Below are 72089 nucleotides of genomic sequence, written 5' to 3'. Positions count from 1 at the left end.
TAAGTGTATGGTGTTTAAGGTATCAATGCAAGGAACTGGGAGAATACGTACGAAGTCAATGAAGAAGTCAAGAGAAGATTTCAAAGGCTAAGTAAAGAAGTTTCTACGTTGATACTGGAGCAAGCATTGGATCAAGAATAATAGAAGCTAGGCGTTTTATTTTCTAGTTCCAATGTAAAGGAACAAAGAAAGAATGGTAAGGAACTGTGGCAGAATATTTGAGAATGAGCGTTTGTTCCTTTGAAGGAACAAACTAAGTGGCACTTAGCAAATATGTTAAAGGAACTGAACTAATATAAGGAACTAGACTTAGGCGTGTAATTATGTAATGGTTAAAATGATAATGGAGTAAGTCATGCCTAGATTATAGGAAATTAGTTATTTCTAATTTCAAATGATAAAATCAGTTTTAAAAAGAAAATCTGTTTTGAAAAAGATTTATTTTTCGGAAAATAAGAAAATAAATATCCGGTTGTTAGAAAGATTTTATTTCAAAGATATTATTTTCTTAAAGATTAGAAATTCAGATTTAAAGATAAAAAGAGTTTATAAAAACTGATTTTCGGATAATGCTCAAGGAACTCCTATTACTTAGGAGTAATGGCTGCATTTTATCCACGTTCATTTATAGTTCATGGGATCATGGGACATGATGTAAAACGTGTTCCTTAGGGGAAGGAACATCATGGGTAAATGGACTAAAACGTGGGCTATAACATTAATCCCACGTTCTTCATGATTAACACTATAAATATAGAAGTCTAGATAAGTTCCAAATTGTGTCTGACTAAGTAATTAAGTGAGTTTAACTTATTAAGTGTCAGTGCCTTCATTCTCTCATAATAGCCATTTGTTCTTTGCCTTCTTACTCTAATTCCACTAAGCTATTTCGATCAATTGTATTTTGGTTTTTGGGGTAAGGGAACTTTGAGTGAAGTTCTGTAAGAGAAAGGCTTTGAGTGAAGCTTGTATGTGTGAGAAAACTTCGAGTGAAGTTGAGAGGAACTGCTGTTAAGGGAACAGTGGCTCAGGAACTTGAGTTTAGGAACTCAAGGTGTGGCTCGAGTTAGAATTAGGTTGTAACAGAGTTGTTTGGCCTAATTAGTGAAAGTGTTGAGTTTAAAATCCCTAGTGGTCGAGGTTGTTTCTTCTTGTTGGGCCCAAGAAGTTTTTCCTCGTAAAAATCCCTTGTGTTCCTTTAGCTTGTTTATTCGTTTAAGTTTTAATTTCCGCAAAAAGTTACGTTTATTTCTACACCTACAATTCACCCCCCCTCTTGTAGTGTTCCTAGGGAAATAACACATCGGGTGAAACTAGGGATGGCAATATCCACTGGATATCTAGTAACCTGCTCCATCCTGTTTAAATAAAAGGATGAAAAACCGTAAACGGATGAAGACTGGGTGACGGGTGAATCGGGTGACGGATCCGGGTAGGATGCGGGTGGCCATTTCTCACCCATCACGATCCACCACCCGGTTAAGCACCCAACCCATTATCCATCCGTTTAATTTTTTTTGTTCAAACTCGTATTTTTGAAACTCGTATTGTTGAAGTATTGATGTCTAGACTTTATTATTGTGAAGACGACTTGCTAAAACATGTATGTTGCGACGTCACCTTTTCTTTATGCTAAAAACATCGGCGTATTTATTTATGATTTCGGAAAATGTAGGTGGAAATTGGGTACATTATTTTTTTAATATTTATAATCTAAAATTGATATTTAGATTTTTCACCCGTTAATCACCCGACCCACTCGAATCACCCGGTTGTGATGGATGGATGGATTTCGGGTGATGATTAAAGCGGGTGACGGATAGATGGATCAGAGTCAATCTAACCGGGTGATGGATGCGGGTGATGGCTCACTCGACTCAATTCCCACCCGTTGCCATCCCTAGGTGAAACGGGTGGGTCGGGTGCTAAACGGGTGATGATATTTAGTATATTTTTAAAAGAAATTAGTGACATAATATAAAATAATTATATCAAAAACATAAAATATAAGTAATTTACATGTAAAATTTAATAATTGGGTAATGAGTTGGATGTTAAATGGGTGATGGATCCGGTGTCGGATGAAAAATTCTCACCCACCACCCACTTTCCATCCATTTAAATTCGGATTTTCATCCATTTAAAATACCGGGTTAAGCGGGTGATGGACCATCCATCACCCATTTCCATCCTTAACCACGAGACTATGCAAAGGGATTGCATAAATTTGGATGAATTGATGATGAAGTAGTGGATTGGAGGAGGGGTGAACTTCATATGCTTAGCTTCCATGGCAGAAAAAAAGTGTAGGGATCGACAGGGGTCACCACGACACCCATAATGTCACACAATCGAGACAACCAATCAACTATTTAAACCAATCAACCCAGACAGTCACAACTTATCACTAACTAAAAACAACAATAATGCAGTAGCAAATCAGCAATAACAAGAAGAATCAAAAGTAATCAACACACACAAATTATACGTGGAAAACCCCTTCAATGTGAATAGTAAAAACCACGAGACCGTTTGAGGAGTCCAACCTTAACCTTTCTTATTGATGATTGAGGGAAAAAGAACCCCAAATCATTCTATAAAAAGATTCACAAACCCACCAACAAACACCAACAACAGGAGATCAAAATTAGAGAACAAAAGGTGTAGAATTCACCTAGAACATAGCAGCTTTGTCTAGCAGCAATTTCCAGCAAACCAGAGCACTAGCTAAAACACGATCCAACAGTCTAGATTGAAGCCCTAGATGTCCCCAACAATCTGTCAAAATTTCAGCACAAACGGACAACATTTGCTCCTCGATCGACCTCTTGATCATAGTTGTGCACAGAATAACGAGTTTGGGGTTGCTCTTATAAAACCCTTGTTTCTCTCTCTGTTTTTTTTTGTGTGTCTTCTATCCTAAAGATGTTGCTTTATTTTTCATAAAGTTCACTCCACACTTACACTTCAAGAATCTTCTTTTGGAAGCCATTTCAAAAGGCCCAAATAAGACCAAAGTAAGATACTTTCTTCAACTTCATTTTCTTCTCTTCAATTACGTTCCACAACTAATGATATCGAACATCAATGTGCTTGGTGCGATCGTGATACATAGAGTTCTTACTCGAATCCTTACAGTATTGGAAAAAACTCATCGAATTTGGTCAAAATCGGGCTTAATGATCTAGTTTTGGTCCGGATTGGATGGGCCCGCAACAGTTATGAGGGACAAAACTGATCCGGTTTTAAACTAGAACATTTTGTCACTAACTGCTGCGGTTTTGCAAGACTGCATCAGTTTTGGGGGTCATGAAACTAAAAAAAAATGCTCGCCGTCTGCAGCAACAAGGAGGAACCAACCAAAATCAAAACTCAAACAATTATACACGTCTGCAACAAAATTTAGATCGGCTAAATATTATACAAACTAAAAATGAATTCCATTATACATTTTTAATACAAACTAAATACGAAATCAAACTATACTTGAACAATAATGAATCCTAAATCTATAGTACCAACTAAAATCATAATTGAAAAAATCAATCCGAAAAACGAAAATGATTAGAAGAAGGTACTGAAGATTGACAAATTGAAAAAATACACACCAACGACGGAGAGATTGAGAAGACCTTCCTGCGGACAATTTTCTAATAATTTGAATAAGAGTATTTTTCCTTCTTGAGAGAGAAATTTGCTAGCTCTGAGTTGAGACAAATATGGAGTTAATGGTTCAAAGTGGTTAACTCCAGTAATGAAATACTCTTGTAGCCATGTAGGAAAAACAACTGTTGTATTTTCGCAATGGATAAAAGTAACAGGGTCTTTGTCATTGTTTCGAATTAATTCTTCAATTTTGCGGATGATGTAGAAGAACCCATATGCTCTTGCTTGAGTTGGATGTAAGACAGCGGGATCTTTGCAATAAAGATCACACTTTACTATATTAATGAGTATGAAGTAGTGGGCTGGTTTAATTTTGCCGTCCACCATTTCTATGTTGGCGCAAATGACTTCTTCATAAATCCACTCTTTCTTTTGAAGAGAACATACTGTTGAAAATATATATTGCTGGAATTTTGTAAACTCTTGGAAAAATTCTGTGTCTGGTTCTGGTACTTCGTAAAATTTCCTTACCAAGCCATATTTCCATAATTGAAAATATGGATCAGTTTTTTGAGTGTCTCTTATGGATATAAAGAATCCTCCAGTTTGGTAATATGAAAATATTAATATAGACCGTCCCCATGTTCGCCAAATGCTATAGGGGATATTTTTTCGGATGTTAGGAAATTGATATACCAGCTGTTGAAGTTTTCTTGCTTTACTTTGTTGATGATGATTTCCTGCATATCGGTTGGAAGCTAATATATTTGGATGATTAGTTCATTTATGAAAAGTTTGGAAATTGTTTTATGTATGTAGGTAAAGCATGGGTTTTGGCTGTTTGAGTGAGGTTAATTGATAAGTCTTTTGTGGTGGGGAAAGTTTTTTGAATAAATCTTGAATACCTTGGGTATGAATTCTTCTTTTTTTGTGTGAGGTATGGGTTTTGGGTTTTGGAACTGGAAGATGGTTGAGTTTTCTGCATCTGAAATAATTAAATGAGTAAATATGAATAAAAATTAATTTTGATTAATGAAAAATATTTTTTATGAGAATAAACCTTTTGAAATTCAACAAATATTATTACAACATCCTTTTTGACAAAACGGGGCTGATTCTTTTGAACAACAAGAGGTTGATTCATTATCTGATTTTATTTGTAGTAGATTATCTTCACTATGGTCAGTAAGATTATGTTCTGAGGAAGTTTCTAGCGAATATAAGGCTAAATTTTTTTGTTGAAGGTCTGGATCATGACCACATAATTCATTAATCTTTTGTTTTAAGTCACATTCGTTAGCCTTATGACCTACTCGTCCACATTTGTAACAGTTATTGGTCTTTTGGAATCTATAATTTTCTTTGGTGGTCTGGTGGGTGCCTTAAAGGTCTTTTTATAATATGGGTCGTTATTAATAATTTTTCTAGTTGGTCGGAAATTTTCCCTATATCTCTTTTTATTGATGGCAGAGGGAGGTTGAATTTGGGTAAACCAAAAGCAGCACAAAAACTTCCTAATTCTCTACGTCTTTCCCTTTTTTCAGATGAATATTTACTTTGAATTGCTAATTCCTGACACAAAGCAATTGCTTCTTTTTTAACAAAGGAAAATATTTGCCTATAAGTCATACTATCATATGGAATTTCGTCTTGACCCGCACTTTCTCTTAATTTTAGGAATATTCTTTGAGAAAATAGGGATGGAAGACCAGATATAAACCTTTCTTTCCAAAAAGATTGATTGCAATCACCTCTTCTAAAAATATTACTAAGGAATACATCTTTATACCATCGATAATCATCTAGTGTAGGACACCATAGATTAGTAAGAACTACTTGGTTTGTTGACATTTCCTCCTTTGGATTACCAATAAAATGCATAGCAATCATATTAATAAGAATTGAGCTTCCATCTAAGGCTTGTTGTTCATTTTCTATTTTAACGTGATTAAAAATTTGAACTTTAGTTTCCATATTAATACTATTGTCCCACCAATTTCTTAATTGACCAGTAAAACCAGTTGTGAGAAAATCTATAATAGTATGTTCTTGAGCATTTCTTGACCTATAAGTAGTTATGGCCATGGTCATTTCAGAAAGAACATTTAATATTTCATATTCTGATTTTCCATCGATATTCCATTCATAAACTGCAGTTCCATCATATTGTGAGTCTCTGAATTTATGTCGTTCTTCATATTGAATATCTGGTGGTAGGTCTAGTATAATAATTTCTACTAGAGACATTTTTCCAAGAACTATTATTTATTTATTGATTTTATTTTCATCGTCATCATCTGAATTATTGATTTTTTTAACTATATTTATCCAAAACATTAATATTATTAGTTGACTTGGAAGTACTTAATTAGATAATTTTTCTTCAATCTTACTAATTAAAGGAGTTATTTTTTCAGGTAAATTAAGAGATTTTTGACGATGTATAGGAATTTTTGAAGTATTAATATACAGAGCAGCTATGTCAAAGAGAAATTTTGTTTCCTTTTTATTTATAGATAAAGTTTCTAATTTAGATGTAATGTCATCAATATCAGGAGATTTTTTTGACTCTAGTTGCATAGATAATATTTCTATTTGTTTTGAAATGGTAGTGAGAAGTTGGTTTGAATAATTATTTTGGTGATATATCTTTTTTATGTCACCTAAATTGACAGAGGAGGAGTTGTCATCTTCTCTTCCTTTTTAAAAGGAGCCATAACAAAAGATCCTTCATTATTATTAACTTGAATTTCAGTTAACGGAGGATGAATAGACTTAATTATACTTCCATCTTTTAAAGTCCGCTTTGAATTAAACTACCTGTCATGTTTATTTGATTTTTATTAAAGGGATAAAATATATTATTTTTTATGGTGTAAGTTGAAACCAGAATAAAAGGAATATTAATTTCTAATTTTTTCATATCAGAAATCCATTCTAGTCTGACGTGATTTCTAGCAGCTTGATCAAAACATCCAAAGAACCAATCTTTTTTATCATTATTTTGTTTTGAATAAAAGTCATTATGAATATATTCTAAGTCTATTTGAAATTCCTTTTTAATAACATTAATAGAGGAAAAGGTAGGAGGTTTCATGGCTGAAGAAGTAGGTGAATTAGAATTAGTAGAAGATTCTCCTACTGGTTCAGGTATTGGGTTTTTATAACGGAATTTTGAAGATTCTTCAAAATGTAAATTTTTTGAGGGACGTTTGAGGATTATTATAAGAATTCTTCATACGAAGGTCGAGCATTTTCATAGGAGGTTGATGGTCTAGCTCTTTCATAATTAGTACCTAACTTTATTATTACTTGACCATCAGGTTCTTCTATAATTTGATCAATTTTCTTTTGAGTAATGTTTCTAGGAGGAGGATTATAATGAATTAAAAATTGTTTAGGAATAGTAATTTCATTCCATTTTAATTTTTTAGGAGTAAAAGTAGCCGCATTTCAGTTTCAACTTTTAAGAGTATAGTTTCATCTATAGTGGGATGAAGTAAACATTTTGGATTAAGTTGAGAAGATAAAAGTCTAAAATAGACACGGTAAATTAATGCGAAATTTTTAACATATTCCCTAAATTGTACTGTTGAATTATTTGAAAGATGGACATCTAGAACTAAAGTGTCTAGTATCCATGGATCGGTTAAGTCTACCGTAAAGTTTGGACAACAATTAAAGTAGATTGGGCCATTACAAATATTAGTTTGAATCATAGCTAAAAGGGAATCTTTATAGCCAACTAACGTTATCTCTTAGAGCTATATATATTGGACAATCAAGACCTTCTCTAGACAGTGGTTTTAAGGCTATTTGAATCATACCAAAATGAATATACCTATATGTTTTCAAGTATTTATCTATAGATGTCTTATTAAGTAATTTAATACTTTGAAATTCCTGATTTAAACTCGTAGTTTCCTCATGATGCTTAATAGAAAAAGCAGTCTTAAAATCAAGTTTTCCTATTTGATAAATTGTATCGATATGTTTCCTAGGTATAGTCCAGTTTTGAAAATTAATCGGAAAAGATATTTCCTTACTTTGTACTATGTTTGAGTTATCACTATCATGTGAAAATAACTTTCTAACAAAAGTAGCCATGATCATATAATAATAAAATTTAGTGCACGTAGCAGATAAGTAAATGCATATAAATGGGACCAACGGGACCACTTACCGGGACCACCTTTTCTCCTCTTAACGGCTGACCAACGGATTTAACAAGGGCTGACCAACGTCTGACCAACACTTAGTGCAAGTTCTTAACTACTAAACTCCAAAATTATATTTTATATGATGTAGGTAGCTTTTATGAAAAGTACTAACACTAGATAGTTAAACTAAACTTAGTACATATAAAGATAATAGATTTTCCTTTTAAATAAACAAACTTAACTATTCTAATAAAATAAGTAGAATGTTATAAATGAATTTAAGTGCAATTTACGTATGAAGTAAGAAGTGAACAAAGTACATAAAAACAAAACTAAAAGGACGAAATAGCAACCCATCCTACTATTAGTAGTACTAGCATGAGTAATTAGACTGTTTTAGGCTTAATATCGGCAGATCCTACCCCCCGGCGATTTTTTGGCTCTGATACCAAGATGCACCCCAGGACTGGACGGGTTATGTACCGTTCCGGACGTAGTTCAGATTAATTATATAGCGAAAGGGGGACTGTTTGGTAGGTAATTAATCTCGTCAAATGATTAATAAAAACTTTGAAAATAAAAGTTTTGAAATTTATTTTTGATTTAAAAAATAATTTATTATTGAATTAATAACTGATGAATTAATTTAAAATTTGAGCAGATGTTTTGAATAGTTTGAACATATGTTGAAAGCAATTAAAAGAGACGCAGATATGAATAATAACTTACTTTGATTGAACTTTGAATGATCTTACAAGGATTGAGTAATAACTAATTTTGAGCGAGAGGCTTTTGTAACAGATTCCTAAATTTTTCTCTCTAAATTTTTGTACTGAAGAAAACACTTGATTCCTACGGAGATGTAATACGTGCTATTTATAGTACATGGATTCTGTTTGATAAACTTTGCCGCCTTTCTTTTGATAAACTTTGCCGTATGTAGACATTGTCGTTTGAAGACAGACGCAACTTTTTTCTTTGAATTGTTCTGCTGGCTTTGAGTTGATCTGGTAACCTTTGTATTTGGTAAGTATTCTTCTGATAACTTTGATTGTGGTTTTGGATTACGCCTAAATGAAACTTTTGGTTTTTGTGATTTTATGTGGAGTGGGTTTGTGATGCCCGTGGATATCTTTGTACTTTGTAGAATTCCTTTGTTTATTTGTAGATTAATCCCTTTGTCCTTTTGTGCCTTTGAGTGATGAATGTACAATTCATCAGATAGTCAGGTGGCATACCAGATATGTGATGAGTCGTCGTAGGAGTACCTGCATTGAAAATGTTAGTAAAAAATCAACACCAACAAAATTAAACAACAAATAAACGAAATCAAAACTAAAATCAAACAAAAAAATGAAGATCATACATCTTAATTCTGAACTTACAAAATACCGAACCCTAGATCTAAAATACCAACTAATTCATAATTAAATTGAAAAAAAAAATCGAATCAGTTTTCTGTTAATCGATCTGGTTCACTATAAACCGGACTAGTAAATTTCCCTTGTTTTGCCTCCCAAAAATTATAGTTTTACGGATCCGATTTTGTTAAAATCGGATTTGTTGTTAAGTGACACATAACGTTTTTCCACTAGTATTAGCACTCTGACTATCACATAATACTACATACTTATCTTGCTTCAAACACAACTCTTGAAAGAATCTATTTAACTAAAGCATTTTCTTACTTGCTTCCACAGCTGCTATATACTCTGCCTCGGTAGTCGACAAAGCCACATACTTTTGTGACTTGGATTGCCAAGCAATGGCTTTCCCTTAAAACGTGAACACATAACCTTAGGTAGCCTTTTTGTTATCAAGATCACCAACCTTGTCTGCATTTGTATACCCTTCAAGAATAGACTTGCCACCTCCATAACACAAACAAAGTTTGGAAGTGCCATGCAAGTATCTGAAGATCCACTTCACTGCATCTCAGTGAGCCTTACCCGGATTAGATAAGTATCTGCTCACTAAACCAATAGAATGTGCATTATCGAGCCTAGTGCACACCATAAAATACATCAAGGAACCAACAGTAGAATAATAAGGAATAGATGACACACTTGCTTTCTCCTTCTTTGTTGTAGGATAATCTCTCTTGCCTCTAGGGGAAAAAAAAGAAAGGGCTGCGCAGAAAGGGCTGCGCTTTTCTTAAAAAGCACAACCCTACATAGCAGAAGGCTGTGCTTTTGAAGAAAAGCGCAACCCTTCACTTAGTAGGGCTGCGCTTTTTGGAAAAGCGCAGCCCTTCTATAGGTAAGAAGGGTTGCGCTTTTCCTAAAAGTGCAGCCCTTCTGCTATGTAGGGATGCGCTTTTTAAAAAAAGCGCAGCCCTTCTTAAAAAAATTTGAAATAAAAAAGTTCGCGGGGCTTCAAATATTAAGCGGGCTTGGTCAAATATATTATCCCTCATTCTCTCTCCTCTCTCACGTCCCTCATCCCTTTTCCTCCTTCTCTCACGTCCCTCCTCCCTTTCCTCCTTCTCTCTCATCCTCTATTCTCTCTCTAAAACTCCCAGAAACGTTGCGGCGACAAAAAACCCTGAAATGATTTGCACTAATCATGCCGACGGAGTTCGATTGTATATTGTGATACCTTTCCGAAAGCGGAACGGGACAACGAGTCAAACACACCGCTACGTTTAGGCTTTTTAAGCCATCCGAGTTCGTTTAAGGCTCCAAATAGGCATTTTAAGTTTTTCCGAATATTTTTTTCTTAATTATGTATTAGGGTTTTGTTTTATGTATTTAAACATTATTAGGTTAATGTTTGGAGGTAGTTCTTGTATTTTCAGATCTATAATTTCATAATCTTTATTTTGATTAATGTTCTTGTATTTTCAGATCTATAATTTCTTCTCTTCTGTATATTAGTTTTTGTTCCTTTTCGTTTCGTTCTTTTTTTTTTTTTTGGGTTTAGTTGCATTGTAGATCTATAATTTCTTCTCTTCTGTATATTTGGGTTTAGTTGCATTGTAGATCTATGATTTCTTCTATTCTGTAATTTCTTCTCTTCTGGATTTGGATGGTTTACTTTAAAGTTTAATGCAAATGTTAAAATTCAGAAAATGTGAGATTAATAGTATTTTTATTTTTTTGGTAAAAAAGGCTGCGCTTTTTAGGTAAAAGCGCAGCCCTTCTAGCGTAGAAGGGCTACGCTTGTCTACCGCAGCCCTACTTAAAAAGTGAAGGGCTGCTATTGAAAGGGCTGCTGTCAAAAAGCGCAGTCCTTCTTCATTTTTCCACTAGTGTGCTTAGCTTAAAATGAGCTGCTAGTGGTGTACTAACTGGCTTGGCATGCTTCATATTGAACCTTTCAAGCACCCGTTCAATATACTTTTCTTGTGATAACCACAACTTCCCATCCTTCCTGTCACGAGCAATCTTCTTGCCTAAGATTTCCATAGCAGGACCCAAATCTTTCATGTCAAATGACATGGACAAGTCTTTCTTCAAACATTGAATCATATATGCATCTTGTCCAACTTTCATCATATCATCTACATATAAAATAAGGATTATCAAGTTACCTCCAGAAAACCTTTTGAAATACACACAAGGATCTGCAGAAGTCCGTTTATAACCATGGCTAGTCATAAACGAATCAAATTTTTTGTACCACTGCCGTTGGTGCCTATTTAAGCCCATAAAGACTCTTCTTCAACTTGCAAACAAGCTTTTCTTTTCCCTTTTCTTCAAAGCCTTCAGGTTGCTCCATGTAGATTTCTTCATACAAGTGACCATGTAATAAATCAGTTTTCACATCAAGTTTCTCCAACTCAAGATCAAGACTTGCAGCTAACCCCAAAATAGTTTTGATAGAAATCATCTTGACTACAGGAGAAAATATTTCATCAAAATAATGCCTTTTTTCTGGTAGCATCCTTTGATAGCCAATCTAGCCTTTCTCTTCACTATTTTCTCATCATCTTTCTTGTTCTTGAAAACCCATCTACTTTTCAAGACTTGCTTGCTCTTGGGAAGCTGCACTAACGCATAAATCTGATTCTTCAACAAATAATCCATCTCCTCTTTCATAGCCTCGAGCCAAAGATCCTTGTCTTCACTAGACAACACTTCTTGGAAACTCTCGAGATCCTCCTCATCGGTGACTAAGATGTACTCTGTGCTTGGATACTTTGTAGAAGGTTTGTGATCTCTGATCGACCTTCTAACTTGAACATCATCCACTGGCGATGTAGGTTGCTCCCCCTGCTCATGAACTTCTTCATCTGGTTGAGCATCATTAGGGCATCATCAAAATGTAATATATCACCGTCAAAATCAGGTTGTACCTCCTGAACACCATCAGGTGTTGCATCCTGATCATCATGTGTTGGATGTTCAACAGAAATAAAAATAGGAGCAGAAGAAACGTCAGTAGTATTAACAAATGAGTATGAGTTAGTATGATACCTTGCACTTAGAAGTTCTGCACCCATCTCATGCTAAAAAAATACTACATCTCTGTTTCTTATTACCTTCCTTTTCTCGAGATCATAGAGCCTGAACCCATACTCTTCATCACCATAACCAACAAAGACACATGGGGTAGTCTTAGAATCAAGCTTCGATATCTGATCTTTCGACACATGCATGTATGCCTTACATCCAAAAACTTTAAGATGTGAATATGTGGGATCACATCCCTTCCATGCTATCTCGGGAATGTCAATACCAAGGGAATAGATGGAGAATAATTGGTAAAGTACACTACAATTTTCACTGCCTCCGCCCAAAATGACATCTTCAACATACACCTCACCTTCTCCACAATGGTTCTATTCATCCTCTCTGCAGCACCATTATATTGTGGAGTGTCGGACACTGTCTTCACATGTCGAATGCCATGATGTGCGCATTAGTTTTCAAACTCATGTGAAATGTGCTCACCGCCATTGTCATAACGAAGGCACTTCAACTTTCTTTTCGTCTCCCTTTCCACCATAACATGAAAATTTTGAAATGTTTCAAATACTTGCTTTTCTTGTCTTTAACATGTAGACCCAAGTTCCTGGTAGCCTCGTCAATGAAAGTGACAAAATATTTATTGCCACCATTATATTCCACCTCAATGGGACCATAAATATGAGAGTGGACAAGCTCAAGCTTAGCTTGCCTTTTAGTAGACTTCCTTGAAAAAGAAGCTCTATGTTGATTGCCTGTCAAACAATGATCACAAGGGTTAAGTAAAATTGTAGTATCAACAAGAATGAGAGTTACCTGCTAGACATATTAACCCCTTGTCGCTCATGTTTCCCATCTTCAATGACACAATTAGGAGAATTCTTCTCTTCCACTGCATTAAGCTCACCAGGATATACACTGAAATATGGCTTATACAAAGAGCAACAGACTCGCCTCGTGCAATTGTCATAGAACCCTTATAAACTTTCATTTAGCTTCTCCAAAGGTGTGTCTGAAGCATCTTTTTTATCAAGAACATTAGCAGACAACAATTTAAGGTGTAGATCATGTATATGACGCACATTCTTCAATTTATGCATGCACCCAACACTTGTCTTCACACAAATATCATCTAACCTTAATAATGCTTGCTGAGCTCTGGTTACCCATCTTTACACTACCAAAATCACCAGCTTGGTAGCTCATGAAGTACTCCCTTCTAGGAACACAATGATATGAAGCACTTGCATCTACTAACCACTTAATGTCTGAACTATCAACATGATGACACCCACTAGTTGCACAAATCAAATTGACTTCATCATCACTCTTAGAAGCAGTTGCTGCAGTATTTTTTTTGTCATCTCCCTCATTTTGTGAATTATTCTTTTTTTTTTGTTCTCTTTTGAAGTGAAAACAATACTTCTTGATATGACCAAACTGGCTTGCAGTAGTTGCATATAGTCACATTTCTCCCATCACTGGATTTGGACCTATTCCTTGAGTACTTATCAAGGCATTTGGGACCCTTACTCTTATTTCTTCCTCTGTTTTCAATAACAAGAGCTTGTGAATTGTTAACATCCATTTCCTTTCTTCTCATTTCTTCATTAAACATGCTCAAGGTCTCTCAACTATCTGGCAAAGAACTCAATAAGAAGAAAGCCTGCAACTCATCATCAAGAAAAATCTTCATAGTAGTCAACTTGTTAATAATATCCTAGAAATCATTAAGATGCTTTGAAACAGACTTCCCACCTTTCACTTCAAATTAACAAGTCTTTTAACTATGAGCGACCTTCCTTTCACAAAGACCTTTCAATTTCTTCCACAAATCACAAGGGTCGGACTCTTGTGACACATGGTTAAAAATGCTAATGTCAACCCATTGTCTAATATTCCATAAAGTCTATCTTTTTAACTTTACCCAATCTTTCTCTTCCATATGGTTTAGATGGTTTAGAGACACTACCATCAGAGTTGGTGACAATTTCAATTGGGTCATACAAATCCTTGCAATGTAACAAGTCCTCCATCATAGGTCTTCCAATTGAATAACTGAATGATGTCAATTTAACCATCGAATTACTACTACTCGACTCCATAGTGTGACTAAATAATCTCCGACTCTGATACCAAGTTATAGGTATCGGAAGGGATCACTACGACACCCACAATGTCACACAATCAAGTCAACCAACCAACTAATCAAACCAATCAACCCAAATAATCACAACAACTTATCACCAACTAAAAATAGCAATAATGCAGTAGTAAATCAGCAATACCAAGAAGAATCAAAAGTAATCAACACACATGAATTATACGTGGAAAACCCCTTCAATGCAAAGAGTAAAAACTATGGGACCGTTTGAGGAATCTATGCTTAACTTTTGTTGTTGATAATTGAGGGAAAAGAACCCCAAATTAGTCTACCAAAAAGATTCACAAACTACCAACAGTAAGAGATTCAAAAATAAAGAGCTAAATGTGTAGAATTCACTAAGAAACTAGCAGCTCTGTCTAGCAGCAGTTTCTAGCAAACCAGAGTACCAAAACACAATCTAACCGTCCACATTGAAGCCCTAGATGTTCCCAACAAGTTGTAAAAATTTTAGTACAAACGAAAAATGTTTTCCCCTCGATTGGACCTCTTGATTGTAGCTATGCACATAAATACGAGCTCGGGGCTGTTCTTATAAACCCTTGTTTTCTCTCTGTTTTTATTGTGTCTTTTATTCTGAAAATGCTACTCTATTTTCCATTAAGTATACATCACACTTACAATTTAAAAAGCTTCTTTTGGAAGCCAAAACACAAAGCCTGAGTGGACTAAACAATAGATAAAAGTCACTCCAAAAGGCCCAAATAAGACTATAGTAAAATACTATCATATTTTACCACTTGGGCTAGACCTACAACAAATATTTCAGTTTAGACAAGCCTTGTACAACTTAAAAGAGTTTAAGAATCCTGAATAAAAAACATCCAATGTCTACCTTTTTTCAGGGGGGGTGCTTGATTAGTTGCTTCCCTTCATTGCGAATTGCATGCAACCGATCATTGATTATGCAGCAGTAGAGAGAAGTAATATGTTAGGTTTTATGTCGATTTCGAAGAGGGTGAATTGAATATGGGAGTAATTTGGAGGAAAATTGAAAAGAAGATGAAACGCGGGGACACGTTCCCCACACATATTATGCTTTAATGAGTAAACGTCTAAAAATATTCGGTCCTTGTTGAAAAATGGGTTAAGGTTATTCCACACGAAAATTATCTTCATGGGGTTTCTATTGCTAGATATACTTTTAAAAGATTATTTCTCACAAAAATCAATATTGAAAAGGTTGTTTCTGATAAAAAAAAAAAAACTCTTTAACAAATGCCGAGTGGTTAGTGGTTACAGGTTACCTAAAGTAGCTTCGTGGTTTCCACCAAGAAGTAGGAGATCAAGCACTATTGTTGCTTCTAACTCAACACATAAATAGTACACATACTAGCCAGTATAATGAGCAGTGATCACATGCTCATTAGTCAAAATGTCATTAAATAATAAAAAACATGCACGTGTACAGTTACCACACTGGCACGCAAGTAAATAATCGGTTTAATGAATATGAACATTGAGTCTTGTTAGAAGAAAACCTTAAATTTTGGACAATGGGATCAATTTCATATGTTCTTTCAAGTTATTCAAAACAAGGCTATATTTATCCAATAAATTTATTTAAAATAGGGCTATATTTATCCAATGAATAGTATTAAGTTCATCCAATAAAAAGCGTTTATGTTCCAGCAATAAAAAAGAGAAATTTTTCTAATTTTAATAATGGACACAAATTTGATGTTCTTTTAAGTTCATCAAAATGTTGTTTTTACAACAGCTTTGTATATAAAATTAAAGTTTATTTGATTGAACAACTAACTGTTTTTTTAGACTACCATGTTCATATGAATAAACATAATGTTCATTGCAAATTACAAAACATTCATTTTAGTGGTGTCCACTATCATCTTAATATATGAAAAAGTTAACCTTCTATTTTGTGCTTCTCTCCCCCTCAAGTGTTAGGGTAAGATTCTTAATTAGGGGGTAGAGCTTGAGCTTAACATTAAGTCCCTTTTTTCCTTATAATGTTCGTAGTTTGACTTATATTTTTTTATCAATGCACATATTTAACTATTAGTATATGTGATTACATATTAATAAAAAATTATATAAGTTTGAATATTATAACGTACTCATTGAGAATCCAGAACCGAGTAAGACCCCATATGACTAGATTTTTTCTTATATATTGGGAAAAATCTAGAAATTTCTATGTAATTCTAAATATTGTCAAGACTAAAAGTAGGGACATCAATCAGGAATGGAGAGAGTAATTTGAATATTAAATAAATCAAACTCAAACTCAATGGTGTTTGGCTCGAATGCTCGTGAGCTTATTAATATATAATATAAAATACATTTTATGACATTATTATATAATTGTTATACCAAGGCCTAAATTATCTTCTTTGAATGACAATGATAGGGAGATATTCAACACAACTTATCCAAACATGACATTAATATAAAGTCGATTAAAACAACATTTAAATCTGATAATGCTTATTAAGTGGCACATGTTTAAACGAGCCGAGTTAGAAACTCGGATTATTTTTGTCAAACCAAACTTGAGCCTTATATAAATGTTTGAGGCTAGTTCAGGTCAAAGTTCGGACTTGGTAATTAAACCCAAGCCGAGCCATACTAGAGTTCAGCTTGACTTGGCTCGTGATTAGCCCTAATCTTAATAATACAATTTGTTAGTCATTTCATTGAAGTTTACACATTCATTGTCACAAAATTCGCTTATTTTCTTACAAAAATCCCAATTTTGGAACATTTAGAAATGAGACCTTCTCATAATATTTCAAATTATCTGTTTTCCTCCATTTTATTAATCCATTTTGGACCTCTTTAACTTATTAAAAAGGCCCCCTTTAAATTGAGATTGTTCTTAAAAAATCCAAAATTAGATTCATAAGTGAAAATTGAGATTATTTATGTTGAAAATAATCTCAAATTTTCAAAGTAAACCTAGCTTTTGAAGATGACTTTTAAAAATGTTAAAACTTTTGGAAAGATTCTCTCAAAATGATTCATAGTGTTATTACCTCTTTATTTACATGCATCCAAATGCCTTTGTGGCAAGCAAACAACAGTTTGATATTTTGAGAAGGTCTCCAAATGTCAAAATATCAAGTATTCAATATTGGGAATATTATGAAAAGATGAGTGAAAAGTGAGATTACTAATTAATGTCAATTTTTATCTTTTTAAATATTTTTTAATGAAAAGTCCACATGAATAATCTCTATTAAATACTACTCGATAAGTCTAGAGTATTTTAATATCTACATTTTGTATTTTTGAAATACCGTTATTTTTGAGTCTGGATCAAATCTTACGATGAGAAAAAACGAGGTGTGAAACATTGCAAATTCTTAAGTTTTTTTAGGAGCACTTAAAATTATACGCTCCCAAGTCCCAAATATATTATTTCGCACATTTGTATCACATATTAGGCTCAAATGATCAAAATATAAAATGTATAAAACTGAAATGTGCAAAAATAAAATGGCAAAAAATATAAGAGGAAAGACTTAAATGTCCCCTAAAAAAAAGGTTTTTTCTACGTTATGCCCTCGTGTTTTTCATTTTCTAGGTTGTACCCCATCTTTCTGGAATTTCTACACTGTGCCCTTGTGTTATCTATTTTAATACAAAATGTCATTGCCGTTAACTGGCTGTTATGTGGCCCGTTAGTGAAATTAATAATGATTAATTAATTGAATTAATTTGAGTAGATGTTAAAAAAAACATGAGAGGGAAACTTTCCCACCAAAAAACTAGGATTTGACTCCCTTTTATTAACTTCTTTCCCCTTCCCCAAATCTTAATCTTTTTTCTTTTCTCTTTAAAGCTCCTCTCCATCATCAACAATGTCAACTGCAAATTCTTACTCAGTTGCGGCCTTGGAATGGGAATTCGTTACTCCCAAGTGTAATTGCAGCCCCCCAAAAAACGCGAGATTGCACATCTCTGGATCTCAACGCAGTCATGGTAGAGCATATTTCAAGTGCGATTTTTGCAATTTTTTTGTGTGGTTGCACAGTGGACATATGATTAGATGAGGAGATGCTGCAAATGTTTTTTTGCTCTAGGATTTTGTTTTTGGGATAGAGTGCGAAGAAGAGGGAGTAAGGAAGTTCAATGATCAAAACATGAGAGAGAGGAGGGGTATTTTCTTTTTTTTTTTTTGTTCGAAAAAATTATAAAATTGACGATAGGTGACACATTTAATGTCAAACCTAACGTCCATCATTAATAAGCCCTCATTAATGGCATTTTGTATTAAAAATAGATAACACAAGGGCACATTGTAGAAATTCCACAAAGATAGGGTACAACGTAGAAAATGAAAAAATACAAAGGCATAACGTAGAAAAACCCAAAAAAAAAAAAAACTTAAATGAAACACGGTTGAAATCTCACTGAGTGTATTTCTCACACAACAATTTACAATGCTTCTCTCTTCTTTTTTTCTCATAATTATCAACTATTCTAATTTTTTTCAAGTTAAATTACTACTCTATAAAAATCTCATAACTATTCGATTTTTTTGGATGAGTAGTTCTAAACATTTTATTTTCAGCTAAAGCACTCAAATCACGTACTTCACGAGCAGCTCCACACTTGAATAAAGCTGTAGTAAAATTTTCAGATAAATGAGCTCTAAGTGATATGTATTACTATTACTTTACTAATATATTAGTAAAAGATGTTCCTAATAAAGTATATGTTGCCACGTAAAACTCCTCATTTACTATGAACATGCAAATATGCAATGTCATATGCTTAACAAGAAATATGTATTACAAAACTTTATGTGATCAGATTCAAACATGTGACTAATAAGTTGTAAGTTAGACATTTTACCATCTCAACCAACTATTAGATATGCTCTATACTCCACATAAATATATATAACTTGGAACATAAATATATGTAACAAACTACTTTGAAATAAATATAAAATCAAAACATAAAAGTATTATTCAAAGTAAAACTCGGGGTGTCGCTCGAGGTACACACTAGTTATAATTTGAAAACGCTATTAGAGAGGAGCGTGAGAGAGAATGAAATCCCGTGCCTTGGCTTCCTGTCGCGTTTCAATGTGGTTTTTCTCTTTTTTTTTTAGCTGATTTTTTTTTCCAATTTGGGGATACAGTTGTACCGCATGTACCTAGCCAAGTCCGTCATTGGTTTAGATATAGAATAGAGATAACTCAAAAATTGCAAATTAGTAGGTATACACATCCGTATTGTGAGGAAGTTCCGCATGATGAATATCAAGGCTCAAGCACTAGGTTATGCGCATAAAGACAATACCAACGAACATATACTTACAGAGATGTACATATGTTCATTTAACTAGTTAGCCATGTACATGCATTCATTTGACTTGTTATTCATGTACATTTGGCTTGTTAACCATGCACATGTGCACATCTTCCTCACCATACAAACATGTGTATCATTTACAAGTTGCTCGAAAATAGTCATGGAAGGACCTATTAATAAAGGAGTATGATTAGGATATAGGCCTATTCTGTTTCTTTGTTTACTCATTGCTAAAAAAAGGAAAACTAAAAGCCGATATGTATAAGTAAAAAAAATTTAGGAATTGTTCATAATACAACTATGGCCTAAGATGTAGATCTCGAGTTAATCAAAAAGATTTGTTTAGTAGGACATAAGATATAATTAAAGTTAGCGAGATGTACTTGCAAAATGTAGCTAGATTGCTAATCTCTTGACCATAATACTACAAAGTTGATAAGGCAACTTGGCCTCATGCGGAACAGGATGCACAACTTGTTCAGTTGTTTCTGTTCCTACATGATGTGCCCTTTCTGCACGGCAATCCGATGGTTCAGAAAAGAAATTCAGACCAATCTTCCTCCTTTCTCCCACTTCAATCTCATGTAACTTACGAGCACAAAGTACTCCAATTTCGTACGGGTGTTTCTCATACTCAACTCAGTCCCAACCTCCAAAAATTTCCATTAAGCGGAACCTAGCACAAGCTGGCAGAACCAGTACATCTGTACATCTATATCATACGAAGTCATAAAAACGCTTGGCAGATTCAAGTGTGTTCAATAGAAGCATAGCAACTGTCATAGGCCCCACACCTCCAGGCACAGGGGTGACTGCAGATGCCACCTTCACCGCCTCTTCATAACATACATCTCCTAGGATTCTATAACCATGATCAGAGCTTGGGTCCTGAGACAATGGGAAGGAGATCATCAAACTGGCAGGTTGCATCAAAATTTTCAAGATTAAATCATATAGTGCATCGAAAATTATATGCTTGTAAGTTGTAACTCACATACAGCTGGATTAACTTGGTCAACAACTGTGATATATGATTCCCTATCTCATCAAGATAGAACAGAAAATAACCAAAAGGTAGATAAACTTAAACTTCGACTTGGTATTTGAAGCATGCAATCAACAGAAGTTACCACCAATTAAGCAAAAAAGAAAATTTAAGGGGATAAGCCTATACCTCAACTGGATATGTCCCTACATCAATAACTACAGCACCTGGCTTGAGCCAGCTTCCACGAACTAAGTTTGGCATACCAACAGCAGCAACCACAATATCAGCCTCACGTGCAATCGTTTCTGGGTTCTTCGTAAATGCATGCAGAACAGTAACAGTGGCATGATATCTCTGTCCAGCAAATTCACATTTAGAAACTTTGCCAAAAAGCATAAATGTACAGTTAAGCAAAACCAAAGCTACGTTTTATATTTAATTTGGACATTTTGCGAAAAACTTACCTTTAACAAGTCACTTTTTAAAATATGTCCTACAAAAGTTTTTGTTTGTCGAATTTATCACCAAAAAGGTCGCTAAAGGACAGTGCTAAGACCCAAAGTATGAATATTTAAGCAATGAACACAGTAAACTATGAGCCCAAGGATAGGTTGTATTAAGGAAATCACTCAATTACAACCCTTGCATTCGAGAGGCAAGGTCTCTCCTCTACATATAACTTCCTCTAGTAATTTCTGGATACCCCTGCTGTGAGCTCAGCTCCTATTTATATACACAGCATTACAAAATATCTAAGGCACCTGCCACCTCATACTTTGCCTAACAGAATCTGTTATAACATCCCTCAGAGAATAATCCTTCTAATCCTCTCTAGCAACGCCAGCTGTGTTGTGAGTGGAAATGACCCCTGTGCCCTTAGTGAGTTTCCCTCTCCTTCTAGAATAAGTATGAATGATAGGAGGTCGTCTAGCAATACCCCCCTCCCAAAGAAGCACCTTGTCCTCAAGGTGGAAGTCAGGGAAACGAGCAGTTAACAACCCAGCATCCTCCCAAGTAGCTTCAAAAGTAGGTAGGTCAGCCCACTTGATAAGGACCTCAGTAGCTGCAGGCTGGTGAGGTGGTTGTCTGACATCCAAAAGAGCCTCTGGCTGAGTATGCAGGACCAAATCAGCAGTGAGTTGAGTAGGAAGAGTAGGTGAAACTGGCACATTGCCCAAAGCCTTTTTAAGCTGAGAGACATGAAAGACTGGGTGGAGTTTGGCACCTGGAGGCAGAAGAAGTTGATAGGCCACCTGACCAATCCTCTTGAGCACGGGAAAAGGTCCATAAAACCTGGGGGCAAGTTTCTCATTTCTTGCCTTAGCCAAAGAGTGATGTCTGTAAGGCTGGAGCTTCAGATAAACCAGCTCATCAGGTTCAAATTGGACAGCTCTTCTCTTCTTGTCTTCTTGTTGCTTCATACTATTCTGAGCTTTAAGGAGATGAAATTTTAATTCATCCAAGATTGCGTCTCTGTCCAGCAGCTGATCTTCCAAAGATGAAACAGCTGTACTGCCTTGTTCAAACCGGATCAGTGGGGGAGGGTCCCTTCCATAAACCACTTTGTAAGGAGTGTAGTGAGTGGAGGCATGAGTGGAGGTATTATACCAATACTCAGCCCATGGTAACCAAGTGGCCCAACTCTTAGGCTTGCCATTACAAAAGCATCTGAGGTAAGCTTCGAGGGATTTGTTAACCACTTCCGTCTGGCCATCAGATTGCGGGTGGTACGCAGTGCTTCTATGCAAGGATGTGCCTTGTAGTTTAAAGAGTTCCTTCCAAAAAAGGCTCATGAAAACTTTATCTCTGTCCGAGACTATAGTAGTGGGGAAGCCATGTAATTTAACCACCTCCCTAATGAAAACAGCAGCCACGGATGCGGCATTAAAGGGGTGTTTGAGAAGTATGAAATGTCCATACTTGGACAATCTATCCACCACAACTAGGATAGTGTCCCACCCTTGAGACTTGGGTAGCCCCTCCACGAAATCCATGGATATATCCTCCCAAATTTGTTGAGGAATGGGAAGAGGTTGAAGGAGACCCGCTGGCTTTAATGTGGAGGTTTTGTATTGCTGACAAACTTGACAGTGCTGCACAAAGGTCGCCACATCTTTTTTCATACCCCTCCAGTACCATTCACCGGCTAGCCTCTGGTATGTTTTAAAAATGCCTGAATGACCCCCCAAAGGTGAGGAGTGATACTCCTCCATTAGGATCGCAGTGATTGAGGAATTCCTAGGAAGGACTATCCTTCCCTTATACTTGAGCAACTGGTGTTCCACAGTAAACCCAGGTAGAGGAGGTCTGCCAGCTGCCACTTCAGACTTAAGTTGCTGTAATTCCGGGTCCTGGTGGATAGCTTGAGAGAGCAATTCCCAGTGGGGTGAATGAGAGGAAGTGAGAGAGTGGCATTCTATCTCTAAGTGCTGCCTCCTAGAGAGGGCGTCCGCAACTTTATTGTGGCTGCCCGGCTTGTATTTGATGTCGAAATCAAATCCAAGTAATTTCCCTACCCATTTTTGATATGCAGGACCAATTTCCCTTTGGTTAACCAAATGCCGGAGACTTTGCTGATCAGAATGTATGGTGAAGTGCCTTCCCAGTAAGAAATGCTTCCATTTTTGTACTGCCAAAACTACGGCCATGAGCTCCTTTTCATAAATGCACTTGGCTCGAGCTCTCTCTCCCAATGTCTTGCTGAAATAAGCAATAGGGTGGCCCTGTTGGAGCAAAACAGCCCCTAAACCAAATCCAGATGCGTCAGCCTCAATGATGAAGGGTAGGTTGAAATTTGGCATCTGGAGTACAGGGGCACTAGTGAGAGCTTGTTTCAACTTGTCAAAAGCCTGTGTTGCTGCAGGAGACCATCCATAAGAGTCTTTTTTTAATTGATCTGTGAGTGGCTGTGCAATGGAGGCATAACCTCGAACAAATCTTCGGTAGTATCCTGTGAGGCCCAAAAAGCCTCTGAGGTCCCGCAATGTAGAAGGAATAGGCCACTCCAACATAGCTTGGACCTTGGAGGGGTCCATGGCTACTCCCTTTTCAGATATTATATGCCCCAAGTAAGCTACCTTGCCTTTGCCGAATTCACATTTTTTTAAATTGGCAAACAAGTGGTTAGCTGCCAACAACCCCAGAACAATATCCAAATGATGCATATGTTGCTCCATATTTGCACTATAAACTAAGATGTCATCAAAAAAGACCAGGACAAACTTCCTCAAATAAGGTTTAAAAACCGCATTCATAAGAGCTTGAAAGGTTGCGGGTGCATTAGTGAGCCCAAACGGCATCACTAAAAACTCATAGTGTCTCTCATGAGTTCTAAAAGCCGTTTTATGCACATCACTAGGCTTCATTTTAATTTGATGATACCCCGATTTTAAATCTAATTTCGAGAAAATGCAAGCCCCATGCAACTCATCAAGTAATTCATCAATCACGGGAATTGGGTATTTATCGGGTACGGTCACATTGTTAAGAGCTCTATAATCAACACAAAATCTCCAAGAGCCATCTTTCTTTTTCACAAGTAAGACCGGACTAGAGAAAGCACTATGGGAGGGTTGTATGATGCCAGCAGCTAACATATCATGAATGAGCTGTTCAATTTCATCTTTTTGTGACTGAGGATATCTATATGGCCTGACACTTACTGGATTCGTGCCATGTTTCAGGTTAATAGCATGCTCATGTCCTCTATTTGGGGGCAAACCAAGGGGCATGTTGAATACCTGGTTATAGCTGGACAACAGGGGCTGTAGGCTTGCTGGCACATCATGGGATGCTGACTCCTTGGTGGTTGCTACCTGGTTAAATTCCACCCAATATCCACTGCCTTCTTTCTTCAGGGTGCGAAACATTGCTTTAAGTGAAACTCCAGACCTGCTCAGGGCAGGATTACCCTGTAACGTGATGGTGTGACTGCCATCTTTGTATTGAAGAGTCTGTGTCCTCCAGTTGGTCACCATCGTGCCCAACTTTTCCAGCCACTGTATGCCCAATATGACATCTGAATTACCCAAATGCAGGGGTAGATAATCTTCACATACCAAGGTGCCTTGTATAATCAAGGGTACCCCCTTACATTCTCCTCTGCCTTGGATTTCCGCTCCTGTTCCCAGTGACACCCCAAAAGGTTGTGTGGATGTGACCGGAATTTGCAAGCGTTTTACTGTGTTTAACGATATAAAATTGTGGGTGGCCCCTGGATCCACCATCACAATCACCTTGTGCCCGTGTATGGCCCCCTCCATTTTCATGGTTCTTGGGCTGGAGATACCCATCACTGAATTCAAGGAAATCTCGGGTGGTGTTGGATCTGGTTGCGGGTTATCGGGTGGGTCCGTATGCACGTTATCCTCCAAGTATCCATATTCTATCTCGTCTTCCTCATGGCCCAGCAAAATACTTAGCTCCTTATTTTTGCAACGATGTCCAGCAACCCATTTATCATCACAACGGAAACACAACCCGTTTGCCCGTTTGAACTGGAGCTCCTTCTCGCTCAATCTCCTTATTTCTCCGAAGGGTTTAGCAATGGGTAGGTGGGTTTTTGGTTTGTTTTGGGAGGTGAGGCTGTTAGGTGAATTTATGGAAGTACTCGAATATTGAGATTGGGCTGGAGAAGTACCCTGGGTATGATAAGGGAGAGCAGGTGGGTGGTAAGAATAGGTGGGTTTGGCTGAGTTTGTGGCTGGATTAAATGAGTGAAGTGGGCCTGGCTTAGATTCCCACCTCTTTTTGGGCCGGTGGTTTAACTTCTCTTCTATTTGGATGGCAAGCTCCATAGCATGATCTAAGGACCTGGGCCCCATAATTCTTACCTCATTTTTAATTTCCTCCTTCAGCTTACTCACAAATTGGGCTTGGGCTATAGATTCTGGGATACCTTCGGCCAGAAGTTCAATGAACCTTCTTCTATACTCCAGTACTCCCCCGTCTTGTTCATGACTCAACCACTGCTCATGTAAAGATCCCAGGGCTGCTTCCCTGAAACGCCGGAGTAGCATCCATTTCATATCCGGCCACCGGGAAATCGGCCTCCTCCGATTCTCCCACTGATACCATAGCAAGGCATCACCATCTAACGAGACCACAGCCGCCTCTATTTTCTCCTCCTCAGTCAACCGGTAAAACTGAAAGAAACGTTCGGCCCTCAAAATCCAACCGTCGGGGTTGTTACCGGTGAAAACAGGTAAGTCTAATTTCTTGGCTCGCCAATTTCCTCCTCCCCGAAAACCACCGCCAAATCCATCCCCGTCATCCTCGCCGACATCATTCCTATCACCTCCATCTCTGTTTTCTCTTGCTCCAAGAAAACCTCCACCACCACCACTTCTCTCCCGAGCCTTCGCTACCTCCTCTCTGAGCTGTTGAGTAGCCTTCTCGAGACTAGTGGCGATCTGGGCCGCCAGCGACTCCTGCAGAGTCCTTATGGCTTTTTCTACTGCCGTCGCAACCTCCGTCGATAATGAAGCTCTTAGGTCAGCAATACCCTGTTCGAGTTGGTCTATCCGTTGAGTGTTCGACGGCAGCACCATTTTCTCCGGTCAGAATCTGTTGCTCTGATACCACAAATGCTAAGACCCAAAGTAAGTATGAATATTTAAGCAATGAACACAGTAAACTATGAGCCCAAGGATAGGTTGTATTAAGGAAATCACTCAATTACAACCCTTGCATTCGAGAGGCAAGGTCTCTCCTCTACATATAACTTCCTCTAGTAATTTCTGGATACCCCCTGCTGTGAGCTCAGCTCCTATTTATATACACAGCATTACAAAATATCTAAGGCACCTGCCACCTCATACTTTGCCTAACAGAATCTGTTATAACATCCCTCAGGGAATAATCCTTCTAATCCTCTCTAGCAACGCCAGCTGTGTTGTGAGTGGAAATGACCCCTGTGCCCTTAGTGAGTTTCCCTCTCCTTCTAGAATAAGTATGAATGATAGGAGGTCGTCTAGCAGACAGCAATGTCATTTTCAAGTGCATTGACCTAGGTTTCCGGTGTTGACTACGCAGTACGCACTACACGTGTAAATCACGTGATTGTTTTCCTTAATGTTTGTTATTCTTTTTCCTTCTTCCTCCCTCGTTCCATAGAACTAGCCAAAAGACAAGGGAAGAAAAAGTGAAAGATGAAGAAGGGAAAAAGAATCAAAAAAATATCATGTGACCTGCATGTGCGAAGCCAACGCAGCATAAAATTACACTGGTGCCCTTTTCAACAAAAAATTTACAAGGTAGTATTTCATAAAACCATTTTTATAGAAGGTAGTTTTTTGCAAAAAAATCTTCTATTTCCTCTCTTATCTTTCTGAAATGGAATCATCACTAGGAACAATGATTTATTGGTTCATAAATTGGCTTATTCCTGTAGAGTTCTCCCTCTAAAGTTGATAAAATCAATAAAGCAAATTATATGGAAATACCTGCAAAAGCAAGGATGTAGGTAGTCCTACAATATTGCTCCTCCCAATCACCACAGCTCGTTTTCCCATAATTTCCACCCCAGACCTAAGCAACAACTCAATGCAACCCTTGGGAGTGCATGGAATAAAAAGTGGCTCCCTCCCTTTCAGGGCTAGGTTCCCCATATTTAATGGATGGAAACCATCTACATCCTTTTCCAGCTGCAGCCTACTCAATATTTTCCCCTCATCGAAACGCTACAAAAAAAAAAGGTATCTTAATAATCATGCAACTGGGTCTGAAACAGTGAAACAAGAAAGAAAAAAGCGAAAGATATATTAAGAAAGATTAAATCATCAGACTAAGGACTAAGGACTAAGGAGAATGATTAAAACATCAGAGTATGGACTAAGGAGAAAGATTAAAATCACTATATGCACTCCATTCAAACACTCCATCAATCTTCTTCCTATTGCATCACATAATAAACCATATTAGCACCAAAAGACGAGTCAAAACCTACTTAGCATCTTAACTACCAATGGAGTGATAACCACATCAGGCAGCTCTAAAGAGGTCAAGACATATAGCGGCTTCACCTCTAAGTGACACCAAGAAGGGGCTTTCTCCAACCGATTTGGAACAACTCTCTAATTTGTGCTGTTGTCCTTAAGTAACATCGGTCTCTCCATGTCATCTACAGTTCTACAAGGAGATATTACTCTGAGTTATGGCACAGTTTCAGGTCTTACCTCTGGAAGAGGAAGCTGCACAAGAACACCATGAATTTCAGGATTTTCATTAAAAGTCTTCAAAGCACTGAGAATTTCATCTTCTGAGCAGCTTTCTGGCAATTCTTCAACTTCTGACCTGATTCCAGCTTCTTCACAAGCTAAGATTTTATTACGAACATAAATTTGACAGTCTCTTCTGTCACCCACTAAAATTACAGCTAAACCCGGGGTTTTCCCAATAGATGACTTCATACGCCTCACTTCATCAGCTATCTCAGATCGAATCTCTTCAGCAATTGTCTTCCCATCTATCAAAGCAGCAGTGAGCTGGTTCGCTGTAGCAGTCCAATGAACTACCGTTAAAGATCTTAAACAACAAATTTGGAGAACCAAGAAGTATTGGAATCTAAGCACGGCAATAAACTTGGCCTGACAAGTTAGAATGACTACATATATCACCATCCTAAGAGAGATATACATATCATTTTATCATGTTCAATACATCGTGCATAAAGCATCAATGTGGCCCTTTCACAAGATTAAGGAATGCAGTTAATCTATATAATCAACATATGAGTGAGATTTAGCAGAGTGAGATTAGGGAAAGATGGTCGGATGGAGAAGAATTTTTCAAAATGAAGACGATAAGCCAAATTAGAAATTATGATAGCGTTGACACGACCAAGGGGGTGATATGGTGAAAAAAGAAGCATTTATCATTGGCTGACCTCAACGCATGCTGTATCTTATGTATTGGTAGCACAATGTGACTAGGAGGTTCAAATTAAACTTATGTTTACTGATATAAAGTTATTTCTACTGAAGCGGCCTTAATTCTACTGAACTGAACTTACTGGACAATGCAAACTGCATACTTTGGAAAATAGTGAATTGGAATGCAGTATATGGTAGAAAAGACAACAACCAATACGATTGAAAAAGTAATTCAGGTGTAGACAAAGGTTATGATATGCAGCGCTAAGATAAACCTCGAACATCGAGCACAACAACTCAACAATCTATAGGATGCACTTGAACATCCTCCGGACAGCAATCAGGTGCAGCATCCACAAAATCCCTCGGTCCCCCCCCCCCCACCTCCACATGCCTTCAGGGGCCAGCTACAGTAAGCTCTCCGATGCACTCTGAAACCTCAAAATACAAGCCTTCATATGTTTGGGGCAACTAAGGCCCTCAGATTCCCACAGCAAGGCTTCTCAAATTCCCATAGCAAGGCCAATGATAGACCCTTCAGCACATATGAGCTGGCCTTCTCATCGGATACCCCTTCGCCAAACTTTTCCGCACGACGCGCGATCTTCAGCGATTTTATTAACATGTTATGCGTGGGGCTGCATGTTTGGACTAAACCTGTCCGAGCTAATGGTATAATGATTAAATTACCCTTCATAAAGTCAGACTTCCCCTAATCCAGCCTTTTACAAAAAACCTCAAATCAACCCAACCTATTACCCAAGGGAAAGAAACGCGGTCGCATTTGCGTTCGCAGGAACAGAAGCGTAGTCGCGGGAACGGCTTGTAACAGGGAAATAGAACATTTCGCGGCCGAAGTGGCGTGATTTTAGAAAAAAAAATCACATTAATATGTTCTAATCTTATTTGCATTGTTTTAGTTTATGAAGCATTATTACAATGTAATAGAATCAAATCTATCAAAATATCATGTTTCATCAACTATATAATTAAATGGTAAAATATTTATGGCCAATGTTTGAATAGAACGAATGTAATGGGGATAAAAGCATTCTAACGCGCGAGTTCGTGTTACGGAACGAACAACACGAAGAGAAGTATGTAAGTTTTAATTTTGGTGTTCCGTAACGAGATTTCGTAGAAAGAGTTTTAATTCCATGTTATCACCTATTATATCACTAAAAAGTAAAAACAATTCCGTTACAATTATGTTAATCTGGAGTTTTGACCTTTACTTTTTTTGTGGAAAGTAATACTGACTTGAGTGTTGGAGGGGTATTTCAGGGACTCCACACTTTTACTTGTTCTCGAGGCCTTTTCTTGGAAAATAGCTCTCAAATCTCCTAATGCGACTAGCTTAGAGAAATCCCTCGAACACCCTCATACAAATAATTGTATACCTTTCTACATCAAAAATAGTCAACAATAATATCACTTAGTAGTGGGTTCTTCCAATAAATAAACACTATTTGTTTAATGTTCTTCTGTGTCTATTAAGCCCCTCAGAGATAAATCTATAGTTGATTAGCTAGATATAGCTTGAACCTCCTTTCATCTTTTGCCAAATTCTACTTTATGACTCATCAAGACGTAGGTAATTACCAACCTGGCACTCACAAACATTGCTAAAGAGTAAAGACCATTTCTTGTGATCATATTGAAAGTTCTTGCTCTCAGAACCTAATATAAAATAATTAAATATCATCCATTTTTGTGCTCTTCTCTACAGAACATTTCTCTGGCTTGTGCTGATAAAGCTATAGAACCTAATCCTTCCTGAGACACAAAGCTATGTTTCTCTTCCATATCCAACCACCATTTGGAAACTAGTTCACCATAACCCCATAAAATCCAATTTCGTAAGTAATGCCCTACCTCCACAATCCTTGCACTTGATTTGCATGGTGTTCTAGTCTCTTATCTCTTGCTACAAAAATCTTCAAAAAAGTTTGTTAGGGTACCACGATTAACATCTAAACTCTACTTCATCATGCTTGGCTAGTCCAAATAATGTAAATCCAATCCCCATTGCCTCAAAGGAAATCAAAAGGAGTCAATTTTGGTAGACAAGCAATAACAAAATGAGGGGGGGGGGGGGGGATAAGGTTAGAATATAAAACTTAAGCAATTATATGATGTAGGCACAATAAAATAAGTGCACAGTGTCACTTCAGCACAAAGAATAAAACTGCATTGACTGTCAAGCTTGACATATTTGACAGTTTTAGCTGCAAGCCATAGAAGATTAAACAAGGGCAGAAAACTAGTTGCAACAATTCAGGATTTTAAAATATTATAGATGTATAACTTACAAGTTTTTGGAATAGCAACATTTTCCAAATGGTCCTGATCAACTCTACGAGTCCAGTCTTCAAGCAGGTCAAGGGATACAAGAGGTGGTGACTTTAGCAATCGATAACTTCCATTGTATGCGATAGATGAAAGAGCTCTCCAAGACCTCAGACTCGTTTGCAAAGTTAGTTCGCCTCCTCTCAACACTGCCGCCAACATTCCTTGCTTTCTTCCTTACCCACGTCTAAAACCCAAAATTGATTGACTCCAAGTAGTGTTGCTATTTATTCCACTGTGACAATCCCTGTCAATCATAATGGTTTTTCATCCAAAAATTAGGTGTTGAAGCATGAAGAAGCATCCAATTTCCATGCATAAATATACAATGAACAAGTACAAGATGGCTTATATGACTTTATCAGGTCACAAATATTGACTTACTGAATCAAACATGCCTATAAATCTTTCAATTAGACATCCAATTGAACTTGCTCAAATATAATTGACAGTTCGTCATCTTTATTCACAAAGACATTAAAATCTTTCCGCAGTGGAATTGGAGCACAACAATCTAGATTCTAGAGCTATAAAGCTGTGAATTGGCCCAATATTTGCACAGGTCCATTCGACAATGCTTTGATCCTGTGAAAAATAATGACGGAACCTAAATCAAAGAAAGCCAATAATGCAGAGTATGAGCAATGGTTTGCATGATGTGCTTATTCACCAATGGATCAAAACCATCGAGTTCATTAGTAATTCAGTATTCATTTTCAAATCTACGGGGTTAACATTAGGCTTAACAAAAATCTGCATTAATGTGACTCAAAGATGGGAAAAAAATTCATTGTGGTACAGAGTCACCTTCTAAGATAAGGTACACTATCTATAGAACTTCAGTAATATGCTAGTCTTTCGTACCCGGCCAATGGTGCATACCAATGACTATATTAGTTGTAGTTGTTGTAATATGCAATTTTAGAGAACCAGAAAATTGAGCTTATAAGTAATTCAAGTGAGTGTCAATAAAGTTATAACAACTTCATTAAAAGATAATACACCACATTTTACATTCAAGCAAAACCTTATCAAGTTTGAGTCTTGACTATATTACAACATTGTATCTTAGTCAACACTATGAAAAGATACAGTATTAGCAAAATCATTTTGGGCAAAAACATTGAAATTACAATTCAATGTATATTTTGATGAACAAATGGCCACAAGTTTGACAGCTAAAGTTACATGTAACCTATTGAAAGCATTTTGAAACACAGAGAGTAATATGTAATTATATTCTATATAAACATATCATAATTGTTGTGGGAACTCACCAAACTTATTAAAACTCACACACAAGCAAAATGAAAGCTTTAAAGAATTGATCAAATATGCATATAACTATAGTAAAGAATGAAATTTACCCAGAAAACACGAAGGAAAAAAGAGTTTTCTTTTGCAGAAAATAAGCGTACTTGTTTACCCACAAAAAAAGAGAAGCAAGTACTTGATTTTGGCCATTGACGGTCACCGCAAGTCTGGAGAAGAAATGAGGAAGAGAAGACGAGAGTGAAACTGGAAAAAAAGGAAGTGGGGGAATCTGCTGGGGATGGGCTTTACTTTGGTTGATTTGTTTGCTTTACAAATTGTTAAGCCTGTTGGCCTTTTACTAGGATGCAACCCTCAGGATAAGTGCCAATTTTTTTTATTTTTTATTTTTTTGTTGAAAAAAGCAGCCAAATTAGATTACCAAATTAAAAATATCCTTACAATCCATAGTATACGCATCCATGCAATAACTAAGGGGAGAGGAAAACATCCTATTTAAAATACTATTAATCCTTGCGTACTTAGCTAACGCATCTACTACATTGTTGTACTTCCTACTGCAATACTCAATCCTCACTTCCGGCATCTGACTCCTCAACTTTCTGCAATGATACACGATACTCGAATATTTGTTAGCGCTACCATCAGAAAAGCAAACCACATTAACGGCAACTCGACAATCAGAAAAAATGATGGCCCTCGTCTACTGGTGACTTAACGCAACACAAAGCCCATTATAAAAAGCATAGATTTCAGACATGAGGACGTCGATGGCAAAGCATTTCTTTTCGTATCCTAGGATCCATCTGCCACTAGAATCCCTAATCACTCCCGAAGGCCCACAGGTCTAAGGTCATTAGCAAAGGAGGCGTCGACATGGATAAGAAGCATATGTGGGTTAGGAGTGAAACTACGCTCGACGGTTATCTGTTGGGTTGATTGGGCTTTGAAGCTACGAACCTAATCCGTAGCCAACTTATGGGATTGGTTGAGAAGAAACTTGGGGTTCAAAGGCTTGGCTTTGTGAAAGTTTACATTGTAGCTATAATCCTTTCACAATTTGTGGCACATGTACGGGAATACCGCCCTCCACTCCAGGCCCTTATAAGTGTCAATTATCCAGTGCAAATTGTCTTGTGAGTACAATGTAGTTGGATTGATGATTTACAAAAGGATTCTTACTTCTTTTGTCAAAAACATCATTTTAAATACTAGTTTGTATGAGAAACAATCTTTTAAAAAAAATATGGAAATGGAAGACCTTAACAAAAAAAAATATTGCGAAGAACAATCTTGACCCGTTTTTCATCGTTGACTCATTAAAGCATAGCACACATCACATACTTCTATATTATTACCATGTTCCTTAATTTCCTTCTCCATCACTGAACACGTTGCAACCCCTCTCTCTCTATCTCTCTCTCTCTCTATCATTTGATGCTGTGAAATTAATTGTATGAGAGACCATTTTCACACTCTTCCAAAGAGGTATTCACTTTTAGTTTTGTTAAAGTAGGCAGTAGTAGGCAGTGCAATAGTACTGGTACATAGTACATCAATACTAGTACAACAGTGAGTGTTGTGCACTACCTTGAGTGCAGCCACCTCAAGGAGGTTTTTCTCTCTGGCTGTTAGTGCCAATCATTAGTTTTTGTCCTTTTGTGTTGCTGGCAATTGTGCCATTATTTACAGCACCTTCCTAGGAAGTTTCTGGTTGTTTTCTTAGTCTATAAAAGACTATGTTGTAAGCTGTTTTAGGCATAACAAAATATGAATAAATGAGAGAAAGTAATGAAGAAAAACTTATGTCTTGCACAAAATGTTTTCATGGTATCAGAGCTTAGGCTCGAAAATTAATTATATCTCTCATTTTTCTGCCAAACCTTCTCTAAACACATCTAAACTTTAACCTACCCTCAAAATAGCTAGAAAGAAAAAAATCTGCTATGACTAATACAACTATAGAGGCAACTAGTCCTCTATATCTCCATCCATGATGGAAACAACTTTCTGATAGTAGAAAAACTTCAAGGATCTGCTAATTACAAATCTTGGAAGAGATCAATGGAGATTGGTCTGGCCTCAAAAAGAAAACTAGGTTTTGTAACAGGAGCGGTAAAGAGGGATGAGAAAGATGTTGTTAAAGGAGAAGCCTGGGACACATGTAATAGTATGATTATATCTTGGATTCTAGGTTCTGTGAGTGAATCCATTAAGAAATCTGTTATGTTTTTGAGCAATGCTCATCAGATATGGAGGCAACTAGAGAAAAGATTCTCTCTCACAAATGGTTCAAGAAAGTATAAACTAAACAAGGAGCTATATGAAGCAAAACAACAAGGTAGGCAGGTGAGTGAGTATTACACCATGATGAAATGTCATTGGGGGGAAGTGGACTCTCTGAATACTCTACCACCTATCACCACTGTAACAGCTGAGATAACAAGCTTTGTAGAAGCACTTACTCAACAGCAAGATGAACATAAGTTGTTCCAGTTTTTGAATGGGCTTGATGAAGTCTATGGAACTCAGAGAAGAACAAGAAGAAGCTCAAAGAGAGTTGTTGAGCCAGGTGAAAGAAGAAACAAAGACCTTGGCTATGTTCTGGAAAGGGACAGTGGGGGAGCCACAAGTAGCACTCCTCCTACTACTCAATGCACTGTGTGCAGCAAAACTAGGCACACAAAAGAAAGTTGCTGGCTTGTAGTAGGGTTTCCCAAGAACAAAGCAAGGACACAGGGACTTCCATATAACAAAGGAAAGGGAAAGAACAATTATGGACAGCAAAAATGGAGCAAGGGAAAGCCATCTGGTGTAAAGGTAGCTGCAAATGCTCAAAATCAGAATGACAACATGTCAATTTCAAGCAACAACACCACTATTACTGCTCAACAACTTGAGCACCTTCTCAGACTTCTACCTACCCCATCTAAAGGTGAAGACACTGAAGATGAGATGGACATACATTACTCAGGTATGGTGTCATGTTATTTTGCTGATTCTGTAAGCATGGATACATGGATTCTGGATTCTGGTACCTCAGACCATATGACTGGGAATTTCTCTATGTTAAAACATGTTGTGACATGCAAAGATAACTCTCTGATTAACTTGCCTACTGGTCAGACCTCTAAAGTCACTCATACTGGAATTATGATGCTAGAAAGTAATGTAAAGTTGAGAAATGTCCTGTATATTCCTACTTTCAAGCATAACCTTCTGTATGTGAACAAGTTATGTGAAGATCTGAAATGTAAGACAACATTTCTTGATAAATACTGCCTGATTATTGACTTTGTGAATGAAGAAATAAGATGTGTGGGAAAAAGTGCAAATGGTCTTTACTATTTGATAAATGAACCAGTTGAGAAGACTCTTCATAGAATTAAAGAAGAGACTAGTTATGCCATTTAGAGAGATAAGAAAAAGGTGGCTATGAATGCTCACAATTACACTGAATTTCCATGTGTAGTCAGGAATGTCCCAAAATTAAACAAAGAAACCTTGTGGCATCATAGATTGGGGCACGCAACAAAGAAGAAACTTGCTATGATAGATACTATTGATATGAAAGGTGGATGTCAGGATGTTTGTATTACATGTCCTTTGGCAAATTTCACAAAATTGCCTTTTAGAAAAAGTGAGTCAAAAGCAAGTGAGCTACTAGAAATGGTGCACATGGATACATGGGGGCCTTACAAGATGAGCTACAAGGGGAAGTATAGGTACTTTAATTTCTCACTTTGGTAGATGACTACTCAAGACTGACATGGGTGCATTTACTGAAGCTGAAGTTTGATGCTTTTGGTGCCTTAGAAAACTTTGTCAATATGGCGAAGACACGGTTTGGGAAGAACATAAAAGTCATAAGATCATATAATGCATTAGAATTTGATGCTGGCAAATGTAGGCCATACTTTGGAAAGCTTAGCATAATTCACCAAACATCATGCCCTAATAGGCCACAACAAAATGGCAGAGTAGAGAGGAGGCACATAAATGTTCTTGAAATGGCAAGGGCCATAAGATTTCAGAGTGGTCTTCCACTTCATTTCTGGGGTGATTGTGTGATGACAACAACCTATATTACTAATAGGTTGCCCAGTTCAGTTCACCAAGGAAAGAGTCCTTATGAAGTGCGCTATGAAAAAAAAAACTAAACTACAACATGATGAAATGCTTTGCTTGCTTAGCTATGGCATATAACCCTGATAGAAGAAGGGATAAGTTTGGTGCTAGGGGCATTCCCTGTGTCTTTATTGGATACTCAAATACTCAGAAGGGGTACAAGCTTCACAATCTTGTTAGTGGAGTATCTTTTGTGACTAGGGATGTGAAATTTCATGAAAATATCTACCCTTATCACATTCCATACTACATCACACAAGAAAATAGACATATGTGAGCCTCCCAGACAAAACATTGTATGGAGTGAAGAGTATGATGAAGAAACACAACAAGAGAGTATTCCGGAGGGAGATGGTGATACAGAACTTGGTGGTATAGTGGATGTGCCTACTGATACTACAGTGTCTCCAAGGAGACCTAGAAGGGAACACAAAGCTCCAACTTGGCATAGTGATTATGAAGTAAGAGCAAATCTTGTTCAAAAAGTGACTAACACTCAAGTCACTAAGCAGTACACTTGTCTTCTGAGTACAATAGAGAAAGAACCTGATCCTAAGTTCTTTAAAGAAGCAGTAAAACACAAATAGTGGCTGGAAGCTATGAATGAAGAATTAGATGCTCTGGAAAGTAACAACACATGGGAAATTACAGATCTACCTACAGGGAAGCATGCTATTGGTTTCAAGTGGATCTACACAACTAAATTTGATCCACAAAGGCAAAATCTGAGATACAAGTATAGACTTGTTGTCCTTGGAAATAGACAACAATATGGCTTGGACTATGGAGAAACATTTGCACCTGTTGCAAAATTGACTACAGTAAGGTCAATCTAGGGGTTGCAACTATTCAAGATTGGCATACACATCAAATGGATGTAAAAAATGCCTTCCTACATGGAGAACTTGAAGAAACTGAGTATATGAAACTTCCACCAGGATATGCAAAGCAAGGCTTCAGATTTAGTGCTGATGAACCAGAGGGTGTTGTGACTACAACTAGGAATAACCTCAAGGTATACAAGCTGCTAAAGTCACTGTATGGGCTCAAACAAGCACCCATACAATGGTTTACTAAGCTTAGCTCTGTATTGAAAGGTAATGGATTCACTCAATCTAATGCTGATTATTCTCTATTTGTGAAGCAAGAAGGCTCTACATTTACAGCTATCCTGGCTTATGTAGATGATCTCATACTCACTGGAAACAACATGACAAGTATTGTTCAAGCAAAGCAGTTTCTTAGCACTGAATTCAAAACCTAGGTGAGTTGAAATACTTCCTAGGTATTGAAGTTGACAGAAATGAACAAGGTATTTTCTTGTCTCAAAGAAAATATATCACAGACCTGCTTGAAGATTATGGTTTGATGGAATGCAGACCCTTGAAATTTCCTATGGACACCCATGTGAAGCTGCTTACATCCTCAGGAGATGTGCTGCCTAAACCTGAGCTGTATCAAAGACTTATAGGGAAGCTAATCTACCTAACCATCACTAGACCAGACATTGCATACATTGTGCATGTTCTGAGTTAGTTCATGCATGCTCCTACTACAGTCCACTATCAGGCTGCAAAAAGGGTACTTAGGTATCTAGCTTGTTCAAGAGAGCAGGGTATTCTTCTAGCAAGTCAATCTGCAGCAAAGCTTCAAGCTTACTGTGATAGTGATTGGGCTGACTGTCGTAATACAAGGAGGTCCACAACTGGTTTCTGTATCATGCTTCGGAACTCTCCTCTCACATGGAAATCTAAGAAACAATCTGTAGTAGCTAGGTGTACAGCAAAAGCAGAGTGCAGGGCCCTTGCCATGACTTTGTGTGAAGTCATTTGGATCAAGCAGTTGCTTAAAGATCTTGGCTTAAAAAATCTGGTAATCAGGCAGCATTAGCCATTGTTTCTAATCCATTGCACTATGACAAAACTAAGCATTTAGGGATTGGTTGTCACTTTATCAGGGATCAAGTTAGTTCAGGGGATGTTCTTCCTATTTATGTTCCTAGTGCACAACAATTGGTTGATGTTCTCACTAAGATCTTGACAACTGAGCAACATCAGTCTCTCCTATTCAAGCTGGGAATTCTGCAGTCATCTCGACTCTCAGCTTGAGGGGAAGTGTTAAAGTAGGCAGTATTAGGCAGTACACTAATACTGGTACATAGTACATCAGTACTAGTACAGTAGTGAGTGTTGTGCACTACCTTGAGTGCAGCCACCTCAAGGAGGATTTTCTCTCTAGCTGTTAGTGCCAATCATTAGTTTTTGTCCTTTTGTGTTGCTGACAATTGTACCGTTATTTACAGCACCTTCCTAGGAATTTCTGGTTGTTTTCTTAGTCTATAAAAGACTATGTCGTAAGCTGTTTTAGGCATAACAAAATATGAATGAATGAGAGAAAGTAATGAAGAAAAACTTATGTCTTGCACAAAATGTTTTCAAGTTTCAATTAATTTCAACAATTTGATAGTGAGTGAAATTAGAGTTTTGTTTTCCATATTCCCAATATAATGGAATTGGTGGTTTATTGTAATTTGTTGCAGCAAAATGGTTCCAATTAGTGAGATTAAATGTGATCATGGGATATATGTTGCAAAGAGGACATCTTGGACACATGATAACCCTAGAAGGAAGTTTATTGCTTGCAAGTTCTTCAACCACGAGATTGGGTAAAGGGGCTACAGTAAATCTGAATTGATTGATGATGAAGTAGTAGATTGGCAGAGGGATGAGCTTTAGATGCTTCCATGGTAAAAAAAAAAAAAAAAAAAAGTTGAGGACAATCCTTGTACGTAGAACTCGAACGACTTCAAGTATTTTAAATCAAAAACAACATCCAATGCTTACTTTTTTTCACGATCTATAGATTCTCCATCTATATCCAATCCCAACGAGAATAGAAGCGAGTCGCTTCCGGCTTGGCTTGAGTTCTTGAGAAAGAACAGAACTAGACTTCAAAGGAGAAGTCGGAAGAAGATCAACAAAAGTGAAGCGCTATGTCGGGGCCGGGGGATGCTTGCTTAGTTGTTTCCCTTCTATGCAAATCACAGTCCATGATTAATTATGCAACATTAAAGAGAAGTAGGATGTTAGGTTTTTTTCTTGATTTTGGAGAGGGTGAATTGAACAAGGGAGTAATTTGGAGGGAAATTGGCTGGAAAAAAAGATGAAACACAGGGAGACGTGCCACATACATGTTATGCTTTAATGATTCGACGTCGGAAAATGGTCGGTGAATGCTGGAGAACGGGTTAAGGTTGTTCCTCGCAAAAAAATATATTTTTAAGGTTCTTTTTTGCTAGATTTTTTTTATAAAGAATGTTTCTCACAAAAACTAGTTTTAAAATGTTGTTTCTGACAAAAAACCATATACCAAATTCCAAGTGGTTAATGGTTACCCAAAGCATCCTCGTTGTTCCCACCAAAAAGTAGGAGATCGAGCATTTGTTGGGGTGTCGATCTCAACACATAGATGGTGCACACGGTAGCTAGTACAATGATCAGTGAGCACCATGCTCATTAGTTAAAACGTTGTTGAATAATAAGAAAAAGACGTGCACATGTATATTTACCACACTTGCACGCAAATAAACAATCGACTCAATAAAATGAACATTGAGTCATGTTAGAAGATAACCTTAAATTTTCGACAATCGAATCCAATTCATATGTTCTTTCAAGTTATTCAAAACAAGGCTATATTTATCCATTAAATAGTATTATGTTCATCCTATAAAAAGCGTTGTGTTCCAGCAATTAAAAAAGAGAACATTTTCTATTTTTAATAATGGGACACAGATTTGATGTTCTCTTAAGTTCATCGAAATTTTCATTCTACTACAGTTTTGTATTTGAAATTGATATTTATTTGATTGTACTAACTGTTCTTTTAGACTACCATGTTGATTTGAATAAACTCAATGTTCATTGCAAATTACAAAATCTTCATCTTAATTGTGTTCACTTTCATCCTAATATGTACGAACATAATAACCATCTCTTTCACGCTTCTATCTCCCCCCTTAGTTGTTAGGTTCGATTCTTAGGGGGTGGAGCTTAAGCTTAACATTAAGTCCCTTCGTTCCATAAGATGTTTTGACTTGTACAATTGTCAGTGTACATATTTGACGACTATTAATATATGTAATTACATATTAGTATAAAAATATAAAAATTTGAATATTATAAAGTACTCACTAGGAATTAAGAATCGAATAAGAACCCATATGATTATTTTTTTCTTACATGTAGGGGAAAATATAGAAGATTTTATGTAATTTTAAATAATGCCAAGACTTAAAGTAGAAACATTGATAAGGAATGGAGAAAGTAGTTTGAATATAAAATAAGTCAAACTCAATGGTGTTGGGCCAGAAAGCTCGCAAGGTTATTATGTAAATTTATTTACAAGATTATTCTATAACTGCTACACCAAGGCCTAAATGATTAATTAAATGACAATGTAAAGGAATTTTCAACACAACTGATCAAGTAGAACATTAATATAAAGTCGATTAATAACAACAATTAAATCTAATAATGCTTGTTATTAGCACATGTTTAAACTAATCGAGTTAGAAACTTGGATTATTTTCATCAAACAAATCTTGAACATTGTTTTAAATTTGAGGTTAGTTCAGGTTGGAGTTCGGACTCGGTAATCAAACCCAAGCCAAACCATATTAAGTTTAGCTCGACTTGGCTTATATGGTTAGCTTATTTATCATAGTACTATTGCTTATAGTACTATTGCTTATTATTAGTTTCATTTTATTGAAATTTACACATGTTTATTCAAAAAAATCACTTATCTTAAAAAAAACCCCAATCTTGGAGCATTTAGAAATGATATTAACTATCGGAGATACCTTCTTATAATATTCCAAGTTATTTTTTTCCTCCCTATGTTAATCCATTTTGGATCTTCTTGAGTCTTATTTTAAAAGGTTGCTCTAAAGTTGGGATTATTCCTAAATAATCCAAAATTAGAATCATCTTGAAAAAGTCAGTGAATATTGGAATTATTCATGTTAGAAAATAATCTTAAAATTTCCACTTTTTGAAAAGTAAACACATCTTTTGAGTTTTGATGCCTTAACTCAACTTTTGGGAATACTCTCAAAAATGATTCATATAGTTATTACCTCTTCTTTTCCACGTATCATAGATGGAAACTAGATTAAATGCGCCTCTATGGCAAGCAAAACAACATTATGATATTTTGAGAAGGTCTCCAAATGTTGGCAAAATGATCCAATATTGGAAATATTATGAGAAGATGAGAGGAAAATGAGATTAATAATGTCCTATATTCTAAAATATATCTATGAAAAGTCTACATGAATAATCTCTATTAAATACTTCTCGACAAGTGTAGAGCACTTTCATGTGCATATTTTGCATTTCCGAATACCTTTTACTCTTGAGTCTCGATCAAGTTTTTTGATGAGAAAGACGGAGTGTCAAATATTGCATATTCTTAAGTATTTTCAAGAGTACCTAAAACTATTGCTTCCAAGTACATTCTTTTGTATGGTTGTCACGTAATTTGCTCAAATGATCAAAATATAAAGGAAAAATTCCTCAAGTACCCATGAGGTTTGGCATAATTTCCAAATTACCCCCTACATTTGGGGAATTCCTCAGATACCCCTGAGGTTTGAGTTTGGGCTCAAAATACCCTTACTATGGACGAAACCCTAACGCCCTTAGGTTTTCCATCTCTCTCCTCTCATTCCCCCACCCACTGTCAACCCCCTCCCCCATCCGATGGCCAACAGCCAGCGACCACCACCCACTCCGGCGTCGGCGACCCTACCCTCTTCCCTTCGCCGGCCAGAACAGCAGCACTCCCCCCCCCCCAAACGACCCCACCCTCTCCCTTTCCCCCACCCTTGACACCCCACCCTAGCCCTCCCTTTCCCCCACCCTTGACATCCCACCCTATCACTCCCTTTCCCCATTCTCGATTCCCCCACCCTTGACACCCCACCCTAGCCCTCCCTTTCCCCATTCTCGATTCCCCCACCCCACCCACCCCGACACCACCCCCTCTCCCCTTTCTCCCTATCGGAAATGACAACCCTTTTGTGTCTCCCATTGTGAGTCGACCCCTCCCCTTCCCCACCCAGATACGCCAGCCCCCAAACCCCTTAACCGTATACCACCACTGATAAACACCAGAATAAGCGATATTCACTGGGCCAAGAGCATCCCCCCGAGTAAAAGCTTCCATAGCTGGTTGACCAAAATGAGGATCTCAAATTGCATGAGAAATAGGTCTGCGCTCGAAACCACCCTAGGCACCACCCTAGGCTGCCGTTTTGCTATTATGGTCGGCGCCAACATCGAGGGTAAGAGAATCGGGAATGGGGAAGGGAAGGGGTAGGGTCGCCGGTGCCGGAGTGAGGGAGAGGGGTTTGGCAGTAGGTGGCGAAATGGGAGGAGAGAGAAAATTAGGGAGAGAGAGAAGGAAAACTAGATGGCGTTAGGGTTTCGTCCATAGTAAGGGTATCTTGAGCCCAAACACAAACCTCAGGGGTATCTGAGGAATTCCCCAAATGTGGGGGGGTAATTTTGGAATTACGCCAAACCTCAGGGGTACCTGAGGAATTTTCCCAAATATAAAATGTGTAAAGATAAAATTTGCAAAAATAAAATGTGGAAAAAAATGTGAGAGGAAACACTTTGTTTTATGTTCTCCAGGGAGAACTATAAAAGCTCAAATTAAACACGATTGAAATTTTAGAAGCGCTCCTTTCAAAAAAAAAAAAAAAAATCTCAGGAGCGCATGTCTTATACAACAAGTTTCAATGTTTCTTTCTTCTTTTCTTCCCATAATTATCAACTATTCTATTTTTTTCCTAAAAAATTATATCTCTAAGAATCTCATAACTAGTTGATTTTCTTAGATAACTAATTTTGAACCTTTTATTTTCTGCAGATGATTGCAAGCACCATTCTATTATTCTGTCTAATGATTTTCTTGGATGGCTCTTATATTGATTATGTTTTTGAAATATTCAGAGAAAAAAGTGTCAAATGACCAACTCAACCAAAAGCTTAAGCTTCTGGTTGAGGCCTCAGGAATAGATTTATACTCTATCACGCCCCCTCACGCAAGAGCTCTTTGGGGTTGAAGTGTGGATGCAATACAGGTCTCCCTCATACTTGACGCTAAATATTCCACTGTGAAAGGAGTGGTGGATGAGATTCGAACCCATGACCTTTTTGTCACGTTGGCTCTTGATACCATGTTAAAGGACCAACTCAACCAAAAGCTTAAGCTTATGGTTGAGGCCCTGGAATAGATTTATACTCTATCACGCCCCCTCACGTAAGAGCCCTTTAGGCTTGAAGTGTGGATGTGTAACACCCCGATAATTCTCTCTTTCTGGAAAATACTTTTATAACAAATCTAGAGAATTACCCAGGCATTATCGCCCGTGTGATAACGTTTCGGCTTACTCAGAATTTTGCAGCGGAAAACAATTACTAAATAAAACCAACTTTATTAAACTTATGAAATAAATGACAACTTTTGAAACTAAACACACCAACTAAAAACCTCAAACTTAAGTAAAGATGTCCTACGAAAACAACTTAAACTATACTAAGTATAAGCCTCTCCATTCCAGATTCCCAATGCAATGCATTGCAAACCTGTAATGTCAATGCATACTGACTCTGCTCACAGAAGGATCATCACAGGATCAATAGGCAAAGCCATGATCACACACACAACAAGCACGTAATCAGCAAAGCTGAGTACTACATATCAGACACAATAATCCTAAGCATGATACTACAAACATAACTTGTAGGAATAATAATAACATAATAAATAATACTCTACAGACAACTTTACTGAACTACACTTGACCCAACTTTTTATTACTTTAATGGAATAGTTATTGGACGAGTTGACCACCAAAAATAGGAAATACGGTCATGACTCCGTAAACCAGAATGACCTACGATATCGAGGAACCTTTGAACTAAAGAGGAATGGTGATCAATCCAACCCTCGAAAATACATATCACGGCGGACTATGTATCCCAACCCTTAGTGTCCAACTCTAGACGTGCACCAGTCTAAAGTATATAACTTATTCTCGTTTCACTTTACGTTAAATATATTTTATTACTTGTGTTGACCCACAACAACCAAATAACACACATTCAAAAATCACATAATCAAACAACATTCTTTTTATCTTTGATTAACAAGTGTTCACAACTTATCAATCAAGACTCCTTTTATTTCTTTTTATCCTTTGTTGAACCTAGCCAACAAAACTCCGTACCTTTACATAGGTATAATCCATACTTACCAAATAAGATCCACGGTTCTTATAAGATAAATTAATAATCTCCAAAAATCTATGTAACACATGATTCCAACTTACTTAAATTAATCCACTTACGAATTAATACCAAAACTGAACTTATTTGCTTGCATCAAACTTCCTACAAACAAGTCATACTCATACATATTCTCAGTTTACATGTAGCACACAGGCAAGTAACATGTAAAGCAATTACAGTAAATCATATATATGAACAACAAGGTCCTATACATGATACTAATAAATAAAAACATCCCTAAGGCATGTTTCTAAACCATATAGCACGTAGACTATGTACGTACCTTGGTAAACGCAACGGTAGGCCACTTTTATGCTCAAAAGTCCCCTACTATGAATTCTCCGCCTAGAAAATCAAATAATCAAGTAAATACTTGAACTAAAAAAAATACAGCAACTTTAAAACGTCCCAAACCCTTTTAAACGTCTTTAAAAATCGTTTTTATAATTTAAACTCTCGTTATTTTTAATCCCTAGTATAGTACAACTATTCTAGTGATTAAAAATCATTAAAAACCTTAAAATACTAACTTTCTGAATTTCCAGCATTTATAAAATTTTCTAAACCTTCTGAAAATATTTTAAATGCATATAAAAATCGTATTCCAATCAAAATTCATATTCATACTTTAAATATACGTTTCTAGTGATTTAAAACCCAAAAACCATATCTTTCATGATTAAAACTAAAAATAATAAATCTGAAATTTTTATTTATACATATGAAAACCGAAAATATATTCTTTCATAATAAAATAATAACTTAAATCATAAACATGTAAATAGTAATAAGATAACAATAAAAATTAGGACTTTAATGGAATCTTAAGGAGAAGTAAAGAAAAACAACCGAAATAGGAGGAAGGAAGGCCGGCGGCTGTGACAGCAGCAAGGAGGTGGCGGCAGCAGTTTCTTGGTTCAAAAGGTTTTGTGACGTTTCTTGTTCAACAAGAAACGTTACTTAGCGAAGAAGAAACATTTTGAGAGGAAAATATGAAACTCACGCTCAAGAAGGAGGAGAGAAAAATGTCGAGTGAGAGAGAGAATTCGAATACGTGCAAGGGAGGAGAGAGAAAATGAGTGTAGGGCAAAATATTTGGGTTTTTAGGATATTTAAATAGGCTAATCCTTTGGGCTTAGGAAAAGAATTTCAATAATTAAAACTTTGATGACTAACAAGATGGGCTTATTAGGACTTTAGTCATCAAATTATCCTTTCCCTTTTTATTACTTTTGGGCTTTCGATTCCATTAAGTTTTCTTTTCAAATATGCTTTTAATAATTAAACTCTTATTTAAAACATGCTTAATTAAAATATTAAAATTTTATTAAGCTATGAAAAATATTTTTAGTTGACTTTTAAAATAGTCAACCCTTTTTAAAAGTCAAATCATTTTCCAAACTCATTTGGATTTAAATATAACTACATAAATATCTTAATATATTTATGAAAATCCTTTAAAAATGTGGGGGATTACAGGATGCAACACGTGTCGTCCTTATGCCTGGCGCTAAATATTCCACTAAGAAAGGCGGGGTGGATGAGATTCGAACCCATGACCTTTTTGTCACGCTGGTTTTGGTACCATGTCAAAGGACCAAGTCAACCAAAAGTTTAAGCTTATGGTTGAGGCCCCAGGAATAGATCTGATGGAGTATAAATCTATTCTTGAGGCCTCAACCAGAAGCTTAAGCTTTTGGTTGAGTTGGTCCTTTGACATGGTATCAGAGCCAGTGTGACAAAAAGGTCACGGGTTCGAATCTTGTCTACCCCTCCTTTCTCAGTTGAATATTTAGCGCCAGGTATGAGGGAGGCCTGTGCTGCATCCACATTTCAAGCCCAAAAAAGGGCTCTTGCTTGATAGAGTATAAATCTATTCCTGAGGCCTCAACCAGAAGCTTAAGCTTTTGGTTGATTTGGTCCTTTGACATGGTATCAAGAGCTAGCGTGACAAAAAGGTCACGGGTTCGAATCTCATCCACCCCTCATTTCTCAGTGGAATAATTAGCGTTAGGTAAGAGGGAGACATGTACTGCATCTACACTTCAAGCCCAAATGGCTCTTGCATGAGGGGGCGTGATAGAGTATAGATCTATTCCTGGGGTCTCAACCATGAGCTTAAGCTTCTAGTTGAGGCCTCAGGAATAGATTTACACTCTATCAAAAAGTACACCCACTGATATATCATTCTGAATCCGTCATACAAAATTCGTGACACATATTACTAATGTCATTTCATGTGGTGGATGAAAATGATACTTCTTCCATCTCTTATTAGTTTATGTACTTTCCTTTTTGAGTTATCTCTTATTAATTTTTCATTTATTTTTTTGGAATGGACGAAGTAGTTGTTTTACATTGTTATTTTTTACATAAGGTATCATTTTTTTATTTGTCAATCTCTCTTTGTCTCTTGCCTCACAATATATAATACATACATTCTCTTTCTCTTTAGGACCCATATATTTTTTCTCGCTCCTAAAATTCTATGCCCAAACAAGTGAGTAAACTAATAAGAGATGGAGGGAGTATATGCAGCCTTAAACTAACTATCGTCATTTTAGGATATACATTTACTTCTTATTGTTAACACCCAGGAATATTCTATATTACTATATACTCCCTCCGTTTCTTTTAATTGATACATGTCCATTTTATAAAACCAAACTACCAACTTTGACCAATTGTTGTGAATAATCATGTGTAGTCTTGTTAGATTCGTCTTAGTGTGTAGATTCATAATATCAAAATTTTATAAATTTTATTTAAAGGAAATAAGAGATATTAAGGATTTAATTGAAAAACGTGCCAAAATAATGTAGCTTAAACATATTCAAATTTTTGTTTTATTAATATCACTCTCTTTTTAATACAATTTTTGATAAATAACTAGTATTTTGGCCTGGGAGACGCCTTGAGTCAATTATAATAAACAAATATGTTAATTTTTTTAAATTTCATTTTTTTGCCACTTTTCGTATTTTTGTCTATTAAGAAATTGAAATGTTTACGTCATGGCGTGATAAATAAAAAAATCCGAAAGGTTTAAGCTTGAAAATAATATCTTAAAAGGAATTGTGGTAAGAGAATATGACATTAATAGTCTCTTGTTAGTTACGTAATAAGAGTGTTAGAAATGTATATACTTGTTTAAGTCTTCTTAGTCAAGTATATTTATTATAAGACGCTGATCATGAATTCTATTCAGTTTTTAAGACCTCTTATCATATTTTATTTCAAATATTAGACAATAAAGTTATAGTGTATTGATGGTTTAACTCTTATATTTAATAAAATTAGTTGATTAATAGTAACATAAAAGCAAATATTGCAACTAAAAAAACGAAAGTAGTATATTTTTATGGCGGAACAGAAACAAAATATTTGAGGTTAATGGATCCATTAAAACTTTAAGCCACATGGAAAGAATTACTGCTACATAAATGGCCATGTGGCCGTTGACAATAAGGGAATAATCTTAATTAGTTCCACGTTATAAATTTATATTTTGGTGCTAACACGAAATTTATGTATAGACTTGAAGACCTACTAATTGCTATAGAGAATCCTTGGTCGTGATTTACGAAGGTTATTGCTATTTGCTAGTAATCTCGCAAGTACTCCATCTGTGAGGCTATGTGCGAGAACAACTTAGCGATTTTTTCTTTAACTATTACTAAAAATATTATTAGTGTATTACCACACATCTCACTTATTTATTAGATTGACGGTTGATGTAGCTTGTCTCTATCTATCTTCTGACTTCTGAATTCTGATAGATGCCTAGATGAGTAGATGGTGGCCTGCTGGTTAAATCAAAATTGACACTCCTTGTTGTGTTTTTGTTTTTATGTGTTCTTATACCAGATTACTTATGGAGTTATGGTTGATTCAATGGTTGGTATATAACCTACGTTTAGCTGGCTGGTCCAAGGGAGTGATTTTCTCGTTTCAAACTTGATTTATTATCTTAAATGTTGACAAGAACTCCGTATCTTAGTCCGGCTAATGCCTCAAATTAATTATAACGAGTTTTATATACTTGAAATGCATGCGAAAATAAAATATTTAATTGACTAATAATATGTACAAAAAATTATTCGCAATGATTACGTACTTTTTTTGGAAAAAGAATCAATAAATTAGTGAAGTTGTAATTTTCTTTTGTTAACTAAGGGTAAAACTGTAAGTAGATATTTTTTTCTTATAATTTTTTTAAAACCAATAAATAGTAGAATTTGTAATTGCTTATTTTTTAATTTAAGGGTATAATTGTAAAAAAGGGTGGACACCATGTCACCCCCTCTTCACTTATATAATAGAGATAAATAATACTCCCTCTGTTACAAAATATAATGCATTCACGCTTTACGAAAATTTGCTTTTATCATTAATATCTCTCATAATATGATAAAAAAAAATTATACTGTTGGATTCGTCCTAAAAAATACTATGATAACATTATTTTTTTCAATTTTTTATCCACATAAATTGATAGTAATTAACGGTCAAAAGTCGACCTCGAACATCGTGCATGCCTTATATTTGAAACGGAGAGAGTATGTTATTATTCATAAACTCATAATTTAGTAGTTACTTTTCGTATCCTTTTTTCCAATGAGAAATTGAAAAATTGATCTCATTGTGTCATTAAAAAAAGCTTAAAGGTTTGAGATTGAAAATAGAGCTTAAAAGAAATTGAGGTAAGAAAATAGGTCATCAATAGTCTATTGGTAGCTAGTACCGTATTAAGAGTACTATAGAGATATAAATCTTGTTTACGTCTTTTTAATTAAACATAATTATTTTAAGACTTTATATTTTATTTGAAACATTAGACAATGGAGTTATAGTGTATTGATGGCTAAGTTTCGATGAGAGTGTCATATGACTTATAGGCTTCGTTAAGAATGTCTTTCAATATATTTGTATAATCGATTTCTAGCTCCCTTTCTTTATTAACGGTAAGTGAGTAACATTCTCAATTTATACTATTTTCTTCGTCCTATTAATCACAATAGTTTGACTTTTACACTATTCACATTCCTTACTTTGACCATAATTTTCAACTCATACATAAATGCAATTGTTTGTCTATAAAATGTTTCAAGATTTATATTCGTGTAAATTTTGCAACATATCAATTTTTAGTTATTTGTTACTAATAGATAAGTAGAGATATTTTAATGGTCAAAGTTGTGCATTGTATATAAATGTGTCAGACAAACTATTGCAATTAACATGGGACAGATGCATTATCTATATATACAAACCAAAGTGTTTTAACTAATTATAAAATAGTGTTTAACTTATCCCATGTGATATTAACAAATTATCAAATTTCCATTAAATTTCATCAAAGGATAACTAGAGATATTATTAGCTAAAATTATAAGTTGTCAAGCATGAAAATCAAAAATCTTACATTCTTAATTAATTCTATTATTTGACCTACAAAATCCGCCAATTTAGTAGCGTAATTCTCCTTATCCAAAATACATATAATATTTTATTTGACAGTTGTAGTTTAGTTGGTATTGGGAAAATACATCATCCTCCATTTTTCACTTTAACGATTTTAGTGTTTTGGAAATTGATACATGATTATTAACTGTAACGAACTCCCTCCGTTCTATAATGTTCTACTCATTTACTGTAGATACACATTTTAAGGCAAATTGGAGAGAGGGTGTCAAAAGTGGTCACTTGATTTCATTACTTTTATTTAGTGAGGAGAGAGAGTGTAGGGTTATTTTATTTTAAGGAAAATAGAGAGCATGAAATGAGAAAGTGTGGGCCAAGCATGATTAAATTATTCTATATATTTTGCCAAAATAGGAATAAAGCACTATTGATAGAACTTCACAGAACGGACTAAAATGATAAGTGGGTAAGACTTCATAAAACGGAGGGAGTACTTTTTAAGCATATGGCTTCTCTATTTCTATTATTTACCCATTATGTGAGCTCATTTTCTATCTTTTTCTTATTACATGAGCATCATAAGTTTCTGTGCAAATCCCCCTATTTCAAAAAAAAAAAAAAAAATGGATGTAATATTTAGTTTCCTAATTAATTATATCATTTATAATGCACATCCTTATTAAATTTTATTTCCTAGTTGTACTAGAGTTATAAACTTATGATTGATATAAAACGGTAAAAAAATAGGGATAATAGGATATATATAATTCAAGGCAAAAACATGTCATATTATCACATGTACTCTCCTACTTCCCACATAATCAAATATTAAATAACAAACTTTTTTAAGACTCGAACCCATAAGCTCTAATTTGAAATGCAAATGAACTAAATAACTATTCTACAATCTCATATTAGTCTTTGTGGAAAAAAAATTATTTAAACACATTTTGTTTAACAATTTCACACACACACACACACACACACACACACACACACACACACACACAACACACACAACACACAACACCACACACACACACCACACCACACACCACCAACACACACCACACACACACACACACACACACACCACACACACACACACACACACACACACACACACACACAACACACACACACACACACACACACACACCACACAACAACACACACACACACACACACACACATATATATTTGTATTAATAGTGTGTCCTACCTTTCGATTCTATTACATTGAAAAAAAGCTTTTCAAATTTTTATAACCTCCGTAATTAACACAACTATACGATGTAATTGCATTGGTTATATTCTTATACATTAACCTAAAATTTTAAAAATAAGATTGTATCATTTTCTTTGTAAGTAACCATATATTTATATATATGTATTCTCTTGAGGCTGAGGGTTATATTGATAAGTAATTCATATTATATAATTTACTATGTAGAAAAATTAAAAGAATCTAGGCGATCATCGCCTGACCATAATCCAATGCGTATGATTTTTGTTTACTTAACTTCTCTCAAGTGTTTAATTTAAGATTCAAATTCACATTGATGAATAATTTGGGGCATCGCCCAAGCCTATAATTAGTTGTATCCTTAATCTGCAAGCGTTCAAGTCTTGTGTGTGAGATTGTGAGTTCTCATTAATCAGGTTAGAGAGAGTTTGAGAATTCTCAAACATATGGTTTTTTAATTGATTTTTTCTTATAAATAGTAATACCTCTGTTCCTAAATAACGATTACACTTTGACAATTGACACTATTCACACATTTCAATTTGACTATCGTGTGTGATTCATTGGGTAAGAAAATATATAACCATGTGGAGTTTTGTTGATTCGTCTCGACATGTACTTTTAGAATATCAACTTTTTATAGTTTACAAATACAAAATTAGAGATATTAGTGCTCGATCGTTTGTATCGGCATGCGTAAAAAATACAAGTGTAACCATTATTTCAAAACGAAGATAATACATGTAGAGTGAAATAGCTCTTTGTTACTAGTTGATCATTTGGTTAAACATAAAAAGTCACCCTTTCTATAAAGTTACAAACTTACAATGCCAATGAAGTGTAAAACTTGTTTGGCTGATTATTAGGGTAGAAATTGTCATTTAAAATCATTTATTGAATAAAGATTAATTAATCAGCAACACTACCAACAGTCGAACACTATACTTATAAAACCTCCACATGCTAGTCAGCAATACTACCAACACTATTATCCAATTACGAAAGTTTTTTTTTACCCTTATACATACTCAAGCCAAGCCAAGCCAACCAAAAGCTCACTATCCATATATGGTGAATTTTACATCTAATAGTGTGCTTCAAAGGTTTTGTCTATTGTCGACATGCAATATTTGCAATAAGACTAGTGATATCAAAGGTGCAAAAGTCTAAAGGTCTCCAATATAATGCACAGTTATTTGACCTTATCTTTTATTTTTGTTGTTGTTGGTAATGGTAACAACACCACCTATTTGGAATTCAAGTTTGTGGCCAAAGCCATGATTGACGTGGCACGTGGCTAAGTACTTGTTCAAATTCTACTTCAAGTAGAAAAACGATCACAAGTAGTTTGTTTACATTCAGATAGAGAGAAAGAAGTGGTGGTCCAAGGAAAGGACATCACATGCTAAGATCGCCATCTTTGCAGCTGCTTCTGTTATTGTTTTTGTATTCATTTTTAACCTACACCCTCCCCTTGTACCCCCACTCTTTGATATTGAGAGAATTTTTTTCTTTGATGATGATTGGCCACAACTTGAAACTTAAATTCGACCAATTAATAATGATAATTATGTACCTTGTCTTGCATGATGTTTGAGTCCCCGGGAAGAAAAAGACTTGTGCTTTTGTAATGTTTTTATACAGTGTATAAACACTGTAGCATATCATTTGTGATAGGGAACATAGATCACCCCTTTCTTAGATATAAGGGTGAAGATGGAACTAAGTCACGTCTGGGCCATTCCTGGCCAATGCCTGTGAACAAAAGATGCTATTATTTTGATGTTTTGACATGAAAGGAAATGAGCTACAAGCCTATAACTAGATTGTAAAACTTGTTCGCTTGTCCGATATGGAATAAGTTGTAGAGCTTGGTTCAAATATGTAGTTTTATATTGGATTAGAAGTGGAAGTGCTCCCACCATGGATTACATTAGAATTAGGCAATCTTGTTCACTGTTACTATTGTTATCGTCGTCAGGTTGGTTTGTGGCATGTGCGCGTTGTGGTGGGTTACTTTTTGAACCTTTGCATTTCTTATAGTCTGGTTTGATCATTTATGAGATTCATTTACATTTTAGTCAATAATCCAATTTTTGTAACGATTGAAATTTTCGTATTAATGATCTAACTAGATATCCCCCTCCCTTTATGTCTATGATAATCTAATTTATCATTTATGAGATTCGATACTTATGTATTTTTCAATCCAACTTTTATATATTGAGATATTTATAACAATGACGTTAGGGTGTATAAGCGCATCAATTTCTCCTCTTCTTCGTCCAATAAGATTTTTATTCTACAAATCAAACGACTAAGCCTATGAGCTTCATATATCTTTTCAGAGTATATATGAAAGAGAGTTGTTATTTTAAATGTTATAGTTGTTGGAGATATAATGCAAATAGAAGTTGTGGTATATACTAAAAGGGCCATGTTGTATCTAAGAGTTCAGATTTATGAAGCTTTTCAGTTACAAAGTCTATTCCACTCTGTTTTAAATGTGTTGTAACAGTTGCTTATTTTTCTCCCCCAAATCTGTTTTCTTTCCTTAAATATAGAGAGCTTTTATGGATTATTTTTCTGGTTTAATTTGACAGATTTAGTTTGGCAGATTTCTCTCCTAAAATCTCTCTTCAGTTACACTTTGTTTTTGGCTATAAAAAGTGTTTTGTTGTCCTCAAAAATATATAGAAAACAATATATTCTTCCTGTCTTCTTTCTGATTTTCTCTCTCTAGTTCTGAGCATTATTATGAGTTCTATTGATGCTATTGGAAGGAAGCCGTTAATAGTGAAATCGAGTCGATTACATCTAATCATACATGGGAACTTGTTGAGTTACCTAAAGGTAGCAAAGCTATTGGCTGTAAATGGATCTTTAAAAGGAAAAGAAAACCTGATGGTACAGTTGATAGGTACAAGGCAAGACTAGTGATTAAAGGTTTCACTTAAAAATTTGGTATTGATTTCTTTTACACTTACTCACCTGTGACTAAGATCGCCACTATCCATGCTCTTCTTGCATTAGCTTCAAGTTATAAGTTGATTGTACATCAAATGGATGTAAAAACTGCTTTTTTGAATGGGGACTTAGAGGAGGAAATTTATATGTACAACCTCCTGGTTTCTAGTTCCAGGACAGGAACAAAAATGTGTAAGCTAAAGAAATTTGTATGGATTAAACAAGCTCCAAAACAATGGTAGAATTTCATAAAACTATTTTGATTGGATTTGTCGTGAATCGTGCTGATGCGTGTGTGTACTCAAAAATGTTTGGTCCAAATTGTGTGATTGTGTGCCTATATGTGGATGATATGTTAATTTTTGGTACACATTGATGTTATTAATGAAACTAATATGTTTCTTTCTTCTAAATTTGAAATGAAAGATTTAGGTGAAACTGATGTAATTTTAGGTGTTAAAGTCACCAAAACTAGTAATGGGTACTCTTTGTCTCAAGCTCATTATGTAGAGAAGGTGTTAAAGAAATTTAACAGTTTTGATGTTGTGCCAGTTAAAACTCCTTATGATCCTAGCATTCACTTAACAAAGAATAAGGGTTATAGTGTATCACAATCTGAGTATGCTAAGATAATTGGGAGTTTAATGTTTCTAATGAACTATACTTGACCTGGTATAGCCTATGCAGTTAGTAGACTTAGTTGGTATACCCATAACCCTAGTAAAGATCACTGGAATGCTCTTAGGCGTTTGTTAAAATACCTTAGAGGTACCATGGATTGGGGTTTGCATATTTGTTGGGTTTCCTAGAGTATTAGAAGGTTATTGTGATGCAAACTGGGTATGTGACAGTGATGAGGTGAGTTCCACTAGTGGATATGTATTCACTTTATGTGGAGCAGCGATCTCTTGGAAGTCTTCTAAACAAACTTGTATTGCCCGGTCCACTATGGAGTCCGAGTTTATTGCTTTGGACTTAGCTGGGCAAGAGGCGGAATGGTTGAGAAACCTACTAGCTTATATTCTATTGTGGGGGAGACCTACTCCCTCTGTATCTCTGCATTGTGACTCACAAGTTGCTATTTGTGTTGCCAAGAACAGTGCTTATAATGGCAAAAAGAGACATATACATGTTCAACATGAATCTGTGAGATCTTTGATAGAAAGTGGTGTAATTACTATGGAGTATGTGAGATCTGAGAGGAACATAGCAGATCCATTATCTAAGGGACTAAACAGAAGACTAGTCCTAGATACGTCGAGGGGAATGGGGCTGAAGCCCGTTAGTTGAGGAATTCATGGTGGATACCCGACTTTGTTTACACATGGCTTCTTGTGGACTAACGAAGCCATGGAAAGACTCATTTCTTTGTACTCTTCCCATTCCTATGACTTGTACATTTTGTGAGGTTAAGCTGTTTAAGCTTTTAATGAATTCATATCCCAGGGTTTGGGTGGTCCTATTGAGACGGACTTGATGAATTTACCGCCTTTATGTTGAGAGATTGAGCAAAAGCTCTTAATGATTTCATATCCCAGTGTATGGGTGGTCTATGTGATAGGCTTGATGAAATCACCTACTTGAGTGTGAAGGTCTGGCCACCTTCTATGAAAAGACTTTGGCAAGTTTTTTCAAGGGCACTCATGAGCATCCCAAGTATAATGGCCATCGTTGGTAAGTTGGTTATCGCGGAACTCATAATGTTCAAAGGTGAGATATGTGTTGTTGGGAGTTATTTCTTGGTTAAGAGAGTTCCATATTCGTCCACTCTCTTGATAAAGAAGTTATCCAAATTTCACTATATGTTGGTTCAATCGCTAGATACCACGCACTTAAGTATCAAGCCTTTTAGATGCTCAGAACTGTTTCTTTTGGTTTAATTTTGTTTTCCTTTGCATTAGTGGGGGATTGTTGGAGATATAATGCAAACAGAAGTTGTGGTATAGACTAAAAGGGCCATGTTGTATCTGAGAGTTCAGATTTATGAAGCTTTTCAGTTACAAAGTCTATTCCACTCTGTTTTAAATGTGCTGTAACAGTTGCTTATTTTTCTCCCCCAAATCTGTTTTCTTTCCTTAAATATAGAGAGCTTTTATGGATTATTTTTCTGGTTTAATTTGACAAATTTAGTTTGGCATATTTCTATCCTAAAATCTCTCTTCAGTTACACTTTGTTTTTGGCTATAAAAAGTGTTTTGCTGTCCTCAGTAATATATAGAAAACAATATATTCTTCCTCTCTTCTTTCTGATTTTCTCTTTCTAGTTCTGAGCATTATTATGAGTTCCTAATTTCCCTTATTTGAGTGCACATTAAGGGGAATAGTTGTGTGAAATCTTGGGGGGGCAACGCCACTTCCGGTTGCACCATAGTCGGGGCGATTTTCGCTTCTAAGACAGTGTTTCCAACAAGTCACAGCTTCATTATCACATTAATCTTTTTGGCCCACATTGTTATCCATGTTCTGTTTTTGCAGAGCTATATTTTGTATAATAGTATCGGGAAAGTCGTGTGATAGACTTAGCCACGAAAGACAAGTCTATCGTGACAAGCCAACCAAATCCAAAATTAGGCACGACACAACCAATGGGTCTCCTACCAAAGTTCATGCCTGATTTTCCATCCATATATCATGACCCATGATGTGTCGTTCTTCTGTTATTTTTGTACTATTGGGTATTTTTTTACTTCGAATGAGATTAACCCATGATCATTTTTAACTAAGGGACCAATTTGCCCTTATAAGCTTATAAGCCTAAAGTACCAAGGTCAAATATCTTTACCCTTAGCGCTTAACACTATGTATATCCTTCTCAGATACTAAGACCATATAACCACTTCATAATAATTAAGCTCACCTTCACTTCTATTTCCTATCTATATAGTCAATTTAGATCTTGAGTATTAGAGGCGACCTTGTCCACACCTACCCCCCTAGGGATAAAGTGATGAGTATAACAACTTTAATTTTATATTTTATCAGTGAGTTGGAAATCTGAAGCGAGTGTAGGAAGCTAGATCTTGGGAGCTCTCGGGCTTAGAGATCACCTTGCAAGTAGTGATATCAATTGGGTAGGCTATATAGGGGGGGGGGGGAGCTCGAAGGTTGAATTAAGTGGACCTTGAGACAACATGCCTAGATTTGGACTATCTAGTTACTTTGGCGGGCTGGAATAAGGCAGGTTGCACACGTGCATTTGCTACCAGGTTTGGCGAGTAATGTGGCAGGTTCAGGGCGGGTTGGGATGGATGAGTTAGGCTTGACTTTATCTTGTTTTATTACTTTTCAATTCAAGTATAAAGAAATATTATGTGAGTTGTGTGGGACAAGCCGTCTTTTAGGCAGATATCCTAGCAGGCCTCACTAGGTTGGGTGTAGGCGTATTTTTTATTACCTATGTGGGATGAGCGCACATTTGACTACCTCGTTATTAAAAAACGTATTGAAATAGAAAAAGTCGACAACAAGTCTTTACGGAAGATTCATGAACCTAATTTGAATATCAGAAAATTGTAGGGACAATTTAGGGATGGACTTAACCAATATATATTTTCCCGTCAGGACGCTATAAATAATGGTCAATCAACCAAAGATTGAGTTCGGGGGTGAGGGTATGAATATGATCAAGAATAAAATTCCTCTATTGATGTCCTCTACTTAATAATTATTCATGTCTATATTTATGAAATTAAATTAACGAAGCAATATATATTAATACCATACATTTAATATTAATTCTATATTTGTTCATTAAACACAGAAAACACTAATCTTTGGTGACATGTTATTATGCAATCAAATTACTGGAAACCTAATCCAATTGTCCAAATTATCCGAATTTAGCATTGGAATATTTATTTAAGTCTTTGATTAGCAATTAATAATCATGTGAGGTGATTATAAATCATATAATCATGAGGTGATTATAAATCATATAATCATGTATATGAATATAATATTGAATATGATATAATATAAAAAGAAGGAAGATTAAAGAAGAATGTATAAAAGAGCATTAATTCCTTCAAAACCTACATTATGACACATACATTGTCAATAACAAATGAATTAAATTGGAATTGACCCTCAAGAATAATACCTTTCTCACCTGGGTCTTATGTAACAAGCTGTGTGAAAAGCAATCTTGAAGCTTGAAATATAAATTTTAAGGCTAGGTACGAATGTATTTAAAGGAGTGTTTGAATATGTATTTGCATGTGAGTTGTTAAGTTTTATAAGGTATAAAGTTGTTTATTCGAAGGATTAAAGCGTGTGAAAGCATGGGGAAAACGTTTGAAGAAACGCATCTATTTATAGGAAAAGGAAACTGAAACGACGTGGAAAATATAAGAGAAAATCGTGCGTTATGTGCACATAGTGCTACCATGCGCGACATGCACGGTCTGTGCGCCTAGCGTGCGGCTCGCGCATTCGACGCACTTGTTTTGCGTTTAAGAAATTGTATACGGTATTGACGTTGCCTGCGCATAATACATTGCGTCAGACACAATTTTGATTTTCTCAGTTTCAGATTGTTTTCAGATTATTTTTTATCTTTTGATGAAATATATCCTTTAAATCCAAAATCAGCTGTATTGAGGGAATAAAATACGAGTTTTTAAATATCCTTTAAAAATTAATTATCAAGAATAATTATTATTAAAATATTAAGAATACAATTAGTTATGAGGAATAATTAATTAGGCCTTTAAAATTGGGCTTAGATTTAATAGATAGACTTTATATTTTTAAAATGCTTTTGGGCTTAGCTTGTTCAATTGCTCTTTGTAACACTCCATCCAATCACAAGAAACAAATAAACGAGCTAGATAGATCATTATTTTATCAAAGACGGAGTGTTATAGTTGGTATAAGAACAACTCTACGACCACGTGCTGATCGTGTGGATAATTAATCCAAGGTTAGCTGCATAGTGGGGTGAGGATCTTGGGGTTATATCACCGGCTGCGGTCAAATATGGGATTAGTTTCCAGGCTGGGTAACCCACAGGTCGTTATGGCCCACCTTATAACTTCCTCAGACGTAACGAGGTAGTTGTTGTCCTCAAGTGGGGGTGCCTGATTACCACTCATGATTTCTTTAAAGGGATTTAGCAGGATATTAATTACAACAAGATGCATCTTTCTTTTAGGCAACTCATTTTCTTAGTTATTACTTCGTACTTAAGAGTGCTTAGCTGGGAGTAGTCTTGGAAAGGGTGACCTCCTAAGAATGAGAATGTTATTATAGGGTGGGTATGAGTAAGGACAAAATATGCTGTAAGAACTTGTGTTGGTTATTAAGGATGGTTGTTGGCCCTAGATGAGCATTGGTGACGATATAATCGACTTCGTATGGGTCGGGTGATACATCTTCCTTGGGACCGGAACTATTAGGACGAAATTATGTTTCATCATTGGGTACTACGTGGGGAGCACAATTTTGTGTCTACAGAAGCCCCCACTTTGACTGAGTTGTAGGAAAACAAAAGTAGTCAGAGTACACGATATCAGGATAGAGAATAATTCTAAACGCTCTGCGATTTAGAACTGAACTTTATTTCGCTAGTTTAATAAAAAAAAGTTATTATGCAAGACCGTAACTATAAGTAATATGCTTACCTACAGAAAAAGATGTTAGCAGATAGGTGCAAACAACTCAAATAAAAGTGCACATAATGATGCAATGATACAAACTTAGACTCTCTAATGATGCATGAGACGCTATGCGAGGATTAAGGTTATGCAAAGCTAAGGAAGATGGAATGATCATGCAATGTTAGGGTTTACGAAGTCAGGAGGTCTGGATTGGTAGAGATAGATAGGTTGGTTTTCGAAAATTATTTTGATAAATATCGGGGTCCGCAAGTGAGATCTGCGGAATTTGATTTGCAAAAACCACCACATTTACAAGAAGCCCCCACTTTGGGAAAGCTTAGCTTAAATTGGGCACTCTAAACCTAGATTAGAAAGCTACTTATCTTGGATTGAGCGTTCAAAGCAGCATTTGAAGTTTCTTCGCTGGCGAGTTCATGTAGGCAGAGTTAGATATCACCAGATACCATGGAATTATAAGAGAGTCCTTCAGGGACAAGGATAGTTTCGACTGAAAATAAAAGGTTTAAAATTTTGAATCATATAGATGTAGGTGGGAAAGGCTTTGACGTGGCCATGTTCAGACTCGAGTTTATGTCGACATCTAGAAAGAGTAAAATTCTTAATTCTAGAAAGTTAAATCATTAGACCTTGATTAATTTATTTTATTGAACTGGTCGGACCTCAAGATGAGGATTCCTACGTATCATTGCAGAATTAGACCATTTGTAGTTCTAAATCTGATTTAATTTTGTGTGCCTTAACTTTTTTCCTAGGCCACCCTTTCGGGTTCTCAACCTAGCGGGCTTGGACATATCTCGGAGAATGAGTTAGGGTTGATGAAAGGTTGAAAGGTTTGAGATTTGAGGTTTGAGGTTTTTATGAATGTTCAATTGGTTTAGATAAGGTAAGGACCATGAATATAGGTTTGAAGGATTTTGAAATGAGGGTGGAACTTGTGTGCAAACCCCCTAGCTTGACTTTTTTCTTAGCATTTGGCTTTTTCTTTCTTTTGCATTGTTGCTATGTGCGTCTTCTTTTGCTTTTACTTTTTTTTATTCGCACTTTGAAATTTTCTTTTCTTTTATTTTTCCTTGGTAGTGATTCTTTTTTATATAGTGAGGCTTGCACACAAGATTTTACGGTTTAAGGTATTGGATGGTTTAAAGGCTTTTTATTAGTGGAGCTTTGGTGCGATGGGTAATTTTGGGTTAAGGATTAGAGGAGTATGCTTTAAGGGATTTCTTTTATTTTGATAGCATGAGGATGGTTTTTATATAGATGGCTTTTTTAAATGATGGAAGGAGAGGGAAATAACTCATAATCCAAACCGTGTCTATTTTTATTATAATATTTTTGATTTTTTTTTAAAAAAAGTTTTTATTAATTAAGGTAATTTAGTTGATTTAAATTTCATCTTCGAATTTGGAGCATAACTGATGGTGACATGCGAATGAAAATAAAAACAAAATGAAATAAAACTAGAAAGACTATAATAAATGAAGCCCTAAATGTGACATAGCCTCGAAGGAAAAGGACATAAATGCTTAGGGTAACGACTCTCGTACTCGACTTAGAAATCTGGAATCAAAAGACTAAGCCTTTTGAATTAGGGATACACTGCATGTAATACCCCATATTTTGTGTATTTATTTTAGTAATTAAATATTCATTTTCTAAAATAGATATTTTAAGCAAAGAGTATCTAAGTAATTTCACTCGTTTTAAATTATTTTGGCGGTAATATGGCGCCAAACTTGGATTTGTTAAACTTTTGGATTCAAAATTCTAATCAATATTTTATGGAGCACTTGTGGAAAAAAACGCAGCGCTTAATAGTGCAGGGTTGCGGTTAGCCGAAAACCGCAGCCCTGTAAGTAATAAAGGGATGTGGTTTTTGGGCTAAATGCATCCCTTTTTGTGCTCTTTTTTAATAATTGAGAAAGGAATTGTGCGGGCCTTAATAAAATGTTAAGTGGGAGTAGGGTTTCTCACAAACACAATATCACGTCAACCATGCCTCCTTCTCCCTTCTCTCTCACGCCCTATAAGTAATAAAGGGTTGCAGTTTTGGGCTAACCGCAACCCTATATGGGCTTTTTTTTAATAACTTTGAAAGGAATTGTGTGGGCCTTAATAAATGTTAAGCGGGTAGTAGGGTTTTTCACACACAATCTCACAAACACAATCTCACGTCAATCACGCCTTCTTCTCCCTTCTCTCTCGCGCCAACATACCACAACAATAGCGACAACCAACAACGACGCAACACCCTTCTCTCTCACCCTGCTCTCTTCTTTCTCACGCCAACAAACCACAACAACATAACAATAGCGGCAACCAGCAGCGATGCAACAATACCAATCTAGGTCTCATCGGCATAAATTGTGCTTGCCTCTTCCACTTCCTTCGAAATCGCTCGCTACGTCACTGTAAATTTCTCTCTGAAGTAAATCTTTTTCTAGTTCAAGTTGAACTTTGTCTTCTATTAGATGTATTGAGTTTGAGCATTTCGTGTTTTGTGACTTCAAAGAATGTTCCGAGAATTTATGTTAGGTAGCAGTTGCTCTCAATCTTTTGTTTTTCTTGAAATTATGTTGTATTGTAGGTTTTTAATGGTGATAATTATATTTAATTATGATTATGATTAGGTGTTATATTAGGCATTTAGCATTTGTGTAGCTTTTCAATATTAGTAGTTTATGTTGTAAATTTCTTGATATATTCAGAAGTAAAAAAAAAAAGGAAAAGTTGACAATAGAGGTCTCAACTTTGGGCGATAATTTTTAAAAGGTTTGGACTATTGATTAACCTGTGTAGATCTCAACTTTCGAGGGTCTTAACTTTTAGCGGGCCTCGGTGACTTAAAACTGACGATTTTTTTTTAAATCTCACCTAGTTCCCACTTCCCTACCTCAATTAACCCTTCTGGTGTGACCCAAGTTTTACAAGTTATGACCTATTAAGGTAGTTTCAAGTCACTAAGGCCCGCTACAAGTTAATACCCCCTAAAGTTGGGACCTACACAGGTTAATCAATAGTTCAGACCTTTTAAAAATTATCACCCAAAGTTGAGACATATATCGTCAATTTTTCCTAAAAAAAATGCAAAAAGAATCTTTAAAAAAAATTTTAGGTCAAAAGGCATGTGGTTATGGTCAAAATCGCAGCCCTTTATACATACAAGGGATGCGATTTAGGCCCAAAATTGTAGCCCTTCCATAGTGGAAGGGTTCTTAGCTTGTTTTGGGCCTAAACCGCATCCCTTAGTAATGAAGGGTTGCGGTCAAAAACCGCAGTCCTTGGTAGTGAAGGGTTGCGGTCAAAAGTCGCAACACTTCATTTTTGCTGAAGGGCTGCTACGGCAAGGGTTGCGTGCCAAAAATGCAGCCCCTAGGGCTGTTTTGACCGCACAATCCTTGCATTTTATTCCACTAGTGGAGTTATTTAAATACATTTTAAATATTTACTGTATTGATTTTCTCTTTTATGGTGGGGATTTGAAAAAAAATTAGACCCTTAATTAGAGGAGATGAGATGAGAAGAAAATTATTTTCAGAATTATTTTAATCTAAGTTATTTGGAAAGAGGTTATTCTTGAATTATTAGTTAAGGAGATTTTGACATATAAGATGTTGCGAACTAGTAAATGTGTTACCTATCTTGTAGGTAAAGTACTCAATGTTATATTGACTCGTATTTCATTTCCTATTTGGTTTTGCCTTGTTTACCTTTTGGTGAGAAGTTTTGCGTGTGAACTATGGACGTGCGTGGGAGCATGCCTGGAAGGGGGTGTTGACCTAGCGGTAATATTGCTAAAATGTTGCGAAGTTTTGCCTTGTTTACCTTTATTTGTTTTAAGATTGAGATAATATTTATTCATAATCATAACGAGTTAAGTCATCTGTTTTGGTTAAGTCTTTCGCTACAAGTTCTTTGGTTAGTTAGTAGTTGGTTGCTGAAAGCGTGAAAGTCACGTAGCGGTAATATTGCTAAATTACTCATTTATTATTATATTTAAAAGTAAATTATTTGGGGGTGTTACACTAAGCAATTAATTGTTGATGATGTTGATCCCCGTGGTAGGAAGTAGTAGAAATATATCATCATCAACCATGGTTTGCAATACATTGACAGGATCCAACACTTGATGTTTTTACTGGTAAACTTTAGGTTGCACCTTTTGGATTTTTTTTTTGAAATAGACCCTATAAAAGTGATCGAGCCTCTACTATGATGACGGTCAAAAGTAATCTCATGACTCTAAGTGAAGTCGATTTGGTAATAATTCTTTCAATGAGCCCTAAAGTGGACTCACTTTTTTGTTTCTCTATTAGGCATTCCTAAATTGTAATCTCTCCACCGATCATGAACATAATCGAGTGGACCTCACTTATAAGTTTCTGGAAATGATTTTCGAGATGAGAAATGAAAATTAGACATGGAAATTGGAAACGGGAAACAAAAATGGGAAATGAAAATGAGAAATGGAAATGGGAAATGAAAAGGAGGACTTGAAATGGATGCGGGTTTTGGAGTAGTATGGGCCTAACTATATGCAAATGCAGATATAGACTGGACTATGCAAGTAGACTAGACTTAATGAGTGAGACTTTATGACAATAAGGTATTAGCTTCGCTAGACTTAATGGGTAGCCTTTGTGACCTGGACTTAGAGATGAATGGCTTTGCCAGACTCGATGGTTTAAAGGATGACTAGGGTGTTGTTATGGTCTTAAAGGTAAGTAGCTTCACTAAACTTTAAGGGTCTATCGCTATGGCATTAATTATGACTAGCTTCGCAAGGATACCGATATGGTCTTAAGTGTGAGTAGCCTCGCTAATCTCAAAGGGTGTTGTTATGATATTAGGATGACCAGCTTTGCTAGTTTCAAAGGGTGCCGTTATGGCTTAAAGGTGACTAGCCTCGTTAAACTTAAAGGTTGTCGTTATAGCCTTAGGGACTTCACTAGGCTTAAAGGTTGAAAGGTTGAAAAATTTTAGACTTTGGACTTCGTCCTATATTAATTTGAAATTGTATTTGACTAGGGCTTACATAGAGATGCAAATGGGCTTAGATTTTGACAAGGACTAGACTTATATGGGCCGTAGATGTACTCTAATGCTAGTGGGTCTAACATGAATGCAAGGACTCAAATGAGCCTAATATGAATGTAAGTGGACTCTAATGCACATGGGACTAAAATGAATGTAAATGAATTGGATTGGATTAGTTGGTTGAATTAGGATTTTTTAATTTGGACTGGATTTAGAATTTTCGAAATTTATTTTTGAAAGGGACCCTTTATTTATTTTTATCTTTATTGGAAAAGATGATGGTGAACAATGATGCATTTATTTTTAAATATTTTTTTTGAACGTGTGGTAAGATGATGATTAGTAAATGTTTTCGGAAAAAGATAGAATAAAAGACGGTATAAGATTGAATTTGAAAACGATATGTTTTTTTTGTAAGAGATGGAACATGATAGGATATATAGATATGATAAGGAAGATTGGTTGGATAGAAGGGATGAGATAGGATGGGATAACATGCATGACGACTTGAACTATATCATGATCACTTATATAGATGTACTTTTTAGGATAAACTCAACCTTAAATGATATGTGTGAAAATATCGATTTTTATGTTTGAATTAGGTCAGCTTTTGTTTGAAAAAGATATCCTAAAAGTGATCATCAACGTTAATGCAAAGATGGATCGAAAATCGGCAAATAAACCGACAATATTGAACAACGGAAAAGCTGGAAAGCTGGCGCCGTTTTTGGTGACATATTATTATACAATCAAATTATTGGGAACCTAATTCAATTGTCCAATTTATCTGAATTTAACATTACAACATCTCTTTAGGTTTGTGATTAACTATAATAAACATGTGAGGTGATTAAAGCATTAAATCATACAATCATGCATATGAATATAATATATATCTATATATATATAGAAGTGAGTTCATATAAGAATGCATACTTACATGAGAAATAAAAATGAATTTTACGCACTATAACTCTTATGAATAAGTGATGTAACTCTAATGAAAAAGTGATGTAACTCCAAAAGAAGAATATTAGAAAAAAAATCAATTTTTTTTTGGGCTCAAAATTTGTTTGGGGGTATAACTCTAATGAACAAGTGTTGTAACTCTAATCCAATCGTGTGGTTGAGATTAATTCTCATTTCTTATGTAATGAGCTCTCTCTCTCTCTCTCTCTCTCTCCCTCTCTCTCTCTCTCTCTCTCTCTCTCTCTCTCTCTCTCTCTCTCTCTCTATCTATGTATATGTATATGTATATATGTATATATGTATATGTATATATATATATATATACATATATATATACATACATATACATACATATACATATACATATACATATATATACATACATAATATATATTATAAATATATATTATTATATATATATATATATATATACATACATATACATATATATATAGATATAGATATATATATATATGTATGTATATACATATGTATATACATATATATACATATATCTATATATATACATACATATATATATATATATATATATATATATATACATATATACATATATATACATATATGTATATATATATACATATATGTATATATATAGATGTATATATATGTATATATGTATATATATGTATATATGTATATATGTATATATATGTATATATGTATATATGTATATATATGTATATATGTATATTATATATATATATATATAAAGAAGGGATATTAAAGCCGAATGTATAGAATAGCGTCAATTTCTTCAAGACCTATATTATGACAAATAGATTGTTAGTAACAAAGGAATTAAATTGAAATTGATCCTCATGAATAAGACCTTTGTCGCCTGGGTCTTATGTAACAATCAGCGGGAGGAGCAATCTTAAAGCTTGAAATATGAGTTTGAAAGCTAGTTAAAATTTATTTAAATGAGTGTTTGAACATGTATTTGAATGTGAGTTGTTAAGTTTTATAAGGTATGAAGTTGTGTATTCAAAGTATTAAAATGTGTCAAAGCATAGGGAAAACGTTCAAAGAAACATAGCTAATAGGCAAAGGGAACCGATAACGATACAGAAAAGATAAGAGAAAACCGTACGATATGCGCACGAAGTGTGAGCTCGGAGCGCGACAAGCATGGGTTGTGCGCCTAGCGCATGGCTCATGCGTCCAGCGCACTTGTTTTGCGTTTTTAGAAATTCTATACGACATCGATGTTGTGCTCGCGCAATACGTTGGGTCAGACGCAATGTTGATCTGGCCGGTTTTTGATTGTTTTAAGATTCTTTTTTATCCTTGCATGAAATTTATCCTTTAAAATTTGAAATCATCTATCTTAGTGAATAAAATATGATTTTCGAAATATCCTTTAAAACGTAATTACCAAGAATAATAAATATTTTAAAAATAAAATTATTTACCAAAATTAATTAATTGGGTCTTTAAGATTGGGATTTATCATGAACAATCCTTTAACTAATTATCATGAACAATCCTTTATATTTTCGAAACGCCTTTTGGACTTAGCTTGTTGGATTGCTCTTCATTTGGACCGGACAATTTAGGACGATGGTATATTTCATAATTGATAGTTACATGGGAACACAATTTTGTGTCTACACTAGGTTGCATTTTATTAACCTGTGACCCACCTGCCTAGATGGTAAGATGAGTGGAGGACCTGCTCATAGCCTCAAGGGCCGAGGTAAGTTGGGCTAGCTCGGCCTAATCAACATGTTTAATTGCAAGTACATCTGTCATACTTAGATCTAGGACACCATTCAAGTCAATCATTACCCCCTTATGTTTTCTGATATAGTTGGTTATCAGTTACATGTTTTATCATTGACAACTTGTAACACTGAAACTAGTGTGTGGCTCGGGCATTGCCTCGGAGGGCTATTGTTTAATTTGTTGTATGGTTTAAATATTGTTTCTATTGTTTATCGTGTGGTTTTCTTTTGTAACGTTTTAAATACTAAATGTTTGTGTCAAAACAAGGATCATTACTTTGACATTGGTTAACTAAACACAAATTCACAATCCAATTGTTATTGATTTATAACAATCATAACTGTTTATTTGTCATAATCAGTTTAACTTTTTGATTGCATGACTTGCTCTACCAGCCTACCCAACGTTTAACCCAACACTACATCACCAAATTAAATTACGCTCCATATCCAGCTAGTTCCATGAGTAACTACTTCACACACCAACATCAGTACAATTAACATAAAAGTGGATTGATGTACTCAAAACTCTTGAGGTATTATAATCTAACTAGAAAAAGAGAAATCCTCTGACAAAAAATTATACCAAGAGAAAACGAATCAGTTAAATAAACAAAAGAGAATCGGAAAAAAAGTTCCATCTATCCCAAAAACAAACAAAATTATGCCAGATTAGCTAATACCTTCTTGATGAGGAACAACAAATAAAGTTTTGGGATCATGCAATTATCATAACTATTAGTTATATATACATATAGAGAGGGGTAGATTTCAGTTACAAACTTATGAATTACCGAATTGATAATTGAACTTAAATGTGCAATGAGAATATTAACATGCTTTGAGTGATTAACGAATTAAATTATATATGCAATCAACAAATTTGTGCTAAGATTAACAGTTTCACTGACCTTCTTTATGGACGATGTCGTCTGACCTTTGAAATCCATCTCTTAATCCTTATTTTCTAACAACAATTTTTAAAGTTCGATTAATAGCAAGTATATTTTGTACTGCTTAGTAAAGGAGTGTAATATTCATGATAAATTTCGAAAGTGAAGATCGAGCAAGGGGATGATTGCAAGGAAAAAAACGAATAAGAAAATTAAACTTGGGTGCAAGTAGGCGTTGACTGCCACACTACTAAATTCTTTACAAACATATTCCTTATTTTATGGAAATATGAATCATTAAAAGGTGTTAGCTCAAATGGTGAGTCTTTAGATTTCTTACCTCAGGTCAGGGGTTTGAGCTTAAGCTTGAGCATATATATTTTTTAAATAATGATCATCTGACTTATTATTGGTTAATTGTATACATGACAAAATTCTAGTGGGAGAATGAGGTGCCACGTGGCGCATAGACATTGTCAAGCACACCTTTTATTATATTTGTATAGACTAGTTATAAGGCTCGGGCGTTGTCCCGGGTAACACTAGTGGAAAAAACCTCATCTGTCACTTAGCAATAGATGCGGTTTTAAAAAAACGCATCAGAAAATCAATTAAAATATGGGAAGCAAAGCTGGAAGGAAATTCTGATGCGGTCCTCTTGTGGACCGCATCAGATTAATAAAACTGATGCCGTTTTTTAAGAATCTGATGCAGTTCCTAGGACCGTATCAGATTTTCTATAAATAAAACTCGTGGCCCATTTCCCTTACAACCCCAGCCAACTTGTGGCCCATTTCCCTTACAATCCCAGCCAACTCGTGGCCCATTTCACTCAACCCTAATAATCCTCCTCTCTCTCTCTCTCTCTCATTCACGGCGCCCCCCCCCCCTCTCATCCTCCTCTCTCATCTCTCCTCTCTCGTCCTCTTGTTCTCTCATTACTCAAACACCACCACCATACATCATCCTCTCTCCCCCATCGTTCTCAAACACCAATGCCACCGCTAACGCCAATGCGAAGCCACATTCTCCAAGAAACCCTAACCACACACCGCTAATGCCAACGCCAACGCCACCAATGACCGCGTCCTAGTTTTCTCAAACCCTTGTTTTGAGTTCAACGACGCCCAGATCTAGTAGCCGTCGAAACACCGACCACCACTCACACACGCAATAAGTGGTTTTTTTGTTTTTTAGTTGATTTTGTTAATTTTTGTGGTGATTATTATCGTGTAATTTCATATATTCTAACCCTAGGTTTAATTTCGTTTAGTTCTCGTTTTTCGTTTTTTATTAGTCTGATAACTAGTTTATGCTCTGTAATTTTAGATTTGATTAATTACTTTATTTTTTTCATTTATGTAATTTAAATAATTTATATTTTGTAATTTCAGTATGCTATTTTTTAGTTTAAATTCATTTGTATAACTATGTTGGAGTTATGAATTGCAGTTGTTGGAATCGAATTGTTTTGTTTCGCTGGATTTTCATTGTTGTGTTGGATTTTCGTTGCTGTATTTCTTTATGTTTTGTTGCTGTTTTATTTCGCTGTTGCTGCAACTTTTTTTTATTTTTCAAAAAAACACAAAATCTGATGCGGTCATTGTTAAAAACCGCATCAAATTCTTAGCATACTGATGCGGTTTTTAACCGCATCAGTTTTTTTGTTAGCTGCTACGGGCCCATCTGATGTGGACCAAAACCGCATCAGTAAGCCCGATTTTACCGCATCAGATAGGCTTTTTTCTACTAGTGTAAGAAAAAAAATCATTTACTAATATTGTATTTTAAAATAATGTCACTAATTAAAACTTGGTAACTGAATAAAACTTTAGCATATGAACGCCTTTTAATATATTTATATAGATTATGATAATGTTTACAATAATTCTTTTTTGAAATTTGAGAATGTTGTATTATATGAGCACTATAAGAGGGGGGGTGAATTATAATGAAAGAATAAGGGTAACTTTTTACAGAATTAAAAGCTAGCTAGGGAACACACAATCGGAACACAAGAGATAGATTTTAGCGAGGAAAAACTTTCCAAGGCCCAATAGAAAGAAACAACATCGGCCACAAGGCATTTTAACTCAAACATTCCACTATAATAGGCCAACAACTCTGTTACAAACCTATTAATTCTCTCGAGCCACAACCTCAGTTCCTAAACTCAAGTTCCCAACAACAGTTTCCACTAACTGTTGTTCCCCTCAAACTTCACTCGAAGTTCCTTTCTCTTTCCCTCTCTGTTGCTTCACTCAAAGCTTTCTCATACTTACAGGAGTTCACTCAAACCATGTAACCAGATAAATACAATTTCTGATAACAATGGAAGAGTAAAAACCAAAGATAGTAAGTATGAATTCTCTTGGGAACACGACACTGACACTTTAGACAACTTATTAGGATTTTAAGCTATGTCAGACACAAATTAATCTTGGGAGTAGGTGCCTATTTATTAAGTAATTAGCCATGAATTAATTTTCCACTAATTAACCCACTAACCCCATGATCTCCACTAATTAAATTACTCGAGAACTAAGAAGCTAACCCACTAACCCACTAACTCACTTAAAATGTGTAGCCGTGAAAATTATGTGATGAGTGGTTACTTGGAGAATAATTAAACAGTTAAAAAGTAATTCAATATAAGAAATATATTCTCCATTTATTTTAAATATACCCGAAAAATTAGATTTTATTTAAAGAAGAAAATCGTTTTATTTAAAATAGTAAAGATAAGATTTTAAAAATAAAATAATATCTTTTTCGATTAAAAAAACTAATTAAAATCTTTTCCTAACTAGTTCCCTGAAATAGTGGATCTAGGCCAAATTAAACTAGGATTCTTAGTTTACTGTTATACACTCAACATTAATCAGGCGCTTAATATTTATTTGTTTTAGGTGTTCCTAATTTCGTTTCTAAGTCAGTTCCCAACTAAAATTCCTAAGTTGTTCCAGTGTCTGAACCTGTCATGGGAACAGAACTAAGTTCCTTTCAGAATTCAATACCAAATATTTTTAATTACCTTTACTCGACCTTAACATGAAGAATGTAATACACCCTAATGTATTCTAATCTTCATTCCAAGCTTGATTCCTTTATCTTAAGAGCATCTTCACTTCGATCTTGATTAATTCTCCATCTTTAATCTTCGATCAAGTATTCTCTTTGTTCTTCAATGAATAACCTAGCAACATCATAAATGAAATAATACAAGTATGTCTTTTGTGGTTTTTTCGGCTAACCGCAGCCCTTTACTAAAAGGGATGCGGTTTTACATTGACCGCATACGAAGGACTGCGCTTTTTGGGTTAACAGCAACCCTTCACTATTAAGGGCTACATTTTTCAAAAATGCAACCCTTGGACCATAGCCCTTGCCTTTTTTTTCACTAGTCTAATCCGTTAAGAGATTAAGCAAGCATGAAAAACCCCTGATAAAAGGATCCCCTTAATTTGTACCTAATATCTTGGCCTAGAAATTAGGTTTACTCATCACAGGGATGAGATTTGGGTTTATAATTCGATTAAAAATGTTTGTAACCAAAATACCAAAGCGTAAGTGTCATCAATATCTACAATT

At 35.6% G+C, this 72089-nt stretch overlaps 2 protein-coding genes across 12 annotated transcripts; one reads left to right on the top strand and one right to left on the bottom strand.

Annotated features, from left to right (window-relative positions):
* Positions 1-19856: 19856 nt before the first annotated feature.
* LOC104883522 (bifunctional protein FolD 1, mitochondrial) lies at positions 19857-32731 on the bottom strand. Of its 11 annotated transcripts, none has more exons than XM_010668062.4 (7): positions 32201-32630; positions 31218-31418; positions 30797-31080; positions 27789-28105; positions 27057-27293; positions 20800-20967; positions 19857-20513 (listed from the first exon to the last, which is right to left on the bottom strand). In XM_010668062.4, the coding sequence occupies exons 3-7, from the start codon at positions 30993-30995 to the stop codon at positions 20343-20345; spliced, it is 1092 nt and encodes a 363-aa protein (XP_010666364.1). In that variant the 5' UTR covers positions 30996-31080; positions 31218-31418; positions 32201-32630; the 3' UTR covers positions 19857-20342. The 11 variants fall into 11 exon arrangements, 10 of the variants coding, with proteins under 10 accessions (XP_010666364.1, XP_019102931.1, XP_019102932.1 ...); XM_019247386.3 differs by having other exon boundaries at positions 32252-32630; XM_019247387.3 differs by having other exon boundaries at positions 32284-32630.
* Positions 32732-34169: 1438 nt separating this feature from the next.
* On the top strand, positions 34170-35519 carry LOC104883524 (uncharacterized). Its single transcript, XM_010668066.1, has one exon. The coding sequence runs from the start codon at positions 34170-34172 to the stop codon at positions 35517-35519; it is 1350 nt and encodes a 449-aa protein (XP_010666368.1).
* Positions 35520-72089: the final 36570 nt, after the last annotated feature.

The sequence above is a fragment of the Beta vulgaris genome, chromosome 1 (genome assembly GCF_026745355.1).
Source record: "Beta vulgaris subsp. vulgaris cultivar EL10 chromosome 1, EL10.2, whole genome shotgun sequence".
Classification (NCBI taxonomy): domain Eukaryota; kingdom Viridiplantae; phylum Streptophyta; class Magnoliopsida; order Caryophyllales; family Amaranthaceae; genus Beta; species Beta vulgaris.
This window is presented reverse-complemented; position numbering and strand designations above follow the sequence as displayed.

Excerpts from the sequence above, each read along its gene's own strand:
- LOC104883522 (XM_048647108.2), bottom strand. The coding sequence starts at position 26,162 with ATGGTGCTGCCGTCGAACACTCAACGGATAGACCAACTCGAACAGGGT. Across the intron at positions 20,968-24,353 it reads TGTTGTCCAGCTATAACCAG|AGATATCATGCCACTGTTAC; the intron begins GTATTCAACATG and ends TTTGCTGGACAG. Across the intron at positions 20,514-20,799 it reads TAGGGACATATCCAGTTGAG|GACCCAAGCTCTGATCATGG; the intron begins GTATAGGCTTAT and ends CCATTGTCTCAG.
- LOC104883524 (XM_010668066.1), top strand. The coding sequence starts at position 34,170 with ATGGAGATTGGTCTGGCCTCAAAAAGAAAACTAGGTTTTGTAACAGGA.